The 69,865-nt window shown below is 50.1% G+C and overlaps 1 protein-coding gene across 3 annotated transcripts; it reads left to right on the forward strand.

Moving 5' to 3' along the window:
• The first annotated feature begins 3,671 nt into the window (after nt 1-3,671).
• Nucleotides 3,672-48,885, forward strand: DISP3 (dispatched RND transporter family member 3). Of its 3 annotated transcripts, none has more exons than XM_064470004.1 (21): nt 3,672-3,725; nt 26,136-27,072; nt 28,353-28,572; nt 30,184-30,320; nt 30,750-30,884; nt 31,109-31,269; nt 31,635-31,774; nt 32,565-32,710; nt 34,200-34,361; nt 34,778-34,939; nt 35,375-35,497; nt 36,118-36,254; nt 36,931-37,112; nt 37,570-37,700; nt 37,808-37,983; nt 39,036-39,162; nt 40,321-40,466; nt 40,830-40,989; nt 41,370-41,483; nt 42,488-42,654; nt 43,378-48,885. In XM_064470004.1, the coding sequence occupies exons 2-21, from the start codon at nt 26,145-26,147 to the stop codon at nt 43,738-43,740; spliced, it is 4,017 nt and encodes a 1,338-aa protein (XP_064326074.1). In that variant the 5' UTR covers nt 3,672-3,725; nt 26,136-26,144; the 3' UTR covers nt 43,741-48,885. The 3 variants fall into 3 exon arrangements, with proteins under 3 accessions (XP_064326074.1, XP_064326075.1, XP_064326076.1); XM_064470005.1 differs by having other exon boundaries at nt 37,811-37,983; XM_064470006.1 differs by lacking the exon at nt 3,672-3,725 and adding an exon at nt 5,872-6,215.
• The last annotated feature ends 20,980 nt before the right edge of the window (nt 48,886-69,865 follow it).

Here is a 69,865-nt window from a genome sequence, read left to right on the forward strand (position 1 = left end):
AATTTACCCTTCAGAGTTCACTAACACTGGGGTCTGAGTGTGGTGAAAGCAGCTGGTAAGAAGAAGCAACAGTGGATAAATAAATGACACCCCAAACCTCTTCCACCACCATGCTGTACAGAAGGGAGCAGAAGGCTAGCAGAAAGCTAAGGCAGAGATAACCCAGAGTGACTTATTCAGGATCCCAGAGTGGATCCTTGGGGGCTGGCACTAGAGGAATAGAGGGGTCCTCTGGATTGCGATGTGCCTCAGACCATCCTGCCTCTTTATAGATTGTTATTGCTTATGAATAATTGAATTGAAAATGAATAATACCATGAATAATTTGAAGAAAATCTATCTATTGTAACAATTCACTTATTACATCTTCCCTTCTTTGTTCAACCCCTACTGTGATCTGTGTGGTAGAGTCTACTTAGGGACAGTTCTTTTACTAGAGGGCAGGTAAAATGGTATTAGATGCTCTACAGGTGGATGTGAAAGAGAAGAGAGTAACAATTGCAGAGGGCTTTCTACGGACTCTGAGGCTCAAGGAGGGGACCAGCTGTATAGAAAAATACAAGGGAGACACAAGGGCCAAAGATGAACGGTGGAATAGGAATAGGTTGAGCAACATCTGCCAGAGGAAGACCATTATGGACAGGGCAACACTATCACAGTTCATCAGTCCCTGCAGGGAGACAGCTGCCGCATTCGTTCTGCTGACTTCTGCCTCAGAGTGGCCTATCATGTGTAGCCTCCCCAGGAGGCACAGAAATGGCCTCATCTCTTTCCCCTCCCCTATGTTCTCTGATAAGAACACTGAAATAGAGGAAAGGATGTCATGTTCAAGGTCGCATAGTGAGTCAGTGGCAGAGCTAGCTGGGGACAAGCCTCAGGGCTTCCTGAGTCCCTGGCCTGCATCCAATGTGCATTCACTGGCACGAAGCAGCTCTGCAAATCCCGCATTCATTACAATACAATAAAGCTTTGCTGCATGGGTCTTTTTTTTTTTTTTTACAATGTCTCTCAAAAACCCAAGACTGATTTGCATTTTAAAACCACCAGTTACAGCTCAGGAAAATGCTATTCAGTACTTCCCAGAGCTCAGGAGTAAAGATTCTCTCTCAGTTGTTCTCTCCTAGTTCTTTTGCCTAAATCATATTTTTGTCCAAATTGCACAATACTTATTGCTAATGTTTATGTCATGAATATTCATGACATCCTGGGGCTTCAAGACTCCATTGGAGAGGCGAGCGCAGGAGGCATGGCAGCCTGATGCTCCTACGCTCCGTACATACCGGCTGGAGACAGCAGGGTGAGAAGGCTTGTTTGGGTAGGGCGTGAGCTGGGGGACACTAACGCAGTCTGGGAGCCCTTGGGGCGCGGCGGTGAAACTCCATTAAACAGTGCAATGAAGGCCTTTTGAACAACCAACTTCCATAAAACCATTAGCTTCACTCACTTCATTGCAAGGAAAAGGCCCCACATGCAGCGGGGGTTTAGGGTACGCTCTGTCCCTCTTTACAGGCTTCTTTTTCTCAAGGCAATCGGCAGATGGGCCTCCCTTTCGCAGAGAGCTTCATGACCGGGCAAACTCTGCCTGTCCCCAGAAGTGTAGGACTGTACCTGTCGGCAGTGGCGATTTCGGTTTCCACATGCAAATTTACGCTGTTGCCTGAATGCGAAAAAGCCTGCCCCTGCCGTGCTGCCCTGCGCCCCTGTGCCCGAGCAGGGGCAGCTGCCCGCAGGCGGCGCGGGCCCGCAGCCGCACTCTGCCCCGGCGCTGAGCTGCTCCGCGCGCAGGGCTGGGTCACGCTTCCCTTTCGCCGAGGTGGCTGAAGGCTTCCAGCCTCACTGCTGTTCAGATGGTGCCATCTGGCTCTCATGAAATATATGAGGAATGTTATCCAATAAAAGAGGGGGCTGGCTGGCTGTGTGCCTTCACCTCTGTGCTCTTTGGGGAAGGGATTGTTTCTGCATCTGGGAAATGTTTAACATAATTTTTGAATACTAGTGTTGCCTGAGTAAGAAATAACAGGCTGGCAGTTTGAATTCAGGCCTGAGCCAGTGGTAACTGGAAGCTGTTTTGCTTGATCAGGTCAGGGCTAGAGGTTTATAAATACATGGCACATAGAAATAGCTTGTGATGTGGCTTTGTTTTGTGGGCAGACAGGAAATATCCCTCACCTTGATGTTCCATCAAGCAGGATGTTAGGAAAGACAAAAAGGAAAGGTCTGAGTTCTCTGACAGGAAGACAGTAGGAAACTAAGAACACAACTTCAGAAAAGCTGAAGGATGTTTCTAAACAGAGCATTTTGTCCCCACTCCCCATTCTTTTCCTCTGAAAATACGCTTTATCTGCAGCTCAGTATCCTTTAGGGATTGCCCCAGGAGCTGACGAGTGTTGGATGTGCCCGCTGATTCTTCTGGGGCACTTAGCTGGCAACCGATGGAACAGAACCTCTCTGGCTCTGGGGGCTGCTGCCCTTTCTTCCTGGGTTTCTCCATTATTTTCTCTCCACTTTATTAAGCTTACTGGTGTGTTCAAACAGCCTTGATTTGAGCCCTAGCTAACAGCACTCACATGTATGTATTCCACCTTCCCGAGCCTGGCGCCCAAGCCAGCGATGGTGTTTAACAGAAGTTCAGTGCTCAGTTGTTGCCCAGCCCTCTCTGCTGTATGGCTTTGCTGTCTGGTACAAACTTGGAAGCCTTTCAGGCAATCAGGCAGTAATAGACCTTGTGGAAGTTGAAAGTCCCCCAGATAAAATTTACAAGGCCTCAGAGAGCCTGCCTGGCATTATTTAACGCTTTAGTAATGAGCACCTGAACAGGAAAGATTGCTTGGGTAGTTTTATTCTGCATAGATGAGCAGTCAGAATTTCAAAGAGGGGCCATAAATATAAGCATGCAGAATGGCCGATGGTACCTGATTTTGGCATGGAAGCCATCGTGCTGAGACTGTGGGAAGGTTAGAGAGCATGAATAAAGGGGAAGACGTTTTCCTTCAGCTTCCCAACTCCAAAGGCATCCTTTAGCCAGGAATGGCTTTAGGTGCAGTAGCAGTCTTTTTCCTGCCTGCTTGTGACTGCGTGCCTCTGCATGTGGCGTTTGTGAATATGCAGCCTGCTAACGAAGGCTGCAGTACAGTGCCAATGTCTCTTGGTGTCACGCGTGTGTTTGTGTACCTGCGTGGTTAATGAGGACAACAGCAGCGAGCAGCGCATCAGTCTGTGTGCTAGCTGTTTGCCTGTGCACGTGTGGGGTTAATAAAGGCCACAAATAATGCTAATTCTTTGTAGATGCATTTTTAGTGGAGTCTGCAATAAAGCACTGAAACTGTTGTGCAGGGGTATGTGCAAGTAACATAGGTACAGCTTGATACAGTTTGTGTTTACGTGCACGGATATTGCTGCTTATGTAGACAGTTCTAACCTGTGTCTGAGTAAAACATGTTCAGAGTTGCTGATTTAAACTAGTAATGAACTATTTATTCATTTTGGCAACACATGTTATTTTGTTGAACACTGTGAGGCCTGAGGGAGGGAAATGATAGCAGTCAGAGGCTGATGCTCTCACGTGGAAGGAAATGTTAAGCCAGGTGTGAAGATTTCCACTATGCACCATCCCCAAATATTTGAAATGGTTTATTTCCTCCCAATGCAGAATGAAAAGAGACTGGAATCACAGAAGTTGCCATAAAGCAGGACTGTCAACCTCCCAGTCACCCCTTCCCATCCAGGTGAGTCTTTCATTATGGGGCTTTTCAAGTGCAGTGCAGACCACTGTGTGATCATGCAGTGATATTTAACAGATGAACATGGCAGTCTGAGCGTCTCCGTATTGACAGGGAAAGGCATATTCTTTATGTATAGGTGCTAACATAGCAAGGGAAGCTTCTAGTTCAGCTGGGGCTAGTTAGCTCTGCGGTGTGCTTGTTGTGAAGGGAGGCGTCACGTGTGTTTATGCTGTTGGAAAACCACGTACAAGTTTTAAGAGCTAAAGCTGTCAAGTTGACATACTTCTGTGTGCAGAGAGGAGATGGGCACGGCTCGTCCGTGAGCAGGTGTCAGCATCCCTTTGCATCTGTTTGCCCGTACGTGCATCGCAGGGCTCAGTGCACTGCATGCTTGTGCGAAGAGGGGAGCAGGGGGCCGACTGTGGGCTCCCACGTGTGTGCCTGTCTGTGCCTGTAGGGCTGTCGGAAACGCTGCCGAGGAGAGCTGTGTTATTGTCTGAGTGCTCGTACGCTGCGCTGACTGATAACTCCCTGCAGTCCGCTGGGCTCTGCTGTGTGATTGATTGAGCGCTGTCCCTCACATCAGCGTGGGCTCCGCTCGCATCACCGGCAAAGTTAGAAAAAGCGATTTTTCCCTTTACTGTACACTTGCAGTTTTCAACAAAATTGCTAACCCCTCACCATCACCTTCTCTGCAGAAACCTCCATCACTGGCAGAAATGCACAAAGCTGGTGGAGTGCAATTTTACTTCAGGAGCCTCATTAAATTTGCATTCCTTGGAGCCCCACAAGGAAGATGATGGTCTGGCTTTGTCTGCCTGGCTTCCTATTCACTTTGGGTGATGCATCAGAAAGAGCGCAATGCCTCTGACACAGCCGCCTGCCTGGAGACAGACTCAGGTGATGGGCCTATTTAACTGTGCTGCCTTCTATTTGTTATTGACTTGACAAATCCATCTAAAAACTGGAGCAGGCAATATTTCTCCTAGGCACCATCAACTCTCAACTAAACAAGAATATTGGGAAAAACATGCTTAGGTCACCTCTGTAATGTAGCCTGATTAAAAGCCGTTCCCATCATGTAGTTGTTCAGCAATTTACTGACGTAATCCTGCTCTTGCAGGAGTCCACGTTGCAGTAACGGGTCACCCCAGTAAGCAGGCCAAGGATGGGGGGAATGCTGTTCTCTCCCTGCCTCCAAAACTGGAGTGGGGCACAGAAGGGCGCACAATAAATGAATGTGAGACCGCCGTATCCAGCACAGTGATTAGAGACTCCTGTCAACACTAAGCAAAGCCCCTGTACTCAGGCATGTCTTTATCATAATCAGGACTCTTTCTGACTCCTGAAAGCCAAAGCAAGGGCCCATGGTCAAGGCGGACGGCCAGCCGTGCAGAAGGCCTAGCTGCATACGGGGCAAGCATGAATATAAAACAGATTTTCTCCGCCACCCTAGTTAATAGCCTGCCACCTCCCATTTAACGACTCCTACTTAATTCAGGGATTGTTGCTGCATACCTCTGCCACTGAATGAGTGTAGATGTCTCCTTTTGGACCATTTGCCTAGTGGTGGGAGTGCCAGTAAGGAAAGCAGATGAGTCCTTCCCAGAGCGCTGGCTCTTAACACGGGATGGACCTGCAGCACTGGCAAAAGTTTCTGTTCCAAGACGTGCCCGGTGCCGGGGTGTCAGCAGTGCCTGCCCCGGCAGAGCCGGGTTCCCAGCCCCCCGTCCGGAGCCCCTCACCCGGGGCACTGCCCCCCACTCCCCGGGCGGCACCCCGCAAACCGAAGGCGCCCTCGGAGGGTGGGCAGCGCAGCCCCGGGCCGGGCCCCCATCCCCGCAGGGCTCCAAGCGCAGCCGAAGCCCCGGCGGCCTCTTCCGCTAACCTGCCCTCTCCGCTGAGGGCCCGCACGGGGAGGGCCCGCACCGGGGACCGTTCCAGAGCGTCCCGTGCCGCGACCGGCGGAGGCGGCCGCCCTCGCCCTCGGGGCCGGGCCCCGCGGCGGGGCTGCCTCCCCGGGGCCACCTGCCTCCCCGCCTCCCCGGGGCGCCCTCCCCGGGGCCGCCTTCCCGGCGCCGCCGCACCGGGGGCCAGCGCGGGCGGGGGCCGCGCACGGGGCAGGGTTTATAGCGCGGCCGCAGCGCCGCCCGCAGCCCGGCGGGGCGGCGGCGGCAACGGGCAGCGGCCGCGCCCGGGCGCGGAGCTCCGCACCGCTCCGCACCGCTCCGCACCGCAGCGGCGGGGGCTGGCGGCCGCCCCCGGGGGCCGGCGGGCCGTGCTAGCAGTCGGCAGCGGCGCACGGTGAGGCGGCATTAAAAGGCGGCGTGTGGCGGCTCCTCGCCGCGCCGGCACCCGGCGGAGGGCCCGGGTGAGGGGCTGCGGGGGACCCGGAGCGGTGCGCGCTGCAGGGCGGGCATCCGGTACCGCGGTACCCGGCTGTGTCCCGGCGTCGCGGCGAGCACACGGCTGCTGCCGCCCGCTCGGGCGGAGGTGAGTGCTGCGCCCCCTGCGCGAAGCGGCCCCGGGAGGGGGGTCGGGGGGACACAGCCCTCTGCCGTCGTACCGGCTCCTCGCTGCCCGCCGCCGGCTCCCGGCCGCTCGGCTCTGCCTGCGGGGGTGGCTGGGGAGGGGGAGGTCGGGCTCCCGGTCCCGCGGTGGTGAGAGGAGAGCACAGCCTGCGATCGCTCCCTTTCACCCCGCTCCGCTGGTTACTTTCCTTTTTTTAATAAGCCCTCTAGCTCCCCCCCCCCCCCTTATTTTTCTCGCTGCGAATACAACAGATAAATCCCTCGGTTGTGTGTTTAGCCAACTCTCCCTGGAAGCTCTGGAGAGTTCATGAATATGCACGGAGGGGAGCGTTTCCCGGGGAGGCTGCCTCTATAATAAGCTGATTGAGCTGTGCCTGCAGCGGGGCTGTTCTCCTGGGGGAAAAGTTGGGCGCCAGAACTGAGCAGCTTTGTGTCCCCGACTTCACGGAGGGTTGGCCTGCCTCCCTGAGGAGGAGGAGAGCCAGCAGAGGCATCCTCCATGCTCAGGGATGTTAGCAGGTTCAGCCAGGCAGGATCCTCATCTCTGACAGCAGCTCGTGTCAGATGTTTGTCTAGAAGATGTAAAGAGAATCATGTACCTGGCACATGTAAGGTAACCTTCCTGTTTTATACCGGCTTGTGTAGAAATTGTAGAAATTGACTTTTCCTGCCTAAAAATCCTGGGTCACTTAGTAACAGCATTACATTGCTTAGCAACGGTCCCAACTGCAGCCCAGTCCTGTTCCAGGTGGTCTCCAAAGATGTACCAGCAAAGCAGCCTGTGTCCTGGAGAAAATGAACTCTTTCACGTTCTTTACTGTTTGGTGATGTGATGACCAAAGCGAAAGAGTGGGGCTGGCTGCCACTGCCCAGGTATATGAAAGCGCTTGGGAAGGGTGGGAGCTGCTGGGAGCTGAGTACAGCTGAAAACCTCCGGGGCAGGGGGAGTAGGGTGGAAGTGGCAGGTCCCTCAGACACGCGTAGGACCTTGCGTCTGCCTTGCTGCTGCATCCCGTGTCGCTTGCGCTTTTGTGCTCAGGCACCGCGGCGTGCTGGTTAGCAACCTTAGCTTATGCAATTATTAGGATAGTATTTTGACAGCTGTGCTGAGTCTGTTAGGGTTTAATGTAATATGCAAGCAAATAAGTTCCTTTAAAACAAGGCTGATGCATGCCCCCTTCTGCGGCTGCAAGACATGACTCAAGTTAAGTGGGATGAGGACTTGTGTATTAGGAGAGAAGTACTTTTATAATTCAAACGACAGAATAAACAAACAGACTTTGTGCTCACGAAGCCACATGTGCATACGCATAAAATCCGCTACCCTAAAAGCTCAATTTTTTAAAACAATCTTCCCGTGAAAATTTGGGTGAGCTTTTGAAATTAGCTTTCTGTTCTCGCCAGTAAAACTTTGCTTGGGGACAATATTTTTCTCTCTTCCTCCCCAACAACCTTGTGAAGCGTTGATAAAGATATTATCCACAGCATCAGCTTCCTTTGATTGCTCTTTTAGGCTGTGTGTCTAGATGGAAACCTAGCAACACAATAACTGTATTGAAGGGAGATGTTTCAATAGCTACACTTCTTTTAGCACACTGGATGCATCTTCAGAGGTTAGACTCATCAAGCCAGTCTCTTTACCCCTTTGGAGCCTGGAATGAAACAGACCTGAGCTAGTGAAAAAGACAACAAAGCTGGAATGGAAATGCTTAATACAATAAAAGATCCGTTCTCCCCTTCTTCCCGCTGCCCCTGTGAATACCTGCTGTACTCCCATGGGGAAAGTACTCCACTAGGGAGGGAGAATGCTTGTCTAATAGAAAAGTGATTCAAGGGGAAGCTAGCCATCAGTATTTGTGACCATTTCACCTAGACATGCATGGGGACAAGCTAAGGGACAAGTGGCCCAGAGCAATGTGTAACAGTATAATATGTGAGAGCCAGACTGCTGTTTGGGAAGTAGCATCAGCATCGTTGCAATCACCCACTGTGCTGAAGATTGTGTATATGGTTTCTGCAACGTACAGGGCCAAATTCATCCTCAGGGGTGGGAAAAACCCCACCACCTGAAGTCGCTGGCACTCTAGATTTACCTCACTGGCTATATTTGAGTAGTTTTGCTGACATGTTGACAAATACCCTTGCTGTGCACACTGTCTCTTTACAACAGTGGAGTAAGGCACTTACAGGGAATCAAGGTGACAATATCTGACTGGCTCTATGTAATTTGGGGGCACAGAAATGAGGGATTTCACACTGGTGAAATCTCTGTTAGTTTTCAGGTGTTTGGGGAAAATGCCTTTGCTAGGTGCTAAAAATTTTCTCAATACCTAGTTTGTCCTTGGCCACACCTCCCAAGACCTTTACTTTTTCCAGCATTCATTAATTAAACATCACAAATGCCTTTGTCAAGCCAACAGAAAAAGTGGTTAAGTTACAGAACTTTGACCACTTCTGTATCTGTCACTTCTGAACTGTCAACGAGGAGTGTTTTTAACAAGCTGTATTGTGCAGGAGTTCATGGGGGTAGCTGCAATGTGTAACTGTAATGTATATGTATATGTAACTGTATAGCATGAGAGTGATAGGATGTGTGCATTTTGGTCTGGCACTGGGGGAGGGTATGGATAAGGTGTCAACATTTTGCATCAAAAAAACCACAGTACATCTGAAATCCTCTTGTGATGCCAGTGCTCTGAAATAAGTGCTGCTTATACAAAGACTTGCCTGTTGGGAACAAGTACTTAATAAGTAAGCTTGACTGAAACTGGAGAAGGATAGGAGTTCATACCCTGATGGCATATGGAAAATCTGGATAAGCTGTGATTTTTATTTCTGAAGTTTGAACGGGTCCTACTGTGAGTCCCAGGGTCCCTGCGTGATGCTGCCATGGCCTCTGTGCATGCCAACATGCAGTAAATCCTGGCAAGGCTCTCTTTAGCACGAAGCATTTAGCATACAGTTGGTTTAATCCTCTAATCTTATCAAGCACTGACATAAATGAGAACTGAACAGATCAATTCATTCTAAAAAATCAAACCCTGTTGTATTTCTCGATGTAGTGCACAAGATTTCTCCTTTTGCTACCTGATTGGCTTATTTTTGTAGCCATTCTTTGTTTAAAAGTATCTGACTATATATTTGGGCTCAGTGGTGAAAGGCTCTCCTGTGGCATGAGTTTATCTGCTGTTTAAGTCGCCTCAGGGGATTTTAGGATCAAAGCCACTAATGTGGTCTGGGAGGCTTGGTTACTGACAGTGTGAGGTTGGGAGAGGAAGGAGTTGCTTGTAAGTGTGGGTACTTCTTGCCTCCTTGGTAACAACCAGTCCCGTTTATGTCTTGTTCTTTTAGTGCCGGTCAAGAGGAGTGGAACATGTCCTTTTCCTTCCTCCTTCCCACACACCTCCCTGTTTCGTCTATAGAGAGAGATGAAACAGTCCTCATGCGGTGTGTGCGCAAGCTGCCATTCCGCTCCGTGAATGTGTGGCCAGGGGCAGGGGAATGTGTTTCCAGACCTTGTGATGAAGTTGAACAATGAAATATTAGTTTCTAGCTCTCCCTTATGTCTCCCTTGTGATACCACAGAACAGGCTATCTCTTTAAATGATTGATTTCACACAGATTTACTTGAGTTCATTCATCTTGATGCAGCTTTACCAGGGTGAATTTTCTGAGGTCTAGCCTTACTGATGCCTTTTCTAAGGGCTGGCTCCTGCCTCCTTTCCTCTTGCAGAGGAGTACCTTATTTCATGAACAGCTCTGCTGCATTCAGTGAGACTGTCTAAAAAGTAAGGTGCTGTGGTGCCTGTGACTCAGACTAATACAAGTCAATTTAAAGGCCAGATTAAGCACAGTTTGAGTATGGATTGCAGTGTCTGGCCCTTGATGAATAATTCAGGAACACGGAGGAGACAGTTAAGTGTTTAATCCAGCTCTAGGTGAAGTCAGCAAGAGACTTTCCATTGACCCCAGTCTAGAATATGTTTCAGCATGGACTTAACTGATTTTGTGAGTTGTCCCATTGATGGCAGTGTGCTTCAGGCATGAGCTACAACAACGGTCTGAATTAGCACCCAGAAAATATTATTTAGGACCCTCTTGCCTGTCATACTGTCATGAACTGCCCCCTGCAGCACCATGAGAGCAGTTTTCTGAGGTCTCAGCACTGCTATTGAATCATGATTTTATAGTATTGAAAAACAGAAGAAATTAATGACTGGAGTGCCACACCGTTAACGGGAGAAAATACAGACACAAAAAGTTTGGCAAAACAAGATACAAAGGTTTAATTTTGGTTGCTTAGAGCTGGGGATGCTGCCCTCCCTTTGCAAGAACCAGGCACTTGCATGCCATATGGATTTCACCAGAACTGGACGCTCAGCACTTGGCAGCTCAGGAGTCCAACTTGTGTCCACTGCTGCCAGTGGCTGAGTGCGGTCTGCCTTCTTGGGGGTGAATTGAACCCCAGGCACTGGAACTGCTCCTAGAAGACCCACTGTAGTGGGGATGGCAGAGCAGCTGTCTTCTGCTGTTGGGAAGCAGAGGATGCTCTGCACCTGCAGCTCCTGTTTTGTGCTGTGGGTCTGCAGTAACTGTGGAAATCGTGTCCTTCCAGCTGGCTCAGAGGGATTTGCTTTCCCATAAAGTTACAGTTCAGCACTAGTCATAAGCAGTGCTGATTTTTTGATGAGAGCAGCATCATTGACTTGGAGGGGCAGAGCGTCTCCTCTTTCTGGCTGTAACTCTGGAAGTATAAAACTTCCAGTGAAACCTGTGCCCTTGCTCTCAGCCTGCAGATGCTGGCAGTGCAGCAGGCTTTGCTCATCCATGGGGAGGTAAGCATGCCCACCACAGAGCAGGGCACTCCGGGCATAGGCTGTCTCCTGCACTGGGATTAGGGCTTCACAGATACCTGACCTTTTTTCCTGTTTTGAGTTATCTCTGCTTGTTGGGAGAAGAGGTTTGGGGAAGAAGGCTGGGATACTTTCCCTGCCATCTGCCTTAAGGCAGCAGGCTTGAAAGTTGGCAGAGTCAATTCCTGATCTTTGCCAAGCTCTGTTAATAGAGGATGACTCCTCCTGAATAGAAGGCAGTTCACGTTACATAAATAGTGGAGAAGGGGGAAAGGCCAGTGTGTTTGGAGGGGGTGAAAGACATACTGGCAGTCGTCTTGTTCTTAAACTGCTGCTGGTCTTGACTCTCTGCTTCTTTACAGGGGAAAGTCAGAGGTGAAAATAATTTATTTTCTGCCTGGCCTTCAGGGTGTGGATGCTATTGCTTCTGCAGCCCGGTTCTGCAGCTGCAATCTCAGGTGCTGTGTGTAAATGCAGTCACGTCAGTGAAGTCACTTTGGATTTGTTACTGGGAATGTGAGCTCAGGATCTACCTGCTGAGATGACTACATGGACGAGCTTCTATGGGCTTCGGGACTTCCTGTCTGCTGCTGCCATGGATTTTCTTCCGATCTTACTTCTTGCAGAAATTTATTTGATTTGAGCACAGAGTAGGGTTCTAGGAGACCTCCAGTTTTACTCAGAGCTCACCTGGCGGTCTGGTGCTAGGCTAGCAAGTCAGAGTCTCTGTTTCTTCATCTATATGTGGTGATATATATTTATTAAATAATAATGCTGTGCACTAAATTGGCACTTTCAATTCCAGGGTCACTTGGCTAAATAAATGTTTCTTTCACAGTTTATCTACAAAAAATGTATCGCAGGAGCCCTGTTTCCCCCTGCCTTCCCATGTTCTTAAAGGATCTGTGTGTTTGCAGATGAATAGCAGAGAAGGAAATTCATGTGTTGGCATCACAGGCCTCTGGTGGGTAATAACTTCTTTCCAGTTTATGATACTGAGCCTGGGAGGAGCTGGGGCATCTGGTAATCAAAGCAGAGGACTGGGAAGAGTTGGGTCCTGTTGTTGCTCTGCCACAAATCTTGTGATTTTGACCAGATCTGGAAGGTCGCTGTAGCAAAAAAGACTGGGTTTTTGATGCCTCCGTTTCTGGGCACCCAGTCTGTGTCATTCTTAACTGGAGTCGTAGGCACCATTGCTGCTCCCCAAATGGCAACTAAAACCAGAGTCCACTTAACAATATTAGTTGTAGCTTGCCTGGTCTGTATTTAGCTTCTATTAAAGTCAGCAAAAGTAGTGGTTGAATTCCAGTAGAGCTGGAGCTAGACTGTGGAGTCTTGCTTAATTCATTTGTAAACTTGCATATAATCCGACCTATTTCCCTCGAGGAATAAGGGAATTGGATCTGATAGGTATCCACGAAGGGTTTATGCAGTCTCTGGCAGAGCTGATATGGTGCACAAATGGAAAGTGCTCTTTGCTCCTAGGGGGATGTGCTATATGTTGACTTGTTTCTTGGCTCTGTTTTACACCCAGGAGCTGAGAATGGATTGCTTTTGAGTGCTATATAAAGGTCTGTGGAGACAATGTGGGGGGAATCCTAATCCTTTCCACTGCTTGGGGAACTGCTGAACATTCAGCACGCTTGATTCCCTGAATCAAATAATTTGTCTTTTTGTTCCTCCTTTTAACAAAGCAAATGAATTCCTGAAGAAGATGGGGCTGCAAACTCAGATTTGAACTAGAGCCCAACGGGGCATTTTAAATGTGTCTGAGAAAAGTGCAAAGCAACCCTGGCTCCTGGTAAATCAAACCTGGCCAAATCCTCTGTCTTCATATTTCCTCTGCCGCTTCTTTCCCTCCACCTCCTCCCTCCCACTTGCTCTCCAGCTAACAACTCATGCGCCAAGTTTAATCTCCAAGCTAATTTTTATGGCTGAGTTGAAATGGAAAGGTGGACAGGCCCACGAGAGCATGAAAGTGACTCAATAAAACAGCGGCCTCCATTTAAACTGAGGGCTCTGAGTCTGGACAATATAGTCAACAGCTTGTTTTGAAAGCTAAATCTGTTTTGCTGGGAAGCTTGGGCTAGTTCTTGAACCATGCAGAAAGCTGCTCCTTCTGGTGCTTCCTGCCGGCAGTTGCGATTTCCAGACTCCAGGCCCAGGCGTTGCAAGCTCTGGTTTTTCAGGACCCACTGAGCACTTGTCAGTGTCTTAGACTCACTCGAGTGTCAAATCTATAGACACACTTTTAAATGGAGTGTCTCAGAATCTGATGTATATGCTTCGAGCCATTTTTTTCCACATCCAAATTGAATTTTACTTCCAAGGCCACCCCTTCTCTTTCTCCCAACCCTAAACCTAACATCTCAGCTCTGTCACTTCACATGGAGGTCTGAGACAGGCAGCAACTGGGCAACTGAGCTGTGGTATTTGGTGTTCTTTGGTCCCTTTATTTTTGTCACTGATGTCAATACTTGTGCACAGAGCATGGCAGAAATGCTGCAACATGATAGGGAGCTATAAAATGCCAGCCTGTGACAACTGGAAACAAGATATGTCAGCAGGTAAATGTTTCATCCCCTGTGGCACTGCTTAAGCTGAAGAAAAGAAGATTCATTCCTGTAAATCTGCTACATGAAACTAATTCCTTGGTGAGTTACCTACGCTAACTGTGGAGTTCATAGCATAGGTTTCTGTGTAAATGGTACAGTAGGGCATTTGGCCTTATTTAGATTCCAATAAGAGAGCTATACTATAAGTAGCAGAGATAAAATTACCTCTGTGATGACATTTTCTTTACAGACCTCTTGTTGTTTCTTATATTTCTGGTGTGTTGTGGAGGAGATCATTCTTTCTGGATCTAAATCTTGGCACACATGGCCAAATTCATTCCTGTCTGTATGCCACCTGTCTACATTCCCATCTATTCAGCTATGCTGCAGACCCTGGTACTGTTTGCATTTCCATTCCTCTGGCTGATTTGGGGAGTACCTGCAGGTCCCTTACTCAGCCCACTGGGCCTGGTTTCCAGAGGGGCAGACACAGTTCCACCTCAGCATAATGCAGTGGAGTGAGTCCCTTTGAAAATCAATTTACAAACGTCTGTGCAGGAATATTTTGCGTTTGCTTGCGGAGGGGGATCCCGGGAGGTTTTGGGACAAAGCATGTTGTGAAAGGATGGAAGATGGGGTCTCAGACTGCAGAATATGAGAGCCGTTGAGGCAGACGATGTGATTTGCCCCAGGAGTAGTAGAGCTTTCCTTCATTTTTGTTTGTTTGAACTGCAGGACTTGGTTCTGCAGTTAGCAGAAGTAGCATCGCAGCCTGTGAATGCCTGGCTGAGAAGTGTGGGATGTGGTAAGGGACTGGGAACCATTGCCTGAAATGCTTTGATCCTTTGCCAGATGGCAGTCCCTTGGTATCCTTTGGGTTGGAGGATTGCCATTCACAGGCTCCTGAGCTTGTGCAGCTAACAATGCCTGAAAATCTCTGAATCTCTGGTGGTAGAAGGGGAATAGGGGCAAGGGTGGTGTCTGCCTCTTACTGAACAGCTCCTGTGCTAGGCTTAGATCATGTCCCTCTGGGTCTGTGCTGGGAGAGAGGTTGCTGTTGTCTCAGGTCAGTCCTGGTCGCCTGAACCCGTAGCCTATAGACATGGCTTCACTGGCAGCTTCTGGGAGCTGCTGCCAGCATCATTTCCCTCCTTTGCACAGGGACTAACAGGAACCAGGTCTTAGTGGCTCTTGTCTGTATTAGGAAGCATCCTGGACTCTTTCCTGAGATTAATGTGTCATTAAAGCCTGTTTGCTTATTCTGAGACCCTGCCCCCTCCTCCGCTAACAGACTGCAGGACTGTGCTCATTGAGCTGTGGTAACATTTAATGTGAGTTTCTGCATGGCTGGTGCAGCTGGCAGTAAGCTTTAAGTCCTTGTACTGGCAGGGGATCTGCTGACGTGCTGTTCAGGCACAGAGGCATCTTGTCTCATCTCCACATCCTCCCCTTCCCCTCAGGAAGTTTTCTTTCTGTTCTGAAAACCTTTGTGTTCACCCAGGTCCTGCTCTGGAGCAGTCAGCTGTGGCACTAGAGGCTCTCCAGCCTCTGGGTTTTACACCTCTGCTTCCAGATTTCTCACTGATCCTGGGAAGATGAAAAAGCAGTGTTAATTAATCTAATTCCAGAAGCACCAGGTTTTCATGGGAGAGTAGCTAGCTGTGTATGTTACAGGGAGAGAGAAGTGTGGGAGGTAAGAAAGGCATACCTGCACAGATCCCGCTTCATCAGCTGCTGCGAGCCAGCTTGCTACAGGCTACTTTGTGAGTCCCTCCTGATCAACAGTAAGTTTTCCATGGGTGACAACAGAGCTTGGTTTGCTGCAGTTATTCCCACTCAGCTGTAGTGAGTGTCAGGGTAAATTCTCCCCAAAATTCAGGCCCTCATATTCTCAGAAATAAGAGGCCATGTCTATACCACAGACAAGCTCAGCTCAGTGCATGGAGCTGGAATGGTGCATGAACAACCTTGGGTATGTCTTCTGCTCCCTCATTTATGAGGGGACAGCATCACCCAGTCCTCTTTGCTGGTACATGGAAAGCCCAGCCGAAGAACTGAGTATGGCTGAAATACTGTGGGAGCATGGGGACTGCAATGAATGCACAGATTGCAGCCCTTACAGCCTTCTTGTTGTGAAACTGGCATCTTCTGATGGCAGTAAATTATAGCAGCAAAAAGGCAAGACTTTTGGATCCAGCAGTGTGAAGCTAGGTAGCATCTGGAGTGAGACACTCTGACCCACACGACTGACACGTGTAGATGGGACTTTCTGCCTGTACCTCCTTTTCCTGGCAGGTTGGAGCATGATGAGGAGAGCTGACTGAATACGGACCCTTCAGGTGAAGGGGAGTACTTGCAACATTTTCTTTTAATCTTAATTGTACTTTTCTTGTTGGAGTGGCAACAAGTGGAGGTGAAGTAGCTGTCTGTGCTGTGGTTGGCAAGAAGCACTGGCAGCATAGGTTGACATTCCTCTGTTACCTTTCATATTGCTGCGTGCAGAGCCACAACCAGCAAAGTCCTTTCAGCACAAACTGCCATTGAGGCTGCTGGCGAGAAAGCAGCTCACATCCACGGTGAGGAAGAAATTGCCCTCCTCCTTCTCAGTAATGAACTGGCAGCTTATGGGGAGACTCTGGAGAGGGGCCTTTAGGAGAGGGTGTTTTGATTAGTCCCAGAAGCACAGTGTGCACACAAGCAGGCTATTGCTGCGGAGCTGCAGATGGAGGGGAGGGCACAGCCAGCCCTTGTCTTCGTACTTCCTCCTGCTGCAAGGAGCAGGTGTGGGGAGCAGGGTCAGAGCTGGGAATCATGCAGCTGAGCAGAGTGGTATCGATGCCCATGGTGATGTAAACTGGGGAGCCTGAGCATGGGGTGGAATAATAAATGACTGGCAGGGGCTGACAGCAGGACTTGGCTTTCCTTTTCAGGGTGACAGTGGTGTAGGAAGCTTAAGTTTGTTTATAAAAGAGCAGCATACAAGCTTTGGGGATGGCTGTTTATTCCAGGGGCTTGGGGAATTGGTGAATCTGTTCTGTGGTCTGATTCCTTCCTGGAGTGAGTGACACTTCTTGGGATAATGATACAAGGCCCCGGTTTGTGGCAGCCATCTGTATTTAATGATCTGTGAAGGCTTTGCTATGAACACAGGTGCTCAGGGGTAGACACTGGAGTGCGGAAATCCCTACATCTTTAACAAGCTTGTTATCTTGGGCCCCTGGTAGGTGGGATCCAAGGGTGCTTGTGAAGCCTGTGTCAAGGCACCCAAAGGCACACAGCTGATCCAGAAGCCAACCCTTTAACTCAGCAGAGCAAGTGGCTGGGGCTCAGACAAAATCCAAGTAATTTTTGTAGTGGCTAGGTAAGTAATTTCTGAAGCATATCAGAGTCTCAGCTTGCTTGGTGCCTGTGTGCAGAAACCTGTAAGTGCCACATGCCTGAGTGACAGCGGGGCCTTATCGTTACCACAAGCAAGTAACTCAAGTGGTGAACATGGCACAAGGCTGCAAGGCATGCTACGTGCGATTATAACTGAGGCGCTGCCTTCCAACACCCACAATCATTAGTTACAATAACCAGGAACAAATTATTGAATCAGGAAATCAATTTCTTTGGCAATGACATGCATGTTAGCAAAGTTCTTGCGTTGGTTTACCTCTGCAGCAATCCTGGGATGGCAGGGCACCGAACATGCATGGTCTGATGCCAACAAATCCTGGTAACCTTTCTCTTTGAAAAGTGCCAATGTTAGTACTTTGAAACAAGTATTTGGGGGCAAATTATTGTGTCCTTTTGGATTTTGTTTTAAATCTGTCAGGATACAGGTACTTCCTGGAGTCACTTAAGAAGTAACACCCTAGGACAGGCCTCACAGCTGGTACCTGCTGGAGCCATGGTGGGGCTGCCTGATTTTCCCAAACCAGTGCCATATGAAGGTCTCCCCCTGATCCAAGGCTGCAGGATCGCCCTTCTTCCTAATTAAGGAAACATGCAGGAGAAGTGTCATGTTAAAATAGGAAACTGAGATGGCTGAGCCTAGTTTTTATTTGCAGGCATCTTACTCCTTGCAAAGCACAGTAGAGCTGCTGATTTCTGAAAGCAACAAACAAAAGCAAAAGCTTTTGCTGTACATCTGTGTGTGGATCGCTGCTGTAAGGTTACCTAACTCTTCTGTCCGCTTTCTTCTTGCTCTGTTCTGGGTGCAGGTACTGCTTCTCACATAACAGCTTGATGTTGCAGCTCAAGTTAGGCTCACAGAACAAAGCAGAGTTTGCAATTTGTTGCACACAGCCCCCATCGTGCCATTCAGTGCACTCTAAGAAATTAGGTATCCTGTGTGTCTTAAACTAGGCACCCAAAATAAGTGTCTATTTTTTTTCCTTCCCATCTCCTGAGCTCCTGCATCTGTCAGATGCGGACTACACCCACCACCTCTTCCTTCTCAGAGATTCTAGGAGAAGATTCAGTTCGGTCCTGTTTGTTCAGCCCTCAGACTCTGTCATGACAGGCAGTGTTGAAAAGCTCATGAGGAAATTAATAATTCTGCCTCTGAGCCAGGCATGAGCAGCGTGCAGGAAATGAGGCGTGAGACCACACGCTGAACAATGAGGAGAGAACAAGGCTGCGAATAGCTGCTGGGTTCAGGGAGCATCATCCATCGCACGCACCGGTGGAGGCCGGAGTCCTTGCCTTTAGACACTGGGCTTGGAAGAAAAACTGCACTGCGAAGCATTTACAGGAGGGGGGCAAATTAAGGATGCTGTGTCAGCCCTGAATTTGGCATTTCCTGACTGGTGAGTGCTTGACTTTGCAGCTAATCTTTCCACGCTGTTTTTGGCATGCGGTTGTGAGTAGATCTAATCAGTGCTTGTCAGACACCTGCAACAGCAGGCAGGTGCAGGCAGGAGATCCTCAATGTCGTAGGCTGACAGTGCTCCAGCCAGCCTTTGTCCATTCTGAAAGCAGGTCGATAGATCTGACTGGTTCCTTCCATTTCCAGCTGCTCGTATCTTAGCCAGGGTGTAAAAGTGCCTCTGAGGTGGGAGAAGGGTAGGACAGCCAGCTGTGGAAGAGGACCTCAGTTACAAGTGAGCGTGCGTGCATATACTCGATTTCATAAAGCTTGGGAAATCAGACAATCCTCCATCCTGTACGCAGCCCTGTCTATTGCCTGGCCTCCTGTGGGTAAGTGGAACTACAGATGGTAGAGCTTTAAATATATATATATTTTAAATCATGTTGTTGAACTTTTTTCCCCAGAAAGCACATATTTAAATCATTGCACTGCGGTTCCAACAGCACTGTGGTGCTGGAGCGTTTTTATGTCATTCTGATCTGCAAAGTGCCTGGGGTCTGGCAATGTTTTGTTCATCTTTCCAAAGGATTTAAAGCAAGTGGGAAGGGAAATGCAAAGGGCGCAGAAAGAAAACAGATTGAAGCCTTGTTTCTGCATTGTGCTGTACAGCTTGGAAAGTAGACCTGCTTGATTAGCAAAGGTGGAGCCAGCCCAGCCAGAAGTTTAAACCAGTGACTTTAAGCACCAAGCGCACCTCTGGGTTTGTATCCCACTGGAACACGTTCTGGATTGTATCGTCGGGCTTGGGTTCTCGTCAATGGCTGAATTAAGCCAGTGTTTTCAGAAGAATTTCAGGAGATTCAGGATCAGGTCCCCAGTCTGAGGTTTCCTGGGCCTGCTTAGCTTTTCCAGGAGTGCAGCACCTCTGAAAGTCAGACCTCCGATTAGGGGCCCAGAAATTCTCTCTCATTCCTCTTTATTGTTTCATTTCACCGCTCAGGAAGGGTAGTAAGACTTGTCTGCACTGGCGAAGGGCAACCCATGGCTTACTCCATGCACTCAGTTACAGCTGTGTTGATAAAGGGAGGGCAGGGACCTGAGGAAGCCCTTCTTGGTTGTTTTTTTAAAATTATATTTCTGGACTGGTCTCAGTGATTCAAGTGCAGGACAAAACTCTGGTCCCGAGTCTGTGTCACTGTGGAGCCCAGCTTTAAAGTGGGTGTACGTTAATGATGCCTTCCAGTTGTTTTACATGGCCAGAGCTGTGTACAACGTTCTTCAGTGTAATGGGACCTGGGAGGCACTGTGTCCATCTCTGCTCTCAACTGTGCATCATTAGAGAGATGGCTTTTTGCGGGAGCTGGATGCTCTTAGAATGATTTTGCAAGCACAAAGCCCATATCTCTCCCTCTTAGAGGAACTTTATATAGCTAACAAAGAGGCCTAATGCTGCCTTTGGTAGAAACTCCAAGACTTTTCAGGAATACAAATAGGACCATAAAACTGCTAGCTCTGCTCTGAAAGCTTTGCCCATGGGAGACACGAATGTGAAGTTTAATTATTTTGTCGATAGGAATCTTCCATATTACAGAAATTGTCTTTCCCTCCCCTTCTAGCCTTGTTCTTTCTTTTCTTTTTTCTTTCTAGCTTGCTGATGCACAAGGCTTCCTTTTTCCTATAAGAAGGAACAACTGAGTAATTGAAATGGAACGCTAGTGAGGATTTTTTAATCTGAAAGTCAGCATTAATTAGTCAGGTCGGGTGTAATTAGCTTCCTCATCTGTCACTGTCTCTCCCCAACTTGTCAATGACTTTCTTCTATCCTAGATTTCACTGAAAAGAAAGAACTCTGTCATGTGGGAGCTGCATGGGTGTTTTTCCTGGTTGGGGTATAAGTGAGTGACAATACCTGCAGGGCTGTTGGCATCTGAGCTGGATCCCACATGCTGCAGTCAAGGGCAAAACTCTTGATGATCTTAAGGTCTCACAGGTTTGGCTTTGTCCCTTTTTTTCTGCTGTGTGTCAAGCTCACAGGAATAATAATTATTCCTACCTGTGCTCCATAGCCCTGAAGTGCTTTATATGCCTAATTCGTTACTCCAATCAGACCGGTAAATTGCAGCAAGACATGGGGGATGCCCAGGTTAAATTGCTGAATGGGGGTGCAAATATCAAGGGGCTTGGATATCCAGTCTGCCAGGCGCCGGTTCATCTGTGACAGTCATCCAGGGAGGAAAGGGTGAGCCTCTTTCTTCCATTGGGCTCTGGTGGCATTCGTGGCTTTGGTGCTGAGGTTCAGCTGCAGGTTGTCTGGTGTGCAGGGCTGGGGGATGGCTCAGATTTGATGTGATATAGCCTCTATGTTCCTCTAAACATAAGTGCCCACTGGCACTGAAAAAATAGCCTTCGCAAAGAGACCTTCCTTGTCTTCCTCCTAGTCATGTCTCCACACAGCTGCTGTGGCCGTGAAGAGACAAACCAGGTCATCAGCTCGATCCCGGAATTATTCGTACCTTCCATAAAGCTGTGTGTCTCTGTACCAGCACAGGGTTGGACGATGTGAGTCTCTTCATGGTCACGTGTCTCCTTGTTGTGATGAATTTTCTGAACTCACGTCTTCAGATCAGGAAGGATCTTCATCCTGGGAGGATGCTGAAACTGCCTGGCAATCTGAAGCTGAATGAGAAGGGAGGAGGGGTTTTTCTCTACTGTACTACAGAGTCCTCCTTCTCTTCCCTTCTTGAATCCCTCTCCTACCCTCCCTTTCCAGCTCAGTTAGTTTTTTACAAGGTCCCTCCAAGCTCAGCTGTGCTGCAGGTGAGCAGCTCACTTGCCTCTCCCCCTTTCCCTTTCCTCACGCCCAAGTGGTTCTTGGCTGGCTGAATGAAGGAGGCAGCACAGATGAACATGTGCCGACACCAGGCTAGGAGGTGGGCGAGCTGCATGTGAACTGTGCAGGCCCAGCTTTGCCAGAGGAACGCAGGTTCTGTGGTTTCTATGCAGCCGTCAGGCAGAAGGTTTGAGATTGTCTCTGCTTCACAGCATACTCTGTAGGCAGCTCTGCAAAGCTTTGCAACAGAGCTCTGCAGCCCTGCTGTTGAACTTCATCCATACCATGGTAGTGTGGGGAAGGGAAGGAGCCCCATACCCCACACATTTGCCTGTGTCAGGTACTCTGGGGAGACCTGCCCCTTGCTTTGTCCCTGTCTTGCTCTGTGGGCTGGCCGTCCAGTGTGCACAGTCTGCCTTGGCATGTCTGTGCAGAAAGCAGGAGCTGCTGCGGGCTCTGTGGGTAGGCTTGAGGAGCTCTTTTCGGTCAGGCAGCTGGTTCAGGGTCTGTCCTTCAGTGAGTGTGTGGTGGCAGCCTAGGCCCTTCTCACCACACATCTGTTCAACGCTTGCATGTTCCTGGTGGAAAAACCTGAAAGCATCAAGGCAGTGGGACGGGGTCCCTGACATGAGGCACACCGTGGTGACTGCAGCTGTGGCTCTTGCTTCCTGCTTGCAGTCTGGATTGGGGCTGTTTAATGTGGTATTGTAGGTTCCTGCAAGATCTAGTTTTCTGTGGTCAAGCATGCGGCTCAGGAAGCAGAGGGTATTTTGTGAGGCAGAGCTGCCATGGAGTGGTGGCGAAGGTTTTCACTTAAAGTATTTATTTACTAAATACTTTGCCCAGTTTTCTTTACCTTTCTCTAACTGAATTGAAGCTATGCCTGTAGCAGCCCCTCAAATCTGAGCCAGGAACCTTTTTTACAGGAGGTTCTGCCACCCTACAGAGTCCTGACTAGTTCTGAACTAAGAGGAAGCCTGTTTCCTTTGGAAGGGGCAGAAGGGAGCCCAAGAAATCTGAACATCTACCTCAGCAGGCTGAATCAGTGCCTCTTCTCCAGAGAAACAGATCCAGGGCTCCTAGGAGTGCTCTCATCCTCTTCTTCTAACCTGGAGCAGCCTAAGCTTGCGCAGAAGTGAGGCAGAGCTTTGATTAGGGCTGCAGGATTAGGTCCACTGTGAATATCATGGAATTGAAAAAGTAACCAGGCCATGCCTCAATGCTGGGAGTCCCTGGGTAGTATTGGAAGTGGTGGAGGGAAAACAGGCCAGCCCCCAAGTAGAATTCAAGCAGAAAAAAATGCATTTCACTCCCCTTCTGGCTGATTTCAGGGTTTATCTCCCCCGCTGATTCAGTTTGCTGTGTTTTGGGTTGGATAAGCTTTCATCCTGACCCAGGAAGGATCTGATGAAGGCAGTAAAGCCAGATGAGTCCCAAGGGCAATGCTAAGTGAGCTGTGCCTGGCTTTGCAGCTGAATCATGTGGTAAACTCTCTTTTGAAGGGAGTTCAGAGCTGTGGTGGAACTAGGGCAGGATGCACGCACGTGCTTACCCCTCATGCAGAGGGAGGCTGTCACCATCAGGGACAGCACAGCCCAGGCACCTGCCTCCCTGCCCTTGCCCTTCTGCCTGGACCAAATCTTGAGCCTTCCCTGACGCAGTTCTCGTGTGAGTGCATATAATCTTGGGGCTTTTTCAGCATTTGCTGTGCTGGGGTTTATACCAGCATCAGAAATTGTACCAGTCTTTAGCTAGAGGGAAGCATACGTTGGCCTTTGTATGTTGTGGGTGCCCATCTGTTGGAAGGTGGGTTTTGCAGTCACCATGAGAGTAGATGAGAGTAGTCAGAGGGAGATGCTTGAGGTCTGATCCATTCCTTGAGTTGAGGATTTAGCTCTTCATTAAAAAGGAAGACGGTATGACCCTTTTTCTGCTGGCTTATTACTATCTCAGTCTCCCATTTCCCTTTCTTCCATGTGCAGGCTCTTCTGTTTCAGGATTAGAATCTTTTCCTTCCTTCTCAGTAGCTCAATAAATGGGAAATTATTATGGCTCTTTACCTCTCTTTCTGAAGAGAGAATACATATGCTTGCTCAAGTCTTGCAGTAACTCCATTCCGTTGAAGGAGAGCCCAGGCCTATGGGAGAAAAGGCAGCTGGGTGGAGTGGAGGTGACTGCACATACACATCAACTTGCCCAGATGGGGTAAGCGAGGTTTGCACCTCCATTCACACAGCACCAGTCTGCACTGCTGACACGAGCTGGAAGTTGTGGCTTGGTTGTCTCCTAGAGGCAGAAGGGTGATAGTACTGCTCAGCCCAGCAATGGATGGGAGCTGTACGCTGGCCAAGGGCTCACGTGTGCTGAGGGTGTCTGTCTGCAAAGGCAAGCAGCGTGGGGCGACCTGTGAGCTGGGGCTGGCACTGTGCTGTGTTCGGGGGCGTGCCAGCAGGCTTGGGACACGTAAGAGGATGTCACTGCCCTCCACTGCCTTGTCAGCATTGTTGGGATTATGGCTGCTCCGTGGGGAGTTTGGGAGTGGGGAGTGTGGGAGAGACGGCAAAGCTGCAGTAAGGAGCAGCTGGGACAGCTGCAGGTTATATGCAGATAGGGGGACTTGGGAAAGCCTCTTCCCTGTCATGATGCAGGTAAGGCTCTCTGTAAGCAGCATCGGAAGAGCACATGGGTATGCGTGCCCATGAAGTTGAGGCGGAGGAGTACCTGTGCGCCAGTAGCTGTCTTGGGCGGCATTGTTCGAATGCTCTTGGCCTTGCCCCGGGGCCCAAGGCTCACGCAGTGGTGCGTGACTGTTCAGGGAAACTTTCAGATGCTCCCTGGCAGTTTAGGATTACGCATCCTGAATATTAAAGAAATCTTTTACTGGAGACTAAAACTAGCTAGATTTCTTCTAACCTTTCCAGAAACTTGAAAAGACCCCCCTCCCTTTGCTTTGTTCTCGCTGTCTAACAGCTCTACGTGTGAGGGAGGAAAAAACACAGCACAGTTTTGTGAGCCGCCCTCTCCTCACCCTGTTTCTTAGCCGCCTAAGGATGTGGAGGTCTGGCAGAAGAGGGACTGGCCATCTGCCATCAGTGGTGCCCATCTGTTCTTGGACTGTGAGATCGCAGAGCAGGAGGAGGATTCAGCACAGGCTTCCACGTGCCCTCCTGCACAGCTCTCTGCAGCCTGGCTGAGGTGGGTGAGCCAGCTGCATGAGCCTAACCGCAGCAAGGGGGTGGGAGAGTCCCCGCTCTCACGCTCACAGGAAGGGTGGGATGTTTTGAGACAGTATCAGTTGCAGATTAAAGCTGCTGATCAACGTTTGTTTTTCGCTTGGTGTGGGCAGGAACAGGGAGGCTGGAGCTCAGAGGTTCCCTGTTCTCCACAGGCTCTGCAGCGCTGGGAGTGCTCTGCCCAGCCTGCCAGCACAGATGCTATCCAGACCAGAGTGAGGCCCATGGGAGCTGCTGTACCTCCTATGAACTCCCTGTGAGCAAAGCCACAGGCATCACCCAGGCTGACCAGAACCAGGGAGATGGCTGTGACCCTTGTTCCTTCGCACATCCCTCTTTGCCAGGGAGCATTTCTGCCCCGTTGCTTTTCTTCTCTGTCCAAGTTCAGGCGGCTCCCGTGTCTTCTGAGGACCTAGAGTTAAGGGGTGCTGGCAATTCATCTTCCTGCTGATAGAAATCCTGTTAAAATAGAAATGCTGGTTAGGAGCAAAGCTCAAAAATTGCTTCTGGCCTGTGTGTAAATTGCTTGCAACTATCAGGGTCAAGCAAGTAACTGAATCTGCTCATTCCTTCAGTTGGGGGGCTGCAGGCTTTGCTGCTGGGAGCTGGAAAAGGGAGTGACACTGTTAAGGTCTGGGCTTTCTGGGTTTTGCCTTCAGGGACCACCACCTGTGGCTTCCTGGCTTCCATGCAACACCCAGGAGGGGCGCATGGGAAAATCAAAGAACCTGTGTGTGCTGACAGCCCCCTGAAAAGGAGAGCACCTCCCAGGGGCTCTCCTTTTCTTTCTTTCCTGCCCAGTGAAACTCTCCTGATCAGGAGAGTTTCCTCCTTCTCATTCTATGGGAGCAGTGACTGCTTTTGCTTCCTGGTTTTTCCATAGGAACCAGGAAAACTCACTCCATAAAAAATATCCTGTAGGGGTGGAAGGAAAGCAGGGCTGTTCAGCCCTTTCCCTCCCGAAGCTGGTGGTGAATAACCCTTCAGGGGCTAGAGCAGGGTTACAGTGAGTTCTCTGGGCAGGGTCGGTATGTGCAAGTACATGCATATGTGTGTGTCTGCAGGCATAGGTGCACGTGCTTCTGGTTCTGCGTGTGCACACTTTGTGGGAACAAGGAGTACAGCTATAAATTGCTGAGGGAAAATCTGTTGTTGGTTTTAAGGAGAGGAAGATAGGGTCCCTTGCATTGTTTCATCTGGTGCCATGAACTGTTCGTGGGCATGAGAACCAGGTTAGCTAATGAAATGTTCCTGCTGCTGTAGCCTGAGCAGTGTACTGTGAATCCCCTGCCATATCCATGCCTGGGGTTCCTGGAGCCTTGCAGAGCCTTCCTCTGCCAGAGCACTGAGCTCTGGGACTGTAGTTTGAACTTCTTCTCTCTCGGGTCCCTCTGCCAGGCAGGGTGTGGGATACCTCATGGAGAACCTGTACTTTCAGTGGCTGTAGCATAGCTGTAGGGTTTGAAAGGAGTAATGCTTTGCTGCTGAGGGAGCTGGAGTGTGCCTCCCTCTGTGGCTCTGCTGCTGAGACCCTTTGGCAACTGCTGTGGATTCATGGCTCTGCCTGGTGACACCCAGTGCTGGGCTTTGACTGCTTTCTCTACCCCTTTGCGCAGGCACTGGACATGGACACAGAGGATGACCCCTTGTTACAGGACGCCTGGCTAGATGAGGAGGATGAAGAGGTAGCCTTCAGCTCACGGAAGAGGTGGGAGGGTGCTCTGTTGTGTGGGAGAAGCCCATGCAGAGTCAGGCCCCTGCGTGTCACACTGCCCGTGTCTGGCTTCTGGAACATTGTTGGTTGGGTATTTACCAACCCGTACTGCGCTGGTTTAATCCTTTTCCTGGGCTGTGCCATCCCTGCTGTGCTTGCTGTTGTCATGTTCCTCCACTACCCAGCCCTGGATATTGACATCTCCTACAATGCTTTTGAGATCCGCAACCACGAGTCCTCTCAGCGCTTTGATGCCCTCGCCTTGGCCCTCAAGTCCCAGTTTGGGTCATGGGGGAGGAACCGCCGGGACCTGGCTGACTTCACCTCTGAAACCCTGCGGAGACTCATCTTTGAGCAGCTCCAGCAGCTTCACCTCAATGCTTCCCATCTCGGGGTCAGCGCACGGGTGAAGCGCAGCACCCTGGAGGGCAGGACAAGCTCTCCTAAGCCCCATGCCCACCTGAACCCAGGAAACCGGACTTCCCGAGCTGGGAGAGGTGCCCCACGCTGGGACTACTCCAGCACTTACATCAGTGCCAACACACAGACACATGCCCACTGGCGCATTGAGCTCATTTTTCTGGCTCGAGGGGACTCTGAAAACAACATTTTCACCACTGAGCGCCTAGTTACCATCCATGAGGTTGAACGCAAGATCATGGACCACCCTCGCTTCCGGGAGTTCTGCTGGAAGCCCCATGAGGTCTTGAAGGACCTGCCCCTGGGCTCCTATTCCTACTGCTCCCCTCCCAGCTCCCTCATGACCTACTTCTTCCCCACTGAGAGAGGAGGGAAGATTTACTATGATGGCATGGGACAAGACCTTGCTGACATCCAAGGTGAGCTGAGGGCCGTGGGCAAGGGCTGGCATGTTTAAGGCATGCATCTCCTGCACTTTCAGGCAGTCACTGGCGTGCAGCTAGGAGGGGTGACTGCCTTGTGCAGAGAGGAAGATGCTGCCATGTTGTGCCTTGAGGAACCGTCTTTTCTGCACTAGGGCCACTCTTCTATGCTTTCAGCAAAGCCCCTGCAACCCCAGCCATGGGTCACACAGGTGCCAACAGGCTAGTGAGGGGGACAAATGAGGGGGGGGTCCTACATTGTGCAGTTGCCTTCCACTGACCCTTGTCCCCTGTGAAAGACCGTGGTTAACTAGAGGAATGTCAGGTGTTGGACAGACAATAGGGATGAGCTTCTTTGCACTGTGGAGCAGATGAAAGAGGTCTGTGGGCTGCTCTGGAGCTTGAAAGGCAGCTTGTGAGTCACCAGCTGGAAATGCTTCTATAAGGAGAGGAGGAGGAAGGCCCTGCCTCCTCATCCCAGCTCTGTACCCTGTACTATGCCCCTCTAGTAGAGCAGAGGCTCTGGATGGTGAAAAAGAGGTGAATCATGAGGAGTCTGTGGGTGTGATATGGCTGTGGGATGAAGCCTCCATCTGTCTCTGAGCGCAGGCTGCAGATGATAGCTGTCCAGGAGCCATACAGGGAGCAAGCAGAGAATTAACTCCATCTGCTCCCATGTGAGTAACAGTTCTGCTACCAAAACAGGAAAGAGCATGGTTTCTGGGTCTTTCTGGTGTGAACTCAAGGGAACTTGGATTTTGGGGGTAGATAGGCAGTGTCTCTTACTCAGAACAAGCTGAGTGCCTCCATCTCTGCATCCTTCCCACCATCAGATGGCAGAGGTACCAGGTCTCAGCAGAGCCAGGACTCCTTATCTTTCATGGGCATTGTTTAGTTCTTGGGCTTCCCAGTGTGATGGAGCAAATATTGGCCCTGTGTACGGGAACGCAGTGGATCTAGCAGCAGGAGTATTGATGGGCATGTTGTGTGCGTTGCTGCCTGGGGAAGCTGTGGTTCAGATCACAGGTGGAAGATGCATCCCTGATGGAGGGCTGCATGTAGGCAACATGGCAAGCAGAGTCACAAAGCAGAAGTGGAATGTGAGTCTTTGCAATCCAGCTTTTCCCAGAGCTCCTTGCTTTCTGTAAGGCAGCAGCAATCAGCATCACTCTGAAAGACAGGATCACTTCCAGTTTCCCTTTGTCAGACTAGACCCTGTGCTGACCCCAGGTCAACTAAACATCACCTAACAAAAGTGGCGCTGCTTTCTCCTACAGGGTCCCTGGAGCTGGCCATGACCCACCCCGAATTCTACTGGTATGTGGATGAGGGCTTGTCTGCTGAGAACATGAAAAGCTCCCTGCTGCGGAGTGAAATCCTCTTTGGGGCACCACTGCCGAACTACTACTCGGTGGAGGACCGCTGGGAGGAGCAGCGCCGCAAGTTCCAGAACTTTGTCATCACCTACGTGGCCATGCTGGCCAAGCAATCCACAAGGTGAGGGCCTGTGCAGACAGGGCAGGTGCCTTGCTGGGAGTGGGCAATAGCAGGGAAAGGCAGAGGTTGGAGAGGATGGTGCTTTCTGTTGCAGTGGATGGAATAGGCCCTTCAGGGTGTATAAGATCTGTCTTAAGGTTTACACAGGGCAGACATGCCTGCTCTGCTCTGATAGCCCAGCAGCATTCAATCTCACCTGGAAGGCACAGAAGGCTTGGCATGCCAGCTCACACTGCTGTTCAGTCTCAAACAGTGGCCACAGCATAACACTCCAGACGAAGGAGAAGCATCTCCTTTGAAGTGGGGCTCAGGCACAGTGCTGTGAATGAGGGTGGGGAGCATATGGCACAAAACCACTCATATGCTCCCCTTTAATGTCACTTCCTACAGCAGCAACACGCCAGAGACATCAACAGAGACAATGAAAGGGAGCCAAAGATTGAATCCAGTACCTGCCTTTCCGTGCAGCTCCTATCTGGCATTGGATCTGTTTGCTTCAATCTCACAAGTCCAATTCCACTGGCTCCAGCAGAGCTGCTTCTCTGCCCTCGTGGTCTGAATTTGGCCCCAGCTGGTCTGATGCAGGGGTGAAATGGTCCTTACTCAAAGCATGAACCTGTGGATCCAATTCTGCTTTTGCTCATGCCAGTGTAATTCCTTCCAGAAGTGTGTGCTCTTTGTACAGAGAGATGGGGAGGAGAGTTTCAGGGCAGGATGAGTTTCAGAAAATGCAGGCTTTTTTCACCACCAGGTCTGTATGACTTTGGTTGAATAGAGCTTTTCTCAGTGCTTGTGAGAGCTAAAAGAGTAGCCCAGTATCCAGACAGCTGAGGGAAGGCAGTGAGTCCCAGTGTCAGTGTGCCTTCTCGGTCTCCAGCTCCCTACTGCTCTGAATCTCAGTAGCTCCCAGAACGAAGGGATACCGATCTTCAAAAGCAGAGCAAAAGGCAGCCAGCCCTTGTCAGCCCTAAAAGCAGGCAGCCACAGGGTTCTCAGCGATGGGCTGGCAGAGTGGGTTGCAGTTCAGGGAAGCCAAAAGGGAATTGGGGCCAAGGCTCGGTTCTGAAGCTCAGATTCCTGATAGCCTCCTATGGTGCAGTGTTATTATACTCCTGGTTAAATTATCTTGGATTACTTCCGCTCAGAGCCTGCTTCCAGAAGCAGAAGCTGGTAAATCATATGGTTTCTGATAAGCTCTCACTCTGCCTGCATCTGCTGGTTATTACCTTTGTGCTTAATATAATAAGCAATGATTAGGATTCCAGATGGAATAGGCTTTGGAGGCTTCAGGAGCTGCTTGCTGACAGCAAGAAGTCTATTAGAGCCAAAGACCCACCATGCACTGGAAGAATCCTAAAAATATTAGACCTGCTCTTTTATGTTTCTCCCTTCTTGGGTGAACTTCACCTCCAGCAGCAACCTTGTTCAATCTGCTCCCACCACTCTGAGCTGTTTCCTCAGAGAACTGCCAAGTTTTAGAGGAGTGTCTTCCTTTGGCTCTAGGGGAGACGTTGTGCTTTGTTAAATTCCCTGCTTTGTTAAATCCTCTGGCTCTGCTCCTTTTACACTCAACTCTGCCTACTCTTCTTCCTTCATATCTTCCCACCCTAGTAAAGTCCAGGTGCTGTACGGAGGGACGGATTTGTTTGACTATGAAGTGAGGAGGACTTTCAACAATGACATGTTGCTGGCCTTTATCAGCAGTAGCTGCATAGCTGTCTTGGTCTACATCCTTACGTCTTGCTCAGGTAGGCTGCAGCCACGGCCGCCCTGCTCTCACACAAATCCAAATATGCTGTGACACCCTGCGTCCATGCAAGCCCCAGGAGAGGCTCTGATGCCCTGACACCAGCCTGACTTTGTGGTACAGCAGCATGTGGAAGGTCATGCAAGTCTGATTCTCCAGAGCAGATGTTTGTGGGCAGGATGGGGGGAAGGCTCACAGGAGAACAGGAATAAGATGCAAATTCCCATCTTACTAATGCTGGTGTAAAGCTGATATAATTTCATGGATGGGCCTCATGGGAAGGAGTCTGCAAGCTCTTGCAGCCATGAGCTATGCTCTGTCACCAACACGCTCCTGGGAACCAGTATTCCGACAGGGCAGGTGGGAGGTGTCTGTTGTCCCAGGGGGCAGCCAGCAGTACTATTTTCTCCATGTTCCTTTCCTCCTATAGTGTTCCTGTCATTCTTTGGCATTGCCAGTATTGGGCTAAGCTGCCTGGTGGCTCTGTTCCTGTACCACGTCGTATTTGGGATCCAGTACCTGGGTATACTCAATGGTGTGGCTGCCTTTGTCATTGTGGGGATTGGTAAGTATGTCCTTACTCAAAACCTACCTGTGCTGCCTTGCTGTAACTCCTGCCTGCAGGAGAGAGAAAGGTGATGGTGGCAAACGTGGATTGAATTTTCAAGCCTTTTCCTTCCATTACCTGTAAGTGAAATATTTGCAGGTCAGGTGTTGAGGGGAAATTAGATTTTTAGCATGTGTCCCTACTGTGAGCAAAGTATCAAAATCTCCCACCTCTTTTCCCAGGGGTTGATGATGTCTTTGTTTTCATCAACACCTACCGCCAAGCCACCCACCTGAAGGACCTGCGACTGCGCATGATCCATACTATCCAGACAGCAGGGAAGGCCACCTTCTTCACTTCCCTGACTACGGCTGCAGCATACGCTGCCAACATCTTCTCTCAGGTACACTGCAGCTTTGGGATTTGGGGCTTTCTGTTTCTGCCAGAGGCTCTAATAGAGAGGGAAGCTGCCAGCACCATCTTTCTACCCTCTGCTCCAGCACAGGGGCATGCTGGACTCTCTTGCCCTAGAGGGTTGTCCCTTACCGGCACTAAGGCAGCGGACACTCTCCCTGTATCAGCATCCAAGACAATATTTCCTGTGCCACTGTTCAGTTCCGCTCTGTACCTACCAGGTTTGCTGACTACCGTGACTGAGGTCAGCATGTGCTATTCTCACGTTCCTTCAGATACCTTTTTCTGTCCTGATGTCTCTCCAGGTCTCCTGCCCCAGTTGATCCCAACTTCATGTTCTCTTTCTTCATGTAGATCCCAGCTGTGCATGACTTCGGACTCTTTATGTCGCTGATTGTGTCCTGCTGCTGGGTAGCTGTGCTCTTCACCATGCCAGCTGCTCTTGGAATATGGACCCTTTATGTGTCCCCACTAGAGAGCTCCTGCCAAACCAGGTGAGCCCTGGAGCCTCCTTGTGTGGGTGGGAAGTTGTTGTGGAACTCGTGGCCAAGGCAGTGTCCAAATCCCTTGGTTATCCTCTTTCCTCTGTTATCCTCATCGCCCTCAGGGAGCCTGGCTTCACCATTCCCTGTTAGTCTCTGACAGAAGGGAAATTTAACTTCACCCATTCCAGACTGGAGCAAAATGGAAGGGCCAGGTCCCAGTCTTGTTCCCCCTGGTGTACACCAGATGCCTCCCAGGAGCCAGACTCTGCAATGCCAGTCATACCGCTTTGTTGAATCCCATGGAGCATTGGAGCCACTTGTGTCCTCAGAGCACTTATGGCACAGCTAAATCCTCAAGCTGTGGAGACACAGGCCCTGCAAAGGCAGACAGATCAACCTTGCTCCTGCCTGTTGAGCACAAGCAGTGCATGCAGATTTGTATTTGAAAGTCAGCACATTTCCCCTTCCCTTGCTCTTTAGCAGTGCCGGTGACCTGGCCTGATTTAATTCATTAGCAAGGAGACGAACTGCTGAAACTTCCATCACTCAGTGCCCTGTGTTCATGGCTCTGCCCTGCTCTGTGTATCCAGCCCAGCCTGCTACTGCTTTGCCATAGCAGCTCAGCCCCTGACCTCTCAGCACTTAGCAGTGGAAATTGTTCATGGCACTGCCTGTTGTGTTTCCAAGTAATTGGAGCAGACTGTTGCTGTTCTTGTTGCTGAAGGAGCCCACTGGTAACTCTTTGCAAGGTATGTGGCTTAAAACTCATGCCTTTGTCTCCTTCCCTGCTCCAATCCAGCTGTAGTCGGAAGTGCACCAAAAAGAGTGCCTTGCACCTGGCTGAAGATCTCTTCATTGCCTCGGAGGCCACCTCCAGAGCAGGCAGAGAGACGCTTCCCTATCTTGATGATGACATCCCACTGCTCAGTGTGGAGGAGGAACCTGGTATGTGCCTGTGCCTTCACAGGGACCACACTGCCCTGCTCATCCTGCAGTTCTTCCTGTCCTGCCATTGGTCCATGCCTCAGTTTCCCTACTTTTAAGCTGGAGATGGTGCTGTCACAGGAGGTTGTAGGAGTCTGAACTCACTAATTGGTTGTAAGTTGCTTTGAGATCTTCAGTGGGTGTCGATAAGTGCTTTCTAACTACTTTGCTAATCTTCTTGGGTCTAATGTGGATTGTACTTTCTGGCTGGAATCACTGATGGTGACGTGGATATAGCCATGAAACATCTAATCCATAGCACCAGGACAGCTCACCTTTGAGTAAAGGGTTTTCCCCTCTTCCCTGCCATTCAGGGCAGGGCATTTGGGAAGCAGGCAAGGGCACACTTTGTTATTCTCCAGCATCACCTCCTCATAGCATGTCCTCCATCACAGTGAGAAGAGGGCAGTGACTTGCCTGAGACCATACAAGCGATCTAGAAAAAGAGCCCAGAAATTCCCTATCTCTTGTTAGCAGGAGATAATCCTTCTAGCCCTGATCGAAGATAAGGCTTCTTATGGGGTCCTGCTCTGTTGTACTTGGCTTTTAAAACTTGCTGGGATCTCTTTCTTTTAAAACCCACAACAGGAGTGGTCTGGGCAGTGAGTAGCCTTCAGGCCTAGCAGCACACTGGAATTGGAGGCAAACGGATTAATGGCTGAGTGCCCATCAATCCCACCACAGCGTGCAGACCCCCTCCTTGCAGAATAGGCTTTGAGCTGCCTTTGATAGGCAGACAGCTAAGCTTAGGCACTGTGCTGCAAGAGCTGTCTTCTTAATATGCCAGAGCCACATGCAATGGTAATGTATGGAAATAACTCCCCTGCTTCCCTTGAGCAGAGTAAACAGCAGGACGTTTTCCTCCAGGGGCCCCCGCGTAACTTGTGAAGAAGCAAAGCAGCTTGTTCCAGGTGGTGACCGAGCATGATTTGTGGGTCAGCTGTACAGCATGCCAGGCACATTTTGACCCCACTACAGCAAGTGCCCACTTCTTACCTACAAGGAAGAGGGCAGTTCCCTAAGCATCCCTGAACCGGAGTAAAGAGATCAGATAGGAGTCAGGCTGCAGTCAGGAAGAGGTCGGCTCTGTGTAATTAGCTGCAAGACATAAGTAGTGGGATAGGGACAAATTTTGCTTGGCCCAAGAAGCGTGCAATGTCCCTGTGAACATATGGGCAATGTTAGTGGGATCTGGCAGAGGAAGAATAGCCTGAAGCATAGGCTTTGGACTGAACTATGGATTTAGAAGTGTAGCTGTGACATGGTGATGACTTGAGAAGGATGCTTCCTATGACATCCTGGGCAAGTGGCTGCCTCTGCCTGGATCTTACTCTGTCTCCTTAGCTTGAGTTGTACAGCGCCTTGCAGATTTTGTAAAGGAGAGCAGAAAGCTATGAGACAGTCATGATACTGACCACTGAAACTGCCTTTGATTTCTCTCTCTTTCTAGTCTCCCTGGAAATGGGGGATGTCCCCTTGGTATCTGTGATGCCAGAAAATCTGCAGCTCCCTGCAGAGAAGAGCAACCGGGGGCACTTGATAACTCATCTGCAGGAGCTACTGGAACACTGGGTGCTGTGGTCTGCCGTGAAGAGCAGATGGGTGATTGTGGGTAAGGAACCGGGGGGGTATTCCATCGGCATGGATTTTAGAGGGTTTGACAGCATCTCCATCGGTCCCCAAGCCTTGATTATTAGTGACAAAAGATTGAGAAAAGGGACATAATAGATGCCTTCTAAGTCAGTGGAAGAGTGTCCTCAGAACCGTCAGTCCCTAAAGGAACTCCATGAGGAACTCTGAGATGTTTTCATCCCTCTCCTTTCACACTGATCTGAAATGGCAAGTCCTGATGGGGTTATCCAGGCATGGGGCTCATTAGAAGAAAGCCCAGCTGCCAGTGTGCTTTAGGGTCTGTTCCTCTTTCCTGTTGAAAATACCATCTTTCTGCCACACGCCTGCTGTCTGAGTATGCCTTAAGTGCAAGATACACGTAGGGTCCCACACACTTACCTGGGCTTCTCCTTGCAGGGCTCTTTCTCCTCGTTTTGCTCCTGTCCATATTCTTTGCTAGCCGCCTCCATCCAGCTAGCCGTGCTCCAGTCTTGTTCCGGCCAGACACTAACATCCAGGTGCTGCTAGACCTGAAATACAACCTGAGTGCTGAAGGCATCTCCTGCATTACCTGCTCAGGTGAGAGTGCTGGTCCCCAGACCACAGTGGGTGCAGCCCGGCCTAAGCCCTGAGCTGGAGGAGCTGAAACGTGAGGTAGATGCCTGCATTGTTCAAATATCTCATTGGACATTGGATGGACCCCATCAAAGGGAGGCACGCATTGGGAGTGGGATGGTTGAGTTGCTTGTAGGAGTGGAGTATTTTGAAAAGTGTTTCCTGCTTTAGGTGGAAACTGCCCAAGTGCTTCTGCTGGAACAACTCCTTTATAATCATGAAAACTGACTACTTTTACTCATAAGTCCTGGTCACGTGCCAGTGACCGGCTGAGGGTCTGTGGCTCTGTTCCCTGCTTAGGATTTCATGTTCAATAGCAGAGTCTGTGGTGTGCACAGGGCTGGTGGGTCTCTTGTGATGCCATTCACTCTTTCCTCCCTGACTAACCTTGTGGGACAGGTTTGTTTCAGGAAAAGCCCCACAGTTTGCAGAACAACATCCGAACCTCCTTGGAAAAGAAGAAGAGGGGCTCAGGGTCAACATGGGGAAGCAAAGGGAGCATAAGTGATACAGGGCAGCAAGGTAAGTGGGGCATGATGACTCTGACCACATTTGGGTCCAGGGCCCAAGGATTCTTTCAGGTGAAAACTAAATCATATGATCTCTGAATAGCTGATAGGGAATAATTCTTTTCAGACACTGCCCCACTGAGCCCTAGCTTGGTGCTGGATGTAAGGGGCATCATTTCTATCCCCTTTCCCCTGAATACCTACTGTTCTCGGGGACATGGTTTATAACCCAGGTGACAGTACAGTCTAGTGACAAAACCCTCTGGTCTGCCTGGCCTCAGTACAGTGCAAGGAGCTCAGAGCTTTTGTGTCCCAGTCCTGTGTCACATCCTTGTTGTTGGGCCGTGAGGAGAGTAAATTCAGCCTGCTTTGCAGGGGATTTTGAGGATAAAAGAGTTACTGGGCCAGGTCCTGAGTTGACATGAATCAATAAGCCATCAGGAATTACTGCAGCTCAGGATATATTTGTGAAGACCTTTGAAAGGTGTGCTGGCCTTCTAGAAGGCAGAGGCTGTGCCTGCTGCCCCAGAGGAGACAGCAGAGCAGAAGAACCCTCCTTTGCTGCAGCCCATGACTGTAGGATTTGCTGATTGAGAAGTACCACTAGCCCTCATGACCTCTGTTTTTCTTCAGATCTCCAGGGGACTGTGTATATCTCCAAGTCCAGAAGCAAGGGAAGGCCAGCCATCTACAGATTCTCACTCAATGCCAGTGTCCCTGCCCCCTGGCAGATGGTGTCACCAGGAGACGGGGAGGTGCCTTCATTCCAGGTGAGTCAGTCCAGGGATGTTGGACCCCTCTATCAAGAGTGCAGCACTCAGCAGGTGAGCACAAGAGCCTCCTCCAGTTTCTCCATGGGGTCCTAGGTAGCTCAGGGTGAAATTTGCAGGGCATTGCAGTAGGGTAGCTATCACGGAGGGCATTGTGCCTGGCATCACTGGAGATATTGCAGTGCCACAAATACTTATCAGTTGCTGTCGCGATGTGACTGTGGGCAACGGGAGCAGAAGTGTGGGTGTCTGTGGAGATCAGCTGAGGCCTGGCAGCATCAGCTGAGCTCATTCTATTGGAAACTGCTACTGAGACAGCTGGATTCCTACAGCCTCCTCTGTCCATCCACAGACCCAGGCAAGCAGGCAACACACTGCACAGGCCATATTGGGGATGCACACCTCCAGGAGGACTTGCTTTCAGATGCCCCTCACCCTGGACAGAGCAGCCACCGTTCAGCCTAGGCCACAGAAGTTGGGGGTGGTGAGGGGCCCCATCGTACACTGGCCAAGCACGGGAAGGAGGCAGGCTGGGGGCTGGCTGGGTTTGTGCCTGCAGTGCTCATTCTGTGTGGCTGTGCCAGTGCTCAGGGAGGAGGGGAGTGTGTGATGCTAATGTGCAACAGGCTGCAACCCTGTGGAGTTAAGTGTCTGTTTTCATTAATCCATTGCTTAGGTGTATAGAGTGCCTTTCGGTAACTTCACCAGGAAGCTGACAGCTTGTGTGTCCACAGTAGGGCTGCTTAAGCAGACGAGCCCCAGGAAGTGGATGATGACCACCTTGTCCTGTGACACCAAGAGAGGCTGGAAGTTCGACTTCAGTTTCTACGTGGCCGCCAAGGAGCAGCAGCGAACACGGTAACCTTCTAAAACCCCCACTCAGGGCCAGGCAGCAAAACCAGCACAGCCGAGTGGCTGATATGGGATGCCTAATGTCCACTGCCAGTCCTGCCCTCCATTTGTGACATCCATGGCCCTAGGACTCACTTTGCTGCAAATATGCCCCATCTTTGCAAGGTTATTTTGCAGGCCCATAGCATCATTAATGTGCCAAAGGCTTGACAGGTACAGGACTGTGACTGGAGGCTTCTTTGGGTGGCAGAAAGACATTGCTGATCTTGGTCTTGCCCTTACCCACCTGAACTCTTGGGCTGAACAGGCAGCACAGAATATGCAATGGGTAGGGATCCAGATCTGGAGTTGCTCACCTTTTCCTTTCCTTCTCTCCCTGAGAACATCTCTTTCCATGTAATACTTCGGACACATCATCTTCACTACCTCTGGTCCCCCATAACAAACTTTCTTTGCTGCACAGGAAACTGTATTTTGCCCAGTCGCACAAGCCTCCTTACCATGGCCGAGTGTGTGTAGCACCTCCTGGCTGTCTTCTCAGCTCTAGCCCAGATGGACCCACCAAAGGCATCCTTTATGTTCCTAGTGAGAAAGGTAAGCTGATGAGGACCTATTCAGCCGTGTCTGGCTGTGTGGGCCAGAGAGTGAGACCTTTTTTTGCCACCTTCTGGTGTAATGAACCTTTCTTCTGTATTTGACAGCAGCACCCAAAGCAAAGCTGTCAGCCACTTCGGGATTTAATCCTTGCATGAACACGGGCTGTGGGAAGCCAGCGGTGCGGCCACTGGTAGACACGGGAGCCATGGTGTTTGTAGTGTTTGGCATCAGAGGGGTTAATCGCACAAGACGCCCGGACAACCACGTCATCGGAGACATGGTACACACATTCTGGCATGCTTTGGGCTGATGAGTGAAGGATGGTCTCCCTGGGTGGTGTTTAGTTAATCCCTGCAGCCCACGCGTGGCCCAGCAATCTAGATGGATGGAATAGCAGAGACGGTAGCATTGTGATGAGCCAAAAGTACACTTCTGTTTTAGCAAATTCACAAATAATGGAGATCAGAGCCCTTACTGAAATCACTTCAGACTTTTCAGAAAATCCCTTTCTGAGTGCAATATCTAGCTTTCTAATTTTGAGTCTAAATCTGGCTTTCCTGAGGATTTTAGAAGCAAACCCGTCTTAAGCTCAGTATGAGAATCTCACTACAAATTCAAGATCCAGGGAACTGATATTTTTCTATAATGGTTTATCTTGTTATGAAATATTAACATGAAAAAATACAAATCAGTTACTCTGGGGAAACATTACTAAATGTGACTTTTCCAGGAACAGCTTATCCCCCAGATCTGATACCTTGACACATTCACAGCCTTCCCCCAGAAAAGCTATGCTTAGCTCTGGCCACTTGGCAGAGGCACTTCAGCTTTCTGCTGTTCTTTCTGCCTTCTGATCTGGGGCTGCTGTGCACGACCAGCCTTTGCCTGTTTCTTCTGGAGGGGGGCAGTGCAAGATGCAGGCGGTGGAGCAGGCAGAAAACTGGAGTTTCATGCTGGGCACTACTGGGAATTCAGGGCTGCTCTTTAGGCAGACCCTAATGGTTTTGGGCATGGCATGGTGGCTATTCTTTTATCGGTGCTTGTGTCATACTGCCGGACTCTTTCTTTTTTTTTTCTGACTCTTTCTGGGTTTTTTGTTGTTGTTGTTGGGTTTTTTTGGGGGTGGGGCAGAGGATGCGCATGTAGTTTCTTTCTGGGTTATCTGGTAAGACAAAGATATCTGGTGGGTTTTTCCACTGTATAATCTGTGGTCTGCATAAGCTAGTCCCAGGCTGTGTAGCCAGGAGAGGACTCAGCTTCTGCCGCCTTGTGCCAGTTGCTCTGTGTATGCCTCACGTGTGGTGCTCGTATTGTTGTGTCTCCTTGTGAAAGGGCAGCGTTATCTATGATGACAGCTTTGACCTCTTCAAAGAGATTGGCAACCTGTGCCGCCTCTGCAAAGCCATTGCCAGCAACACTGAGCTGGTGAAGCCAGGAGGGGCTCAGTGCCTGCCCTCTGGTAAGTAGGACTGACACCAGCCACAGGGTTCTCGGGGAGATCCTGGGTAGAGACTCCTCCTCACCCTGCAGTCTGAGGAGTGTGGCTGCTGAGGGCTTCTAAACTTTCAGATCCCAGCTTGATGACTAGTACCTCCCGGTCCTTTCCCTGCTTCAATGATGAATGCAGGCAGTGCAGGGAGGAGAGGTGTTTCTCAAGCAGTCAGCTCTCCTGACCTGGCTGCAGCGCAGCTCTGCCTGTTTCCACCTGGCTTAAGTCACAGCTCCCATGTCCATGGACCATTTACCTTGTGCTTCCCTGTGTTGTGCCAGCCATTTGGGGGACGAGAAATACATGGTGAGTGGGACAGGAACATTAGACTCCTGTTCTGCAGCTCTGCTTGCAGCAGTGTTTATTTCAGCTGGGGTCCTCAACGGCAAGCCAGAAAGAGTGGCTCCTTCTTGCTGCCTCCTTTTCTTCCCAAGGCAGCTTCACCCTTTTAGAACGTGCCCCTGGTCATGCTTTCTGGGAGATGGGAAAGAGAAATGGTTTCTCTAACTCCAGAGACACTGGGCATATTCTTCAGGATTTAATCCAGTGAAGATAAGAACAGAATTGCATCCGTTCCTTCCAGTCAAGAATGTTTCTTGTTGCACTTACAATCTTTAGGACAAGTAAATATCTTCTTAGTAGCTCCTGAATAACCAGCAAATCACACCAGATCTTGTTGTGATGAGGCTACTTGCTGCCCCTGTGGCTTCACATAACTAACCAGTGACTGTCTCTTTCAACTTCAGAGGTTGCAAGGTTGTGGAGCTGAGTCTAGGAAGCGTATGTTGGCTTCAGGCTAAAAGCCAATCTCATGCCTGGAGAAAATCCCAGGCCAGGCAGACAGCTCCTCAGCACTCGCTGTTTGTACTGCTTCCTGACAGCTGGGGACAAGCAGCAGTGGTAGTGTCCTGTCCAGTGCTGAGGGCACAGAGTGCCCTTTCAAGCTAGCAGCAGCTGAGGGCTTGGTGCCGAGACCTCAAGGGCTTTGGCAAGTCAGAGTTGCAAGGGGAAGCAGCTGCTGACAAATAGGGCCTGCAACTTTGTCACGGTTGTTTTTTTTTTCCCCCTTGCTCCAATGTGCTTCCTTTCCCTGTTCTGTTCTCCATTCCTTGCTCTTTCTTTCTCCAGGTTACAGCATCTCCTCCTTTCTGCAGATGTTGCACCCTGAGTGCAAGAACATCCCTGAGCCAAACCTGCTGCCCGGACAGCTCTCTCATGGGGCAGTGGGGGTGAAGGATGGGAAGGTGCAGTGGATCTCCATGGCGTTTGAATCGGTGAGCACATGGCGTTGCCATCGATCCTTGTGACAGTCTCTTCTTGTGATTTCTGGGTGTTTTAGCTCTGCTCTTTCAGCACTGGCCACTTGCATTTGCAGCCATAATTTAGTATTTGCTAGTGTTTGTGCCTTGCTGTAGACAGATGTCTCTACTCACAGGTTGCTAGAAGTGGCTGCTTATGCCGCCATTTGCTCTTACTGTGAGAGCTCAGGCAAAGAGCTGGTGGCAGATTTACCCATCTGCCGCTGCCAGACCTGCCTGGTGCTGCAACTCCAGCTGGCTTGTTCTACCTCTTCCCTTGCCATGCATACCCTGCCCCAAGGAGCGGGACACAAGAATAACATGTTCATCTTCTTACAGACAACCTACAAAGGGAAATCTTCCTTCCAGACATATGCTGACTACCTGAAATGGGAGACATTCCTGCAGCAGCAACTCCAGCTCTTCCCGGAAGGCTCTGCTCTCCGGCACGGTTTCCAGACCTGTGAGCACTGGAAGCAGATCTTCATGGAGATTATAGGCAAGTGACTGCCATGGTTGTCTCCCCAAGGAGCCCACGCTCTCTGATACATCTTCACAGTGCATTCTGTCCCGTCCGATGGGCACATATTATATCTTCAGTCCCTTACCATTGCTGTGTGAACTCCTAAAGCCTGTTTCTGGCCCAAGCAGCATATACTGTCAAAATCCTAGGCAGAGCCCAGAGAAATAAAGGGAAGGGACTCTGTCCTGCTGATGTGCAAGGCAAGAAGCTGATCGCCCGCTTCCCACTGTTATCCGCCTCTTCCCATCTCCCCCAGTGTGAGTCTCTGCTTGCCTTGTTGCCAGCAGGGACCCAGTGCCTTTCTCATCCCAGCTGTCACCTTCCAGGATTCAAATTAGCTGATCCTTTTCTTCCAGGAGTGCAGAGTGCCCTGTACGGTCTCGTCCTCTCGCTGGTCATTTGTGTGGCTGCAGTGGCGGTGTTTACCACTCACATCCTCCTCCTCCTGCCAGTGTTGCTCAGCATTTTAGGTAAAACACCAATTCCAATATGTCAAGCTCTCCCTTGTGTCTGAAACTGGTGGGTTGTGGCACTGCTGAGTCTCTGGTGATTTGAACTGAATTGCTCTTACTCTGTGTAAACCCTTTTGGCTTTCCAGGAGCCAGTTCCGATATACCTAAGTGACCGGGAGAAACACTCAACAAATGCACTGGAACCTCATTGGGAAAGTAGATTTGTGTGTCTAATTCCCAGTGTGTTTTATCTACACAATCCCTTATATTTGTTTAAATAAGGGTTTTAGCTACGCAAATGCCATCCCTGCCTGTTATGTATAATAATGTGATTAAGTCCCACATGCTTTGAATAACAATTGCACTACTTCCCAAGGATCTGCATCACGGCTGCTGTTTCCAAGCAGTGGGAGATTTTAAAAGCTGAATATTTTAGCGGTTTGTTAGTATTTGAAGCAAATTTGTAAATAGTTCCCTCTCCCTGGCTGGTGATTTGACGATATTGTGGACTAAGTGTGTTGCTAAACTTCTCAGTTTTAAAATCAAATCTGTCATTTTAAAACCACTTACTCTCCCACACATGACTCACAAACAAACATCACTCTTGCCTGTAAGAAAAACCTGCGTGTGCGCTCAGCCTGGAGCTCCAGTGAGCAAAACAAAGGGCCCTCTTTCCTGTAGTGCATGTGTGCACACACGCACGCTTGCCTGAGCTTGGGTTCATTTAGCAGGCATTAGTCTAGACTGGCATCAGTCTGTCAGTTTGCCTAATATTTAATTAGGTGCTTCGCTGTCCCCAGCAGGTCTGATTAGCTGATTGAATGGTCTCCTGTGGCCGGTGGAAGGTGAGGGAAGTGTTTGCCTCTGTGTGCAGGAGAGAGTGTGTACAAGAGTCAGTCTGGCTAGCATGCAGACCTGCAGGGGTACAATCCCAAACTCCCTAGTGATTGACTTGTAGCAGTAGGCCTGGGCAGCAGTCCCAGGGTCCTTTGAGTTTGCCTAACATGACCTTCTTCACACAGGGGTGGTCTGCTTGGTGGTGACCATCATGTACTGGTCTGGCTGGGAAATGGGAGCTGTGGAGGCCATTTCCCTCTCCATCCTCGTTGGCTCCTCTGTCGATTACTGTGTGCACCTGGTGGAGGGCTACCTGCTGGCAGGGGAAAATCTGCCTCTACACCAGGCAGAGGTGAGCTCTTTTCCTCCTATAGCCTTGTATCCATTCTCCTCACGCCCTCTGCGCCATTCAGCTGTGATGCAGGACCTAAGGCATGATGGGCAAGGGGGGATGGATCTTGCCACCCTCGCAGCATGCCTGGGGTGCTTGCTGCTTGTCCAGCTGACTGGTCAGAGGCCAATATGAGCTTGTGTACCTGACTACAGTAAACCCAGCTGAGGGTCCAACCCACATGGTTGTCCCTTTCTTACTGGCCACAGCTTTGTCCAAAGCAACCCCCTTTCATGCCCCAGTGAAGACCATGTTGTGCTGGAATGGCCCCATGCTTGTTCTGTAACCTCTGCAAATTGCTTTGCTGTGCTTGCTGGATATCTAGGTCTTCTCCAGCCTTGTTAACATCGTCTCTGTCCTTGGGAAGGAGACCACAAAAGCTTGGGGATCTCTGATCCCAGGCATAGTGTCTGCATGCAGTGCCTCTGTTGTGTAGGCCCAGCAGTTACTCTGATGTGGCTGAAAGAGGCACAAAATCCAGCAGATTTTGCCTCTGAAGGGTTTTAACCTCACGGCTGTTTGCACAGTGTGCTCAGAGACTGTATCAGCTGTCCAGTCTCGCGCAGCATCTTTGTCCTGGGCCAGGACCCCATGAGCTAAGCCAGCCTCTCAAAGGCTAAAACATATAGTGCCGCCCCATGTGCCTGTCCCCACTCCCCTTAACACTGCTGTCCCTTCTGCCAGGACCCCACAGCGTGCCGCCAGTGGAGGACGATTGAAGCAGTCCGTCACGTGGGTGTGGCGATTGTCTCAAGCGCCGTCACCACAGTGATTGCCACCGTCCCGCTGTTCTTCTGCATCATTGCCCCCTTTGCCAAGTTTGGGAAGATTGTGGCCCTCAACACAGGAGTCTCCATCCTGTACACGTTAACTGTGAGCACGGCCCTGCTGAGCATCATGGGCCCTGGCACCTTCATCCGCAGCAGGACTTCGTGCCTCAAGGCTGTGGCGGGGGTGCTTCTTGCTGGCCTGCTGGGTCTATGCATCTGCCTCGCCCTGCTGAAGAGCGGATTTAAGATCCCTCTGCCTAATGGGACAGCCCTGTAGACCCTATGCCAAGAGCCACATGCTCTGTCCTCTTGCTCCTTTCTTTTTTCTTTTTTTTAAAGGATATTTTTTGTAAGAAGAAAGAAGAGGGAAAAAATCCCCTTTTTCCAGAAGTTTTTCAACTCCAGATGCACTTTATTTTTTAATGGGTTTTGCTCTAAACTTGTATTTATTTTGGTAGTGATGGATGGATGATGGACAGTGAGGGCTGCCCAGGGAATACCTCAGCCCATGAGTAGGAGGGGAGGAGGTCTCCTCCTCTCAGTTTTGTTTCAGCTTTTCATTTTATTTTCTTTTTTTTTTTTCTTTTACATTGATAGAGCTTTCTGGAACCACAAAGCTAAAAGGGGAGAAGTTTGGAAGGCTATCTGGTCCCTTTCAAAATCTCTGCCCCGTCCCTCCTCTCCCCTTGGCCAGGGTCAGCACTGCAACGATGGCGCTTGAGGTGATGTCCTACCCCCATGCCAAGCCTGTGCCTCACTACCGGAGCCTTCAAAAACAGCAGTGAGCTGTTGGACAGGCCTGGGAAATAAGTCTGCACCCCTTTGCCATGCCCTGTGCCCAAGGTAGACCAGCAGCGAACTCGCTGCACAGGAGCTCTTACAGGTGTCATTGTGGGATCCAGAGATGCTGGGTGGCCCCACATGCAGGGACCTGCTTTCATCATTTGCAGGGGATGTCAGGGTGCATGGGCACCTTCTGCTGGGATCTCTTGCATCTGTGAACAGCCACCAGGAATGCAGTCGGTGCTCTCAGTGGCCTGCCCTCCTCTCGCTCGTCACAGCAGTGAGGCCAAGGCAGTATCGCTGCCCAGTCCCACCTCCTGCTCAGCGTGTGACCTCACCAGTCACTGCCTCTGCGCTTCATGGTGGAGAGAAAACAGACAGCCTCGAGGTCCCTGCAGAGCCTTTTGGTTATGGCAGTCAGCTCTTAGCCTGAGAACAAGCTAACTTCTGGGGCCAGGCAGAGCCCATGCCTGGTGGCATGCACAAATAAACAGTGGTGCATCCCCTGTGGCAGCTTAGAGACACCCTCCATTGTGGAGACATGAGGGCAGCAGAGCTTTAGCCTGTGGCTGCTGCCTGCTCAGATGGTTTATATTGAAGTAAAATGAAATCACAAACTGGTGCCATTAACAAGTACATTTTAAGCATCACTGATTCCATCATATTTTAAAAATTGAAATAGCTAAGTGTGTGCATTGATACAGAGCACATCTGGCCCCCTGCAGAAGGGGAGGGGTTGGGCCCACTGGGAGATGCATTAAATGTTTTTTACAGGGATGCCAGTAGAGGGGGTTGGCCAGAAAGCAGCCTGACCCTTTTTGTTTGGAGATACCACGTTGCTGGTGGCTTTGTGTTCTCTGTCTGGATTCACCCCCTTTTTAAGATGGAAGTTCCAGGAAGCCCGTCCCCTCTGCCAGCCAAGTTCTGGGGACTGTGCTGCTGAGGCAAACCAGCAGCTGCTTCTGTTTGGCTCAGCGTATCCCCGCTCCGATCCCTTACACCTTCACATCATGTCACCCCTGTGAAACTGGACCAAATGCTTGTTCCTGAAGTAGGTTCCTCAAGGTGTCAGCTGGAGAGAGGAGTGCTAGGACAGGACTGTCATTGATGCCAGGGGAAATCCAGAGCAATCCTGCTGCAGGCAGTGCAGGTGGTGAGAGCATGGGCAGAACAGACCTGGTTTCTTCCTCACCATCCCGTGGTGCAGCTGAGTTACTTTCTACAAAAATGTTAAATGTTCCTTGGCACCTACCTCTGACCTGCATTAGTTTCTTCATAATGAACCCTGTGCCCATGAATTAATGGTTCTGGAAAGGTTTTTTTACTATCCTTAAGTTGTGCTGCTTTGATGGCTGCTGTGCACGGTTCAGCCCCAAAGTTGACCTGTAAGCCATGCTTTTCCCTATGTCTCTTCTCCAAACATAATTACTAGTGGTGCAGCGGGCATAGAGGACAGTCTGCTGGTGATACCCAGCCCTGTGAGACCCATTGTGGCTCTGTGGGTGCTGCGGGGGAGAGCAAGGTAACCCTGGGACTGCTGCCAAGGATGCTCTGGCTGGCAGCTTGACCTGAATTTAGCTCATGCTTCAAACTCCTTGGGGTGATTAAAGCTGATGGATATTTCCAGGTCACCAGACAAGAGAATAAGGTGCTGAGTGCACCCTTAGAGGAAGTTCTTCCTCCTGTGAGCATGAAGAGACCTTGAAAGGCCTTTAAGATAAGGCATAGATGTGCTTTGAATCCTGCAAAGTTTAAAGCTTATTTAAGCCCCTGGTGTCCTACGTTTGTGCTCGCTATAAAAAGGCTAAATAAGCCCCCCACCTCCAGAGCGATTCTGGACACACCATGCTGGGACCATTTATTCAGCCACTCTTGGAAGGCAAAGATTAATTTCAAAGTAGTGGAAAACCTTTTATGTCTCTTGGGTCTGATCTGGCAGTGTCTGATCTGCAGACAAAAATAACAGAGCTCTTGGCACCTGACAGGATCTGTCCTGTTTTCCGGAGCAGGCAGGGGAAGGGACAAGCTATCATTTTCCCTTTTCCTCTCTGGCCAGCCCAGGCTCCTCAGTGCAGAAGGGCTGGCTGGCACTAGCAGGAGCAGGGCGTTACCTTGCCGTTGTTTGTCTGGGTGGTACTGGGAGAGCAATGGCTGGAGCAGTTCAGAAAGGAAAATGAGAGGCTGAGGTAAGTGCAGAGCTGTAGCAAATGATTCACAAAGGCATATTGAGGAAATTGGGCCCCTCCAGCAAGGAAACTGAGGCAACGAGAGGAGGAACAACTTACTCCAGACTATAGCAGGATGGCAGAAGAGCCAGGAGGCGATCCTAGGTGGTGCTTTTCACTGCAAGGACCCACTGGATGGTGGTAAGCTGAAAAAGTGATTAAACATAGTGATGGTACTTGTCTTAAGATCTAACCTGGCATTTGCCCCATCACTATTTCACTCTGCGCAGTTCTGTGATCAGGGTGGCCGGTGCTTCCTCCATGTGCTGCAAAGTGAAAGAGGCTTAGAGGTGGGGCCCAGCCGTCCACAAAATGCTTACAACACCCCGATCTTCCCAAGCGTCTGTGGAGACAATAAATCAGTAGCAGATGTGTACATCCATCTCCAGGTAGGCAGCGTCCTCCTTGGGATTAGAAAATATTCATAAAATTATAGAGGTAAGAAAACGGATGGGTTTATCTGAGCAAATGCGAAGGTGGGGCTGACAGCCCTGCTGGGAATCGGTGCTCTGAGGCAGATGCTCGTAGCAATAAAAAACAAGGCCTCACCTGTCTGGCGCTGTTCCGGGAGCAGATGCTCGCCCTAAATTAATTCCTCCCACATCTCTGCCTATCTTCTTTCTCTGATGACTCCTCTGTTTCCCAGACCATCTCTTGGGCCCTGTTGTCTTGCTGAGCAAGGTTCAGCCTTCTTCATGGTAGCTGCTCGTGCCTAAGGTCCTCACTGAGTCTGGACTGAAAGTGGCTGTCTCAGGGAGAATTTCTCAGGCAGAGGAAGCTAGGGAGCTAAAATGTCTCATACAAGGCTGTCAGTTTTGTTGTTTTTAAACAGTGGAGCGCAGCAGACCAGCCTGCCTTGGAAGAGAATGCTCTGATGTTCCATTTCAAAACAATCTTGCTGCAATTAAATGGAAATGTACACGAGTTCTCAGTTACAGCACGCTGCAATGGAAGATTTCTGTTAACTGCCCGCTCCTTTAGCAAATCCTGTTTTGAGGGCTGCATTCTGAAAAGTTGACGTTCACGGTTTAGGATGGGGGTCATTCTGAAACGATGCAATCTCCTACACAGCGGGGTGGGTCCTGCCCTGACCTCGACCTCTCTCCCTGCCAGCCCAGGGCCGGTGCACAGGGGCGCGGCTCCCCCGTGTTGAAGCACTGTGGTGTATGCACAGAGCTGGTGGCGATGCTCCTCGCCTTCAGTGGAGCTGCTCAGTGAGTTTAAGGTTCCCCACGGCTGCGGACACTCAGGGAGAGAGTCACAACAGCCCTGTCAAAATCAGCTTTGGAGCGAGGAGGAACAGAGCTGACGTAATTTGCAAAGATCAGTGTCAGAGGAAGGAATAGACCCAGGTCTCATCGCTCTGGCTGTTTCCTTATGTCATGGTGCCTCCTGAGGTGCTGGGTTCACGCGGGGTCTGTACAGGCAGATGGGGCGTCAGGTTTGGCCACCGACCTCGGCAGTTTCAAAGGCTGCAGATGCTGAAAGGGGATCAGAGGCTGAGCTGAGCTGTCTTTCTCAATCCCTGCTGGATCTGAAACTATGCCAGAGCAAAGCCAGCCTGGGAAATACTCCAAGAAGGACATGTGGCATGCTTACAGAGTTACTGGGACCACTGATACAGTAGCCTAGATGCAGTGGTCTCCAGAGAGCCCTGGCTTTTTCTCTGCTGGACCAAACTGGAATGTTGCTTTATGTCATGGCATCTAATTCTCTTAGCTTATCCTGCACTGAATTTTCTTACCAGAGCAGCCTGCCTTCCTGGAAGGTTGTAAAAGGCTTTTTATTTAACCCTGTGACATGTATAAATCCTCCCACGCTGTCCACCGAGGAAGCTGTGCTGATTGATTTGCAGCCAGGCAGGACAAACCCACAGTCTCTTGGTTATTTCTTCCAAAAATCACTCCTCACCCCAGACAGCATGCAAGCCATAGTTCACAGGCCTCTGCTAACTGCTGTGCCCTGCCTTAGAACCCAGGGTCCCAGAGCTAAAAGTCTTTCAAGGCCTGTCTCCAGCCTGAGGCTGTAGCTCTTTGTCTGTTTGTCTTTCTCCCCTCCGCTCCTCCTTTGGGCAGCTGCTGGAGGAGGCGGGAGGGAGATGGCCAGGACCAGAGGCAGAGCAACAAGCAGATGAGCGGAAAGGTTTGCAGGGGGAAGCAGAAGAGAACAAATGGGAGGGGAGGATGGTTCAAAGGCCAAGGGGAGAAGAGGTGTGAGCGCCCCAAGGATGGAGGACACTGCCGTTTCACCGCGTCATGTGCAGACCTTAGATTGTTGGTTCTCAGAGTGATGTAGCACAATTCCTGATGTAACGTACACGTGTTACTTTTGTAAGTTGTCTCCTACCCTCACTATTTTCAGTGTTCCTTGATTTTTTTGGAGACTCTTGTAAATAAAAAATTTTGACATTCGCACCTTTGGATCCTTTACTCATCACTGTGTTGGTGTTGCACGTAAGCGTAGCGCTGGCCGGCGTGGCACTGACATGTTACGTGTTGTGTGTGTAAGTAATGCAGTGGGGGTGAGGCCACAGCACCGGTTCCCAACGTGCACAGGATTGCTCCTGTTGCTGAAATCAAGCCCCTTGAAGCCAACTTACCACATCCAGAAAAGCTGACGGTCCAGAAAAGCCAGCTCAGGATCCCACGCAGGTCTGCAAGAGGGCTGGCTCGAGAGGGAGCTTTATGCAGGCTTTGTGGAAGTGTTCTGCTCCTCCACTGCATGCTGTGCTACTTGCACCTCTGTGCTGACCCCACAAGAAAGGGGTTCATCTGCCTGCTCCTGCGGCACCACAGGTTCTCACAATGCACAAGGCCCGGCATGAACTCCTGGACAAGGTTTTACCTCCGTGTCCTGTGCTGCAGCAGCGCGGTGCCACTCTGCACCTCCCGGGACCACGCTGAAGCGATGCGCGCGGAGGCCAGCAGCAGGATGGGAGGAGGACCCAGGCATTCGCCTGTCTATGCAGCCGTGCTGAGGAAGGTTTGCTCCCCGCACCCTCTCATTTGGGTGTGCTCACACTGTACCCAGCAACAACGCTGCTGGGAAGGACAGCGCCGACAGCACATTGCAGCAAAAACCTCCCACGTTTTCAAGCCCTCGCTTCTACGGATGAGGCCAAAGTTACTGGTGAAACCCTTGTTATAATAAATACCAGGAAGGTTCAGGGTCACAGTCTGATGAATAAGAAAAAATTATGGTATCCACAGGAAGGAGGAATGTGGTCCCTTTAATGAGAAGTTGGGGATTGCAGGTAGGGGAGGGATTATGCTCAAGCCTGCTGCTGGGAAATTGCCAAGCAAGGCTGGAAGGGGGTTGGTTTTGACTACAAATTCAGCCCCTTGCCCCAAGAGCAGGCGCTCCCTTGCACGCTGGCGGGGAGCTGTGTGCGGACTGTGGACCATGGAGGAGGCACGGGCTTCTCGAGCCTGCAGGACTGTGGGACCACCTGGCAGTGGTGAGCACCCAGGGCTGCCAAATGTGGGGATGGGGGCACAGGAAAGGGGTAGCCTGGGGTACGTCAGCTGCAGACACAGGCAGGGATCGGCAGGGTTTCCATAGCTCTTCAGAAAACGGCTCCTGGGCTAGGGAAGGGTTTGGGACAGGGAAGGGGCTCTGAGGATGGATTACACAGGGCAACAGCTGCTCACTATTCATTTCAAGCTGGCAGAGGCGGGAAGGAATTGCGTTTCCATCTGTGGGAGCCTGTCCGTGCAGGGCTGCTGGCTCGGCCCCCGCGCGACCGCTGATGGTCCGTGCTCTGAGACCTGCTGCCTGCCGTCTGGCACAGCCCCATCTCTTCTTCCAGGTGAGTGAGTCTGGTGTGAAGTCTTCATTACACACAGCAAATTCCCCCTGGTCTTCTGTCAGGCTGTGGCACAGTGAGGTCTCCATTGCCTCCCTGGCACCCCACCAGCATTTAGGGGCCCTGCCTGGGCACCCTGGGGTGCACCCTGTACCCTTTCTCCCACAGGCTCCTTCCCACCCCAAAACCAGACCCTAAGCCCCAATTCCATGGCTTTGAAAGGGGAAAATCCACCTTCTCTCTGAAAAACCGTGTGTCAGAGCCTGCCCTTTCCACTTTTGCAGGGTGCTCTCGCTGCGCCTTCATCCCTCCTCCCCCCTCCCGTCCCCGGGAGACCTGGGGGCGATGAGCGGTGGAAACGCACCCCACCGGCGGAGATGCGCTCGTTAGCGCCCCTATTGCGGGGGGGGGGGAGCTGCTAAAATGGCTGAACCCCCCGGCGGGGTGTGGGGGCGCGCGTGGGTGGGGCCTTCGCACGAGGCGTTCGCACGCGCCGCCGGGGCGGGCGGGCCCAGGTGCCGCCGTTACCTCATCAGGGCGTCGTTAAGACGCAACAGCGCGGGGGGCGCTGCGGGTTTCCGTCACGGTGGGACGTGTCGCGCCGCCGCGCCGGGTGAGTGGCTCTCCCGGGCGGGGGTCCCTCCTCGCAGGGCCCCGCCGGGCTGCGGGGCGGCCCCGGCCCTCGGGGTTGCTCGGGGGCGGGGGGGTTCCGCTCCCGACCCCACCGCGGGGCAGCGCCGGTCCCGCTCCCCATCCTGGTGCCTCCCCTGCCCTTCCCCACCTCTGCTACAGGGGGCTTAGCACAGAAATAGGGACCTTCTAAGCCTCGCATGCCTCTGACTCAGCCACGCTGATGAAAACAAGGGTCTTCTGGTTTTTAAATCTATTTTTTTCCCACACGCGTGGTCTTTGCTCCGTGCTGGTCTCTCCCCCGCGCTGTGCTTGCTCGCACCTGCCCTGTGCGTGGTCCCTGTGGGGCCCTGCCCCGCCTTGAGCGGGGCTGGGGCTTGGCCCCTGGCTGCTTTCTGTGCAGCCCCGTGTGGCTCGTTATCCATCTCCGAGTAGCTCGGGAACGGGCTCCTGCCTCCGATGATTGGCACAAAGGTCAGTCAAAGAGGATGACTCACTCTCTTCCCTTCCCTGGCAATTTGTCACCCTGCAGATGACACATCTTAGTGGCTCCTCAAGCAGTGAGCAGAGCTCTGGCAGACCTGTGGGGAGCTGTGCCTCTAGGATGCTCTTTTTTTATCCTTGTGGCTGTTTGTTCAGCTATCTTGTGCTCCCCAAAGCCTGAGGATGGCGATGAGCAAAAGCCGGAGAGGCTGGGTGCCAGGCTTCCCTTTGCTGTGAGCCAACACAGAAGCTGAAGTGAGCCCAAAACAGTAGGAGCTTGGAAGGCTTGTGGCTCATGTTTCTCCGAGTGTTGGCCCACGATGCCTATTTCTTGTTGCTTTTTTTTTTTCCCCTCAAGTTAGAGTAAGTTTATTGCTCCAGGAGCTCAGTGTGAAAACATGTTTTGCACTGCTTCATGCAACAAGTAGTTGGAAGGGCCAGGGAGCTTGGTAACACCTTGATGGGTGCTTTTTGGCAGGGAGAAAAGCAGTGAGGGAGCCTGGACAGGAATAAGGCCTGAAGTGCGTTGGGCTGGGGTGAGAAAGGTTGCCAAAGATTTGGTTTCAAACCCGGATTTGAAGCAGAGAAGCCGTTCTGCCAGGTGGAGTTGTGCATGTATCAGTCTGGGGGGATCGATTAATTTGCTGATGAAGTGCAGCCATGGCTGGGCTGAAAGGCAGCAGCTGGTAAACAGCACTGTAAACACCCACTTGTGATGGGAAGTGGAGGAGGTTGAATTAAATTATAAATAGGTTGTGATTTAGGCAGACAGTAGAAATGTCCTCCATCTTAAACATGAAAGGTTCTGCTTCTGGAAAATGAGGTTGTGACGGAACCTTAGGGCGGCTAAGGGGTGAATAAGGGCAGGGAGGAGGTATGGGTAACTCCTGCGAATGGACTAGCTGAGAGGGGGTATGCCTCAGGGAGGGGTTGTGGTGCTGCTTTGGGTAGCTGATCTGATAGCATGTGGGCAGGGAGGCCACGTCATGTCCTCTTCCAGTGGAAGATGTGGCAGTCTGAGTCCCCAGAATGAGGGCGGGTGTGAGGACATCCAGTCACTGAAGGAGTGAGCCGAAATGTGGCACCAAGAGCATTGTGACTTGGCTGGTTTTGGCTTGTGCTACCTCGTGACTGCTTTACTTCATAGAATCACAGAATGCCCTGAGCTGGGAGGGACCCCCAAGGACCATCGAGCCCAGCTCCTCTCCCTGCACAGGACACCCCAAATTCACACCGTGTCTCTGAGGGCCGTGTCCAAGGGCTTCTGGAACATCGCCAGGCTGGTGCCGTGGATGCCTCCCTGGGGAGCCTGTGCCAGGGCTCCACCACCCTCTGGGGGAAGAACCGTCTCCTAATGCCCAGCCTAACCCTCCCCTGGCACATCTCCCTGCCATTCCTATGGGTACTTTATTGCTTGTTAGTTTATGTTCTGTATTAGGCTCATCTTAGCTACAGGTGTGGGTACTTATGTCTCATTCCCCATCACCAAAGAGCTCTGCAGCCTGTCAGAGCACTGCAGGTGACGGATGTTGGGGCAATTAAGAAGTTCCCACATGAAATGAGGTGATCTGAGATTATTTCCCTAACCAGACTGAACCCAGAGAGTGGAGACACAGAAGGGATGGGGACCCTTCACAGCCTGGGGCAGGGCAAACTCAGGGTGAGATTTTCAAACAGCTGTGCAGAGGTGTGGGTTTTCTTTCTTAATCTTTAATGACCTTTTCAGTTCAATCTCTTGGTGCTGACTGAGAAGTGCAAGGTGACTGCAAGGGAAGGTTGCATGTCTATGCCAGGACCTTTAATCCTTTCTAGCTGGTGGCATCTGTCCTGCTGAGCTTCCCAGGGCTGCTGTTTTGTTGGACAGGTGTATGAAGAGGCATCAGGGACTTGGGTGTTCTCGCTTGAACCTGTTCCCAAACCCATCGGCTGGCTTTTGCAGGCTCCTGGGAGCCTTTCCCAAGACATAATGGCCTGGGCTTCCCCTGAGTTTTTTTCAGACTAACAAAGGAGTTGGAAAAGTGAGATGAGCTGATGAAGCAGCCAGTGCATAAGCTAATTGCCCACAAATGGCTGGCTGAGTCTGGACTGAAGTTTGTTGTCTCAGCACTGAGCGCTGCCTGGTGGGGCAGCTCCATGCTATGGGGTGTGGTGAGAGCTGCGAGCTGTCCCTTGGTGTCATTCAAGAGCATGATGAGTTTGCTGCTGCCTGCTGCAGCTACTCCGCTTTGCTTCAAGGAGTTTTTGTTTGATGGATAATATAGTTTTGTCACTAGAGGGTGAGCAGTGGTGGTTCGTGTCCTTGGGTGTCACCTGGACTTGTGGTCATTTCCTGAATGAAATGCAGCCCGAGAGTGCTGAAGGATCTGCTGCCTGGGGGATTTTATTTTCAGCCCTTTCTCTGGAGAAGGGGAAGTTTCTGGCAAGAGAAACTCGCTCCTAAGCTGCAAGGCTGCTCAAGGGAAGGTAGTGGTGAGGTGCTGCTTTGGTCACATTCCTATCTTTGGAGTCGGTCCGTGCCCTCTGGTGTGGCGATGACGTGCTGCCTGCAGGCAGCTGAAGCAGTCTGGGGGTCTGAATGAATCCTGTGAAAACTAGACCAGCTTTTTATTTTTTCTGCAAGTGCTATTGACTAGCTCTGGACGGTGCACAGTGCTCCCACTGTATGCTCTTTGGGGTAAGCTGGTGCTGCTGACAGTTTCTCAGGCTGACTGCAGAGGGTGGTGGGCTGATTTGTGGGGTTTTGGGTGGTGTTTTTTTTCTTAAACCCTTGCAGTCTTCCTGAGGGTTCTAGTTTGCCAGATACATAGGTGTGAATGAGCAGCAGACCTGTCCGTTGCCTCTGGTATTCGTGTACCTCCCAAAGAAGCTGCTGTAAGGGAGCCAAAGGGTAAACCCAGGCTGTTGTGAATGCCTGGAATGACACTGATGATAAATCATGAAATCTTGCCAGTGCTGTGTCTGTATGTCTTTCAGCTCTATTTTTCCCAATGTAAAAATCGAAGTGACATCTGTGTCTAATGTGTGAGGCTGTGACCTCGGTGAAATCCACTGACGGATGCTGCCAGAAGGCCCTCATGCATCATCTAAGGCTGCTCTGCCCTTGCTGAGCTGGCTGTTGTGCCGGCACCCTCGCCGTGTCCTGGGGCTCTTGCTGCTAGCTGAAAATATAGGAGGGCTGCTGTTTATTTGGGGCCTGGCTTACACTGACCATAGTGGAGCCTATGTGGGGAGAGAAGGCGTCCTCTGAACTGCCCCAGTACATGTTTAGGCATATGGTGTGGTGACGGATCATCTCTGACCTCCCAGTACATGGTTATCTTCTAGCTGGTGCCAGAGGCTGAGTTTTGCTGGCCCTTTGCTGCATTGGAGCTTTAGGGCTGAGCAGTCAGTGCAGCTGCTAATAAACCTGAGATAAGAGCATGCCTCTAACTGTGGAAAGCACAGAGGACACTGGGTCAGAGATACCCAGCTAAGCATTAATTCTGTCCTCTGCAGGTTATCATCGTGTGCTACCAGAGCTCTGCAGAAAGCCATCTCTCTGCTCTCTGATCTGCTGAGGCCATTTCTAATAACGCTGACTACAGAAAAGCAGATCCAGCTCCCTCCTGATGCATGGAGACAGTAAGTTCTTCCCCCAGCACTGCTGCCCTGACCCCGTTCTTGCTGAGCTGAGAAAGCCACCTTACCCCGCTGGCTCTGACAACGGCCCCTCCCTGCCCACCTTGCAGCTGGTTTTTGGGGGTGCTCTGTGGGGGGTCGCTGTGCTGTGGCAGCTCCCAGCAGGGTTAACCGGGTTCTGGGGTGGGGGGAGCATGTGGGGGACAGAGCTGGGACTGCTTGGCAGACAGAGCAATGCTCCCTGTGCTGTGTGTGAAGGGGGTCAGGGGCTGCGGTGGGCAGGCAGCATTGGACCGGAGTTGCTCAAGGAGCCTGGCTGGGGAAGGCTGGTGGTGACCAGCTGCTAACCTCGCGTGCGCTCGGCAGCCTGCAATCCCATTTATTAGCACTTAAAATTTGCTGTCTCTGCTCCAAATGGAGTGTTTACAGCATTGACACGAACAGCTGTCCCAGTCAGCCAGATCATAACAAATGGGAGCTCTGGCTGGAGTGTTATTTTGCTGCAAGGGGGCAATACATCTTATTACTAAACAATGAAGCTCGTGATGGATGGTGACGAGTCTCTTTGCTGTCTTGCTTGATGATCACACTGAAAAATAAACACAAAACCGAAGGGTATTCCCAGGGATCTAGGCAAGGCCTCACGTTGTACCTGGGAAGAGGCAGCATTGAGGCTCTCTGGTGCCTTAAATGCAAGAGCCTTTGCATCAGGCTATTGGTAATACTGCCTTCTCTCCAGGAGGAATGAGCTGGGAGGAATGTGGCACTTGGGGGAGAAAATTTGGGGAGGGAGAGAAAGGAGGTGGTGCTGGTCAAAAGCATGGGGTGTAGCAAGAGCTGAAGACAAATGGCCTCTTTCCTGGGAACGCTGCGGAGCTCTTGTCCTTGATAATGTTACCTGTCATCTGATTATAAGGCAATATGGGTCGAACTGTGTTATTTTGATCTAGCCTGAAGCAGGGCTGTGTTATTGGGGGATCTTATGGCTTGAAGGGGTGGGGGAAGTGGGGACAAGGTCCTCCAGAGGGCCACAGACAAAAAAGATGGTTGCTGGAGGGACGAGGCTCTCCTGAGGGCCAGGCACATCATCCTGCTGCTTCAAGTGACTTGTGTGGAGGACTGTAAGCCATAGCCTCTCTGAGCAGAGAGCTGGAACAGGTGATACGCTCATTTAATGCCAGCACAAAATTGGAGGAATTGTGTTCAGTGGAAAGGAGGTGAGCTAGTCAGGTCAGCTACCTCTGCTTCTGAGCAGCTGCAGCAGCAAAGCTCAACCCTGTGCAGGTACGTTACCTACAACTCAGTCGCTGCAGAGGTATCAGTGGACTCTTGGGCTGAGCTCTGCAAGAGCTGCAGAATTCTAGCTGGCTAAAGATGGTGTGTGACTCACCGATCTCCTACACATACCATCACCCACGCGCCGTTCCCCTCACGCTGGCTCTAAGAGCAGCCGGCACAAGGACTGCTGGATTTTTTCTGTTCTCCCCCACCCTTAAGGGTGTTTAAGAGAAAACAGCAACTCTGAAATGATCAGAGCAGGTGGCACTGCAATGTCACACCAGAATAAATATATTCAGAGTGCAAGCGGGGCAAGCAGAACAGACCCACTCTGTTTGGGCTGCATGGGTGGTGGTGCAGGTGCAGCACAACAGGGCTGACAGCAACAAGGACTGGCATGGGTGTGCGAGTGACACCGGTAGCGTTGGGAAACCAATTAAAGCTCATTTAAAATATTAGCATATCAGCAGGCAGGAATTCTTCCGACTGGATTGGTTTCACCAGGGGATCGGGGAATAGGGCCAGCATTCAGCTGCCAGTTGTTCTTTCAGCATGCTGGCATTCATCACCTGGCCTGCCGGGCATTGCTGGGATCTGCGAGAGGAGAGCAGCAGAGGGGCTTGGGGGTCCCCGGGGAAGGGGATTGCATTGCACTCTTGCAGCAGGAGCTGTGGCAATGAATGGCGGTGGAGGGATGAGCTCTCGGTTGGGAGCCATGAAAGCAAACAACAAAGCAGCTCTGTGTTGGTGTGTGTTTGTGGAGTAGATGGAGGGGAAAGCTTTAATAATCCCAGTCCTCTTTTTTCCCCCAAAAATTCTCCCTGGTATATATTTATATTTCTTATCTATTGAGCAGAGAGGGGGAGGGCTGTCTGGGAAGGGGGTGGGTTTGTAATCCAGATGGATTCAAAGACAGACTTAAACAGAGTATTAATGGAAGAGGGGAGGTTTGAGATTGCAGCTTTCTGTTTTGGCAAAAACAGAGCTTTCTGTGTGTGCCGGCTGCTGCTCGAGTGCAGGGGTGGTTAGTCCCTGCGCAGAGGAGCTTTCATTTATGTGCACACAAGCACTCCTGAGAGTCTTCATGCTGTTTGGGGGATTTTTGGATCGGGTCCTAAAAAGATCAGGAAGAGAAGAGAGGGAGCGGAGCTGGCTTACCCCACGCCTTGTGCGTGCGTGCGCGCCATGGTGGAATGAGCAGCGTTGCTGCCAGCTTTCAGGCTCGCTTGCCTTTCTCCAGACATAGCCTGGCCTGGTGATCTGCACGTTGCTGCTGGACTCTGGGAAGGACCTCATGGCTTTGCCTTTCTCCCCAGGTGGGAATTGGGGCTTTGAAGCAAAGCTCTGCTGAGCTCCCGTTACCTTGCTCCTGTGCTGTCTTTTCCCTTAAAATTGTACTGAAAGTGGAGAATCCAGTGCTGAAACATTTGCTGGACATCAGACTGCAGCCAAAACCATTGTCCTCCCTTTTTCTATTCCTGTCACGGTCATGGTGCACTTGGAGATTTTATTTCTGACTGTTCAGTAAAGGTGAGTGCTGGGACCAAGGAACTCATCTGCAATAAATCTGTGCCCAGCGACTGCCTGGGAGCAGGCTGCAGTTTCCTCAGGTGCATTTGCTCTTCAGGTCAATCAAACCCCAATTTCTTCATGCTTGTATCTTTGTTGGTAGGTATCAATATTTGAAAATTACAGTGATGTTTCCTAGCTACCATGGGGTAGAGAAATTGCAACTTGATATCGGTGGGTGGCTGCGGATGTGTGTGTGAGCAATTTCCAAGCAGCTGCATGGGGTAGGAGGGAAATTCAGGACCTGGAGTGTTGTGTGAGAGATCAAGGATACAGATCCAACTGGAGTAAGAGACTGAAATAGGAGTTAGTTGACAAGATACTTAACTTTTGTAGACCTGGGTATGTGATATCAGAAAATAAGCTGCAGGAGGGCTCTGCGTTCCCACACTAGAAGTAGATGTACTGAAGTTGTTAGGAAAAGTTAGTCTTTAATACCTCTGTATCAGTAAAGAAATCGCAACCTGGTCCCTGGACACAGACTTTGACAATCATTTCCTGCTAATGCTTTGGCCAGCAAATCTGTTACTCAAATATGTGCTGAGAGGTGAGCTGCTTAGCTCGGTCTACCTGGCTGAGTCCTTGCCGAGGAGGTATGAGGATGATGGGAGAGGTGACCTGGGCTGGTGTTGGTTTCTGCACTCAGAGGAATTTTGCCTCTGAAAAATGCAAATGTGGTTGGAACCAATTTTGTTCAAGAACGTGAACAGACACTCAAAGGACCTTTTTTTCACTCTCCCTGCGACTTCTCCTTCTCTAATTGCTAGGATGAATGCATAAACCCTTATACTGAAGTGTTCACAAGAGCGGTTTACTCATTTTACTCTTTCTTGGCATAAAAGGCGTCTTATTAAGCGGGTTTTAATGTTTGCTCACCAAGAGACATGGATTATAAAGCTTTAGAAATAACTTGCATCTGGAAAAGCCAATTAATAAAACAAAAATTCTGATGTCATTTTCTCATAAATTAACAATTTATAGGTAATTTACAGTGCTCATGTCATTAGGCAAATGGACTTTAAATTGATTTCAAATTAGTGGGTTAATGATTTCCCACAGGTATCATTTCAATGGGCAGCATATGCATGGTGTTTTTTCAATAAAAGGGTAGGTGTGCAGGAGCAAACTCATGCCTCTGTAATTGAGGCAATAATTGAAGTGATGATCACATTCAAGTGCAGTATTGATCTGCGAAAAAAAGTGCTGACTGCCTCCATCACTGTGGCAAAGAGGGGGTAGGAAAGGACTCTGGGAAAGACTGCAGTCTTTGCATATTTGTGTAATAACTTTCTTTTGGTACACATTAACTCCAGGTGATACATTAAGGTAACCAATTGGTGGTGTTGGACAACCTTGCAGTTCATAGTACTGGGGAAAAAATATTCAGCTGAGTTCTAATTATAGTTGTACAGGAACAATATGTTGCCAAAGTGATTAAAAGTGGGGCAGTGACTGTGTAGAGTCTGAGACCAACCCGGCGGGGAGGTGGAGCGCTCTCACTGCTACAAGCCTGGCCGGGCAGCCAGTCTCCAGCCTTGCCATCCCTCTGGTGTCAGCTCCCATCTTTGTGTGGCTTTCTTTCCCTTCCTTTTTCTTTTTCTGTCATTTTGTCCTGCCTGCAAAGGTTGTAAATACTTTAGGGGATGGCCTGACTGGCTCGTGTGTATTGGCAGAGGGAGCTGAGGTCGGAGCCCTGAGGTGCTAGCAGAAGGTCAGCAACTAATACCTCAGCTTTGTCAACTGTTAGTTGCCAGAAGGTCCAGACTGGTGTCATGTTGGAGCAAATCTGGAGCACCTCCTCCGGCTTGGTTAGCACTTCTGTAGCATTGGCATTAATAAATTGATGGTCTGGGCTTTTTGCGTCTCATCACACTAATGCAGGAGGCATAAGAAATGCTAATGAATTCCTCCTCTGGGAGATGAGTGGCTCTTGTCCCTATGGCATGGCTGAGTAACTGGGGCAGGGAGAGGTGCCTGCCCAAGGTCATGAGAGGGAAGAAGGGGCTTCCCTCCTGTGGATGTAGTGCTGCTTCTGCAAGCCCCACTTCACGCAGGTGCGTCTCACAGCGTGAGGCTACCGAGGCAGGACAGGCCATACAGAGGTTACTGTCTAAATTGGCAACGCCCTGAGCAGTGCCCTGGGCATTGTTATTCGGTGCCACGTATGGGGAGGCTGAGCGCCACATTATGTTTTGAGCACGAAGGACAGTAACTCATGAATTAAACGGCTGTGGAAATGGATTGCGTTGGCAGTACCTATTTGTGGAGTTGCAGTCTCCCTGTGGCTGGCTGTTTACACAAACTCTATTGCTTCCAAGCTTTGTATTGCAAAATTAAATTCCTTCTGCATTAAAAATTTATGTTGGATGAAAAGATCAGTATATTGAAACTTGGTGAGCATATCCGCCTCTGTGCACATACAGACCTCGTTTAGATGTACCTTTCCTATGAATGCCAGCTGATGATCCAAATCATGTGAGATAAGGTTTATAATTACCTTCTATCAGTGCTCTTTAGGAAGTGGGAAGGTGCCCTTAAATAGGGGGTGATCCCTATAAAGATGAAATTTATACCAACTGAGAAGTTGTTATTATATCCCTTAGTGTTGCCTGTGCTCCAGATGTGTTCAAAAGAACCTACAGAGATAGATTTATGGGAAGGTGTCTTCTCACAATACATTATTTTGGCTTCAAGGACACTGAAATTCTGTCATTTATTGCACAGAGCTATTTGTGTGAGTATACAATTCAGACTGTAATTATAGCCTTTCATCTTGTTAGCGTATGTAAGAGTTTATATAAGTTTTATCCAAACATTTTTTATTCATTAGGTGTTCTCCCTGTATCTGCTATACCCTGCGTCTAAGAAACAGTCTGCGCTTGTTTTTTTATGTAAATTAGACCTTAAAGACATGCATAAATCTGTAGATGTGCTTCTACCACTTAAAAGTTATGCCTTAAGACACATACAATAAAGGGAATAAGGATTTAAAGTCACATCTTGGTAGAAATGTATTTTGTGTGTATTTTTCAGGAAAGCAGGTATAGCAGCGTATCTTGAGACGAGTTTGGGGAGAGAAGATTGTATGGGGGGGAAGCAGGCTGATGGTGATAGTGGATGATGAAGTGGCAGCAGCTTGAGGTAGAGACCCAAAATAGGGCAGATATGGGACGGTGGCAAGATAGGAGAAGGCTGGAAAGACCTCAAGGTGAGGTCTTTGGCATCACAGCAAATGTGGCCTTCCTGACATAGCCACCGGGAGAGCTGTGCAGCTCGCATGGGGCCGGAGGGATGCAGGACTCTAAGCGCAGGCTTAGTGCTGCTGCAGGAGAAGTCTGTCATAAGGAAGAGGCTATGGTGCCACCCTCCTGGCACGGAGGGAGCCCTGACCCTCCTAGCAGAAAGGCATGTTGGTGCTGACTGTCTATAGCAGTGCTCCATCGCTCGTTGGTGTTTCCTCTGGCCAGACAGGGCTTGGCCTCCTCTGTGTGAAATTCCTTTTTCTCCGTTAAATTGTATGCTACTTATTTCTGCCGTCTTGGCTTTGGCTGCACACTCTGAGTCTGGAGGAGCTGTGACCTGAAGGGAGCATCTGTTTCTGCAGGTGTGGCCTACTGGCAGGCAGGAGGAGTGGTGAGGGCTGGGGAGGAAGGCTTCAGCTCCCATATGCTGCTGTTCCCCATGCCTCCTTGCTGCCTGGGTACTTTGGTTGCCCACCACCACCACCAAAAAAACTCTTCCATTACCCTGGGCAGCTGTGGTGGAGTCAGACTGGTCGTTTCTCCCCACAGATGGAGATGCTGGGAAGAGAGACTTCTTTCCTCTCTGCATCAGAAGCCCTCTGGTCACGGGAGTGATCTGGCAGGCAGTGCTGTTTTCTTCCAGCAGCTGCATGGCTTTTGCTGGTGCAGCAGACCATGCTTGTGGGGACCCGGGGGCATGCCTAGGAGCGCCCAGCTTCAGAGGGGCTTTGCCTGTTAACAGACCTCTGATTTCTAGTAGTGGAGCCTTCGTCATCTTCAGAAACCCATGGAAAGGCTTTGGGTCGAGACCCACAAAGGCACTGAGGATCCCAATTTAGGTACCCAAATGGGAGTTTGCTTTTGCTGCTGGCAGGCTGTGAATGAAAGCCCCTGCCCTGCGGTGCTATCTGTAAGTATCAGTCACTCTCCATGCTTAGCGAGAGTGGGAGATACAACCTCTGATTAATGCCTCCAGGGATTTTCTGCAATATTGTTTTGCAAGCAATTGTCATTTAACATTAAGGTAAATACCTTGCAGCTATGAATTAGAAGGGCTTTTTTCCTTTCCTTTTGAAAACAGCCTCTTGGCTTTGCAAGCTCTCTGGCTAATGTTAAAACTTCCTCTTTCATCTGTCTGCACTCCAGCCAACCTGCTGGTACCCTGGAGCTGGCCCTGAGCAGCGTGTGGTTGCCTGCCCTGGGTTGGGTCGTGGGCAGAGCGGCTCACTGCTGCCATGGCTGGGAGACCTCTGAGGGGAGAGGAAAAATTGAAAGAAAACTTGGTGCTTCAGCCCTTTTCACTTCTTGGAAGAGACTGCTGGTTAGTTGGCGCAGGATAGTGCTGAGTGGTTGGATATGTAAATGATTCCACTTTCTTTAGGGATCTTGGCTATGTGAAAACACCATTAACTCCATCAAGGCTCATCACTTTACACTTGTGTTTCCTCTGGAGACATCTAAGTTTCTAAGCTAATAATTTCTTACCAGACTCTGGTGACTTTCACTTAAAGTAGCTTGGTGCGGGAGATGCAACTCCTAATGTTTTTCCTTCATTTCTAAATTATTGGAAGTCTTTTAATTACTGCTGTTTCTCTAAAATCTTTAGCTGCCAACTTTGCTTGGTCCTTATTGCCTCATCTGCTTCTTGCTGATGTAGCCCAAGCTGACTAATGGCTGCCAGCCAAAACCAACAAGAAAATCCTTCCCACCACTCTCTGTGTTGGAAATAAAATCAAACGTGTTTGGGGTGGTCACTGCACAATTGCAGGTGGTAACGGTACCTGTGCATGCCCCTGTGGGCAAGGTGGTGGAAGTTTTCTCTTATGAAGGACAACAGTCTCTCCTTTTTCCAGTAATCCCCAAAATGCCAGCGGTGTTCTGGGTCCTTCACAGCAATGCAAACAATTACCGTGGCATGAAAGCCATGGCTTCCCAAGCTTTAACAGCATTGCAAATTACACTCATAAATTCAGAGTGCAGCTAATTGTTGTTTTATGGAGTAGATGTTCTTTAGGGAAAAAAATTAATCTGTAAACACTCTGATGCCCTGCTGAGCAGAGGGCTATTTATCTTGGGTGAGCAATAGCCTTCCAGCGCAGTGTAAGTGCAAGGTGGATCACAGACTTTTCAAGGGCACTCGTGTTCCCCTGGTGTGGCTCTGGACAAGAGGGATCCGCAAGAGGTTTTCTCTTAATGTGGGGTTTCATCTGCTGCTAGAGCAATATGCTTTGTGAGTACAATTTATTACTTATTCTGGAAACCCCTCTGGCCTGGCTGAGATCAGGGCTCCCCTGTGCCACACACTGCCCTTGTGAAGGGGAAGGATGCGGTTGGTTTGAAGGATTACACTCAAAGTGGATGCGACTGGCCAGGGACAGAGGTATAAACCTCATTGTGCAGGGGAAGCAAGACGCTGGGCAGACTCTTGGTTAATTTGCCAAGATACTGTTACATGATATTTGTCCCCAGAAGGAGGTGCCATGAGAAGTTTTCTGCCCTTCAACTGTCTTGAGCCTGTCCTGAGGATTGATGGGAGAGCCAGGAATGAGCTGCTCTGGAGTCTTAGCCCGGAGCCCCGACCTGGAGCAGCCTCGTCCTGCACCCAGGGGAGTCAGTGGTGAAGCAAATTTCCCTATTTGCTTGGGGGGTGTTGAGGCTTCCACCACTGGAATGACCCTAGCTAGGCTTAAGCTGCCCTCCCTTATCCCCCCAGCACTTGTAGGTCGGCCAAAACCTGCTGCTTCTCGTGGTGACAGTCCCACCTTCACAGGCTGCCCCCCCATCCTGCTGGTACCGTGCTCTGCATGCAAATGTAGCCCTCTAAAAGGCCACTTTGCTTCCCTGAGTGCTATCATTCTTCTGAGCCTTTCTCTCTTTATTCATAATTGGATCCTCTGTACTCAGTTGTCTTCATCTGTGGAAATGTTATGAGGATGAGGTTTCAGCACTTTTTTCTTAAGATAATTTATTGTATTTTAATTCTGGTTTCAGTGTGCAGTGACTTGGCAGGGTATGTGATTTGCAGAGAGGCAGAGAGTGGGAGGCTTTATAAATAAAATACCAGCGTCTGTTCCATCTCCCTTCATGACCAGGGGCTGATCTTTGTTAGGCCAGGGGAAACCTGGGAAGCTTTCCACTAAAATTTAGGGTGGCATCTGCATGGTGCTGGTGTAGCAGAGATAAGAATCTGACTGCATGCAAATTGTCAAGGCTGTAGCTTTCAGGGCTCTAAATAGACAATGTAAGTGTATTTTAATAACTGTAACCTTCACGGCAAACACAGTTTGTGCTGAATGTGCAGAATGTAAACGTGCATTACAATAGCTGGCAAGGTTGGTTGTGGTAGCTCTTGATATACTGTTGGGGCTGGGCTTTGCTTTGCTCCAGCGAGACTTTGGAAGGGAATGATGTGCTAATTGAGAATTCAGCAAATAACAGCTTTTAAAAAGGTCCTTGTCAAGTAAGGTGAGAGACACCTCTAAAAACATACTCTCACTGGTTAGAAGCACGTAAGAGAATGTCCCTGTGGGCTGAACGGGACACTTTAATTGTAGGTAATAACAATGCTTTGAGCTTTGCTAACGCCCGGTATAATCAAAATGCTTTTGGCCCTTCCTCATAGTGCTGAGGTGAAGCAGGTAAGGACGGAGAAGTTTGTTCTGTGGCTTTCCCCTTCAGTGCATGGAGAGGGCTGGTGGAAGCTGTACTGAAAGCAGGGTCTCTTGCCCAAGTCCAGCTCCTTTGAAAAGGACTTGAGCGCTGTAAGGATCTTTGGTGTAAATGCCGAGGTTGGCGTATGCCTCGTGCTACAGTGAGCGTTGCCGGAGAACCAGTCTGAGACCTGATACTGTGCGAAGCAGGGCCTGGTGGGAACCAGACCTTTAAGCACATAGCCTGCTTGATTTGGCTCGGTGTCAGCAGGGGTGACTCCTATTGTAACAGCTCCCCTTTTAAAGGGGAAAAACTCTGTAGCCTGTTGAAAGTCAGCAAACACATTTGAAATGTAAGGTTGAGCCAGGCTTTCACGTAAACCATGTGCCTTTTCCCTTCGGTGGTGTGGAGACTTGTGTGGGGCGCGCTCTTGGCGGGCAGCCCTGGAAGAGCTAACAGTGACCTCTTTTAGGAGGGAGAGAGGAAGGGTCTCCCTGGGAGGTGTAGTGCTGTCAAGCTGCTGCTGCTGGAGTCTGATTCAAGAGGAACAGACACAAAAAGGGGCGAGAACAATAGCCGAGCACAGGAGTGGCGTTCTCTGGTGCAGACTTGGCTGGTGGCTCTGCTGCTGGAGGAACTGGAGCCTGACCTCCTGTCTGACGAGCTGAGCTGGAGCACCCTCGTCTCAGCTGCTGAATCAAGGGTTGCTCTGTTATGGGGTGAAGGAGGCAAAGGCTTGCTTACTTAGCAACAACTAAAACATCTCCACATTATCACCGCTGTTTCCAGCAAAAATCCAAAACATAGCCCCATACTAGCTACTACAAAGAAATTTAACTCTGTCCCAGCTGAAACCAGGACATTGGTGCACAGCTGTAGTCAACAGGCTAGAGTGTGTGTGTGTTATTGTGGGAGTTCAATGTATGGAGAGGCCAGGTGGGAGCCAGGTTCCCCCGGTAATGCTCGCTCTTGGCAATCACTCAGGATGGCTTGAAGAGGAGAAAAATCTTTATCCATCCCCTCTAACCCCAGATGTGATTTAAAGGAGTCAGTTTTTATTCCTAGTCTGAATGTGAGCTTACTCTAAATGGTGAGCATTACTGTGAGTAGGGTCAGCTATATTTGTGTGTGGTCCCTCTTGCTGCTGTACCTCTGCAGCTGAAATCTCAGCTGTAACCTATTTAGCTTTCCTGGCAAAAGTTTAAGTAGAGCACAAGGCTTTACAGGCAGCGTGTGGGTGAATGTGAGCAAAGCCAGAAAGGTGTTCGAATTCAAGTAGGTCAAAAGTGGGAAAGAGAATTTCACAGGAAGCACTGAGATGTGTATTTTAAGCAATTTTGTTCCAAATGGAAGTCAAATCATCTTTTTTCTTTGAAACTTGAGTTTTCTAGAACTGAACCTAAAAAAAAAATCCCTTCCACCATAAAAATAATCACCCAAACCTTGAGTTTAATCACAACATTTATCTCTAGTAGATTGAGTAGGAGCTGGTCCAAACTGGTGCAATTTCAGCTCATTTCTAAGTTGAAATACACGTGATCATTCAGCAGGGCAGTTGAAAACTTACTTGCTTTTAACATGCAATTCAGTCCTGTTGCCCTCAGCAACTAGCATGAATGCAAGTCAATCATTTTAAAAACAAATGCAGTTCTGCGACCTTGGTAGCTGGAGCCAACCTTTCCATTTGCGTTCATCTCCGTGCCATGTTGCTTTCAAATACATGCCCTCGGGCATGCGGTCTGGGTGCTTTCTGAGTTGGGGCCCAGTGTACAAACCCTTCGTGAAGTTTATCGGTGGGAATAAAAGGCTCTTGTTCCACTGTTGTTGCAGTTGCTGTGTGGGAGTGTTACAGCGGTGCGGGGGGAGGAAGGGGGAACGTGCTTCTTGTGTGATCACAAAATTGAATTCATTCTGTGTATTAATGTAGCAAGTGTAATTTTCTGTACACAAAAGAGAAGGTCCAAGAAATAAGAGGTTTAACTTCAGTCATCAATACAAAAGAAATATGCCTCTGGTTGTACCACTGTAAACAAATGAAGCTGAATGTCTGTCTAAACAACTGATTGCTCGCAGGCAAGTAAATAAAAACCACTCAGGATGTGACATTTCTTCACGGGAACCTTAATGTTTTGATTTACCTTCGCTAAGGAGCAGAATGTGCTTGCATTAGTGGAGCTGCCCCAGCCCTGAACTTTGCTGGCTCCAGCGTGTTTGCGTGAGCGCAGAACGCCGGTCCCTGGGGAAAGGAACTTGGTTGGAGCTGGCTGGCGAGGCAGCCGCTGTGCGAGTCACTGCAGAGCTGGGGCTGCTTCTGCCTGGCTTCCCCCACGTGCGTGCATCCTCCCTGGGGGTCTGTCAGGGTTTTGCAGGTTTTGGAAAGTTCCTGTGGATGTTGTGGCACTGCACGCGATTTGAAGTGTGTGGCCCCTACTGAGAGTCCATCTGTGGAGAAGAGGAGCTATGGGTGAAGCTGTACATTCAGAGCAAAGGTGTGATGTGCCCAGCGGTGTGGTGGGAGTGAGGCACAGATAGGCCCAGGAGTTGGGAGTGCTGCAAACCACGTGCTGGGAGCCCCAGCCTGGTTTCATCCTTGGCAGCACTCTGGCCACGCCGTGGAAAAAGCTGTTGGCTGAGTATCTGGGAATGCAGATCTGAACAGGATTGTCGGGGCAGTGTCTGTCCACTCCACAGAGCAGGATCAGCAAGTGCAGGGAGCTGAAACACCAAGCGCTTCCTTGACATTTCCTTGTCGCTGCTCCTCAGCCACTGAAACTGGTGGTTTATGGCTGTGAACAGCAGGAAGCATGGGAACGATTTATCCTTTGACATTTAAATTGCAGACAACATTTCCAATTAAATTTCCCTTTTTTTTACTAGATGTTGGTTCAGGTGTATTAGCCTCTATTCTATTAGGATTATTATCTGTTGCTGAGGCTGCTGGCAATGCAGACTTTGCTGACATTTTGGCAGACAGGCTTCTGAAAGCATTGCCTGCTCTTAACCTTTGGGAATGTGTGGGCCTCTGCTGTTGGGCATTTGCCAAGGCCACGGCTGTCTTAAAGCTCTGCTTCTCTGCTGGGATCTCCAGCCCCAGCGAATACAGCACATGCTGGAAATCCCAGGGCATCTTTACCTACCTACCCCTTGGCTGCAGCTTGTAGGTCCTCTGCCCGGGTAGAAGATGGTGAGGCCTCTGGGAAGGATGCACGAGGAAACCCCCGACTTGTCCCTGGAATTGCCTCCCAGAAAGGTATAGAGCTGAGCCCAAGTGTTTCCTAATGGCTTTGCTTTTCATCTGTTTCGTTCTGCTGGCTGGATAAAGGTTTTCTTTTTCTCATCATGATGAGATATGTTCTTTGTCAGGGCTCTTAAGCCGTGAGGCTGTGCAGATAAACCTACAGACCTGGAAAGACAGAAGAGGAGGAGGATGTGGCTAGTCAGGCAGAGAGAAGGAAGCTGAAGAAAAAGCAGTGGGAGGGAAGTGGAGGGGGAGAGAGAGGTTAGGAGAGGGTGAGTTATGTCACATTGTTCATCTGTGTTACTTGTCCTATTCTGCAAAGGTTTTGTGAATTGGAATAAACTGGGTCAGCAGAAACTTGCTAGTCTCCCAGCAGAAGTATCAAGAGATGATGTACAGGGATTTAGCCATATGATTTTAAAAATTTTATTTTCCAGTGCACTGTGGCTGGGGTTTAGCTTGGAATAGCTTTACTGAGAGACCTGCAAGGCAACAGTTGTGGCATTATCCAGACTGAGCAGGAGATGTGTGGGGATCAGCTGCATGGCCGTTTCAGGCTTTACGACAAGTATGTTGCAGGGATTTTGCTTTGTACAGAGCTGTGTAGTTAAATCCTCATCAGCTTCTTTATGACTGGTGCTGCTCATAAGTTAGTTTCTCTTCTGCTAGAAATAGCTCTGGTCCTAGTGTGGTAGTAGAGTGGAGTGCCCTTTGCTTTGCAGGGTGTTGAGGGCTAATGCAGCTGCCTTTGGTTATTCTGAAGGTATTCAGGTTGCAGGAGGAAGAGCAGGTTGTGGTTGCTTACCCTAGTACCAACACCAGCGGTGGTGGTCTGGATCTGAACTGGAAGAGCTGATGTCCAGTTCCCAGCAGGTCCAGGGGCTGTGGGCTAGGTGGGTACATGGGGGGATGCGTTTTAAGGCTCCTCAACCATGCACCCTGAGCAGGTGGCTGGGGTAGAGCTGTGCTGGTGGCCCCATGGGACAGGATGGATTGCATGGTCATAAAAAGTGAAAACGTCCTGGGCTCAGCCAAGCCTCACATGTGCTTCCTGCATGGTGTGCATCTGGAGGGACGTCACTGAGCATTAACTGCACCAGCTGTGCAACACAAGGCCCAATTTCCACTTCTACGTGTATGTAAACTCCAGCTAAGTGATTGTAATCCAGGGCTGGATCAGACCTCTGCTGGTATTTAGGGCAAATAGGGCATCTGTGGCCCCAGGATTGATGCTTGCTCTAATCAGTCTCAATATTTCTCCTGACAGTCCTTTGCCTCTGCATAGAATCTTCCATGTCAAAGTCCCAGAGCCTTTACAAGCCTTAATTACCTGCCTTTTTCATCGCATCCCTGTGGAGTAATATAATTCCCCAGTTTATAGGTAGGATCTTTGAGGTGCGAAGAGGCTACGGTCAAGAGGAGAGATGCATGGAGACTGGTAATACAGGCCAGCAAAGGATTTTGACACTTAAAATCCTTCTGATTCTGAAGGAGAATCAGAAATGCTGAATTATGCGTGCCTTTACAAGCTTCCCTAGCCATATACGTGCAGCTCACTTCTTACTGATACAAGGTGAAGAGTAATTGAGAGGAGTGCTGCTCCCAGGTGACGCCCTTAGCAGGGCATGGGACTGCATGGCTCTCGGCAAGAGAGGTTTAGGGCTTGAGATGTGTAGCAGGAATGAAATGCGATTTATGAGGGCATAGACTTAAATGAATCGGTTCATTTATAAAATCAGCTTCTCCAGGCTGCTTAGCTTTTTGATGTGTCACCAGTATTTAATTGTCTTAACTTGGTCTTAATAGAATTATTAGGTTTTATATTTCTGTAGATCTTGATTTATTTCCCAGCTCTCAATCTATTGGCCTGTGGCAGCACT

The sequence above is a fragment of the Phalacrocorax carbo genome, chromosome 20 (assembly GCF_963921805.1).
Source record: "Phalacrocorax carbo chromosome 20, bPhaCar2.1, whole genome shotgun sequence".
Classification (NCBI taxonomy): Eukaryota; Metazoa; Chordata; class Aves; order Suliformes; family Phalacrocoracidae; genus Phalacrocorax; species Phalacrocorax carbo.

Bases quoted from the DNA above. Each gene is read 5' to 3' on its own strand.
- DISP3 (XM_064470004.1), top strand. From the start codon at position 26,145: ATGGACACAGAGGATGACCCCTTGTTACAGGACGCCTGGCTAGATGAG. The intron at 30,885-31,108 runs GTAAGTATGTCC...CTCTTTTCCCAG, and splicing joins CTTTGTCATTGTGGGGATTG to GGGTTGATGATGTCTTTGTT. The intron at 34,362-34,777 runs GTAAGGAACCGG...TTCTCCTTGCAG, and splicing joins GAGCAGATGGGTGATTGTGG to GGCTCTTTCTCCTCGTTTTG.